This window comes from Miscanthus floridulus, chromosome 2 (genome assembly GCF_019320115.1).
Source record: "Miscanthus floridulus cultivar M001 chromosome 2, ASM1932011v1, whole genome shotgun sequence".
Lineage (NCBI taxonomy): Eukaryota > Viridiplantae > Streptophyta > Magnoliopsida > Poales > Poaceae > Miscanthus > Miscanthus floridulus.
The window spans coordinates 146,240,170-146,312,258 of NC_089581.1; the positions used below are offsets into that span (position 1 = coordinate 146,240,170).

A 72,089-nucleotide genomic window follows, 5' to 3' on the forward strand; every position below is an offset into this window, starting at 1 on the left:
TGTTGTTGGCGATGGTACGCAGAAATCCTCCATGTTCTTCTGGGATTGTTCCATGTTGCGCTGACTCCCGAGCAACTGTGAGAGGAACATCTCTGGGGTAAACGGGGGAGGAGGTGGCAAATGTGGCTCATGGGAAGGCTCATTGTTGTTGCTGTGGTTTCCACCACCACCACCGGTCCCCGCACCGTTAGCACCGGTCTCAGCGGCCTCATACGTGGTACGACGAGTGTTTGTCATTTGCATATTTCAGCAACAAGTAATGATTGAGTGAAGCTGTAATAATTGTGAGTGAAGGAAAAATTATGCCATACTGAATTTACTGGAGAGAATACATTCATACAATAAAACAGAGGCACAACAATCACATCCCAATTAAAACAACATCACTAATCAAATTACTTCAACAACCAAACATCGCGCCCATACAACCAAATTGCCAGCATACATACACTGGACTTTTATGCGTTCAGATATCGCATTAATAGCCAAGTTCCAATCACAAAGTCTCATCAGTTCGAAGCAAAATACATTAGGTTACATGCCACAAAAGAAAGGTCATCGCGATAGGACCTAGATACTAGCAGCAAGGCAACTAGCCTACTCTTCGGGGCCATCGTCGGATCGGAGACGTCACCATCGCCCCCAGGTGAAACTACAGGCTCGTCCTTATTATCGTCGTCGATGTCCATGCCAGCGGCGTCTGGAGGAGCATATGGCCAACCCCATTGTAGAGCGCGTGAAACTCCTCGTGCAGGTTGACGTTGTACTCCTCTAGCTCATCGACCCTCTGTAGCAGAAGGTCCCTCTCGTCCCAGGCTTCATTCCTCTTCCTGAACCAACTGTCCAATCATGCGGTCTGCATTGTTGTTGGCTTGAGTCAACATATGCACCCGCTGCATAGCTCTATCACCTCTCTCAACCGCCTGGTTCCTGTAAGTTCATATCAGCCAACTGCTCCTGCAAACTAGCTATAGCACGTGCCTGTCTCTTCTTCTGCTTTCTCCCCTTGAGCTTATCATGACTACGTAAGCCAGTCAAAGTCCAGTAGGTACTCTCAAGACCCTCATACGCTCTGATGGCGGCGAACATAGCACTCATAGCATGGTTGTCGCTAGCCTGTCCCTCAGCTACCTCTGACCAAGGCACTTCCCTGAGGCTGAACCCAAATAGCATCACGAGGATCATCCCTAGGAAAGTGCCAGCTAGAGCTGCTGCAAGCTCACTGGGAAATCTGCTCATGATATCCCTGATGACACGGAAAGCTGCTCCCTCTGCAACACCCTCAGCAGGAGTGCGACCCTCAAACTCCAAGTGCCAACCATCCCAATCTGGAGCATCACCGAGATCTCCACTACTGCAAGTCCATCCTCTGCTAACTGGCTCTCATTCCAAGAGTACACCGACTCTTGACCCTCTGGGTACCCCACATCATGGAGCACTCTCCAAAGCAAGGTCGGCATGCCAAACTCGCTCAAGAAGGTGTCTGTGGTGTGGTGCTCCCTCAGGGCCAACGGACGTCGAGGTGCTCTTCCTCCGGTGGACTTATAGGTGGTCTGCTTCGTGCGGGCCATCTGTAGCAAAAGTTCTTTTATTACTCCATGGAAATATATTTTAGGTGATACAACTTTTATCAAAATGAGATAATCAATTTATAAGGGGAGGAATGCATGGCATGAATGAAATGCACAAGTAATATGATGTATGTACGTGTCGTACGTTCTCACAAACTTATGAAATAAATAATTTCTAGCGATGAATTCGGTGGCATACAAATGATCTCTCAAATACGTAGCTAATACGTTCTACACGATAGCGTTGTTATGTACCCGCAGAAGATTCATTTCAGCCCACTTCCCATTGAATGCATAAAAGCAGTAAAATTTTTATCTACACGCTCTACATGAATCCCCAGATATGTATACAACGGTAGTAACTACCCGAACCATCGTCCTATTGATGGTATCGCCTCAACAGACGGAGGACCCACACATGAGATACCTTTGTAAAACATGCATAGAACATGTAATTACTCTAGCATCATATAAGCATTCACCCTAGATCGGCGATGTATCCGATCATGCTCTCACAACTCACACTTACCGAGGCGTAGAGGCAATTGATCCATACACTACCACTCAAACAAGTGGCACTCATACAATAACCCCCAGTCAGTACTTAATTAAGCCACCTAAAGTCCTTAACTGGGCATAAAGGATATGACCACTGGCACACTTTTTAGTTTGAAAATCACGTTTTTCAAATGCCTTTTTGTTTTAAATACACTTGTGAATAGTAACACGCTAAACCATGCTCTGATGCTAGCTGTAACATAACCGACCAATTATACGAAATTAAGTAAGAAAATCATCCGCCAGAGCAGACGATTTAGCAAACTTAAGCCCGTATAACCCGGTAGTCCGTGAAATCACGAAGGATTTCAAACCAACTCACATCCCAGCCAAGATCGTAATAAGTTTAGCGATCACCATCACATATTACATAAAAGTTCGCATCACAGATACATCAGAGTTTAAACATAGTTATTACAAACGAGTTCGAATAAAAGTAGTGGAAGCCATTTGTTCAAAACCACACACACTCACACGGAGTTCAAATACAGTGCCAGCTGATGATCATCTCCAACAAAAGCATTAGACGAGACGTACGGAATGACCATGCCCATGGTCCTAAGCATCACCCATCGCAGGATAAAGGCAGTTGATACAATAGCCATAATACATCTGCCCATCTGCAACAAGTGGGAATAAAACCCTGAGTACGAGAAGGTACTTAGCTAGACTTACCCGACATAACCGAAAATAAGTGACACCAAGGATTATGAAGGGCTTTATAGTAGGGTAGCTGACTCATTTGCAAAAGAAGCATTTTTAGCATTTCAAGAACCTTTCCAAAAGCATTATTGTCAAGTTAATTATTATTAACCTATCGACTAGATTTGCACCTATACTAGAGCAAACATGTGATTAAGCAATAATGATAACCCATGATCATTAATCGACTTCCATAATGTCATATTCCTTATAACTGTCCAAGTGTTCCATTAACATTACTACGATGAAGTAACTCAAGTCAAGTGCTCACTATCCAGGAGCGATGGCGATTCGAATCGATTCCTAACCAGCTGGTGATTTATTCCTTACACAAACCTCACTCACCCGCTAAAGTGAGGTATCGGTCACCGAGTCAACTATCCAGGAATCTTGAGTTTGCCAGGAACCACATGTACTCGGGGGCCGACCGATTGCACTTTGGTCTTATCATCTCGCCCCCGTGTCCTACCACACCTTCTCCGGTACAGTACGCTGCGGGCAATCTACTCGGCCCGAATAATCTCCCAGCTTCACGGTCAAAAGGTACTTTATTCGGCCAGCTAAATGTAAGGCACGCGTTCAACATGACTCGAGGCCCAACAACGGTCGGTCCTTAATCGACACAGACGGAAAGCACTACAGTTCAAAACTCTGTAAGTCTCCGTCCGGTCTCAACTCCATTTAACACTTAGTTATACCATGACTTCATAGTCATCCAAGCAGATCTAGGTAACCACCTATAGCTCGCAGGTGACAGGAAATCACCCGACTTCTACCGGTCTAAGCCAGCTAAGCATTGACTCGACTACAGATACCAGGGTAACAAGGATATAGTATAACAAAGGTAGACAATGTATAATGCAGCAACGGTTGCAAACAACTCCTAAACGTAATGCATCAATTAAAGTAAAGCAGTTAATTAACAATTTGCAAACCGGGGAGAAAATGCTCTAGGGCTTGCCTCTCTCGAAGGAGCTTGGGCGGTGATCGGGGCACTCCGGAAGTTCCTCAACATCCTCCTCGTCGGCTTCGGGCACTTCCTGCGGCTGCTCCTCGAGCTGCTCCTCGGGCTCCTCGGGTATGACGACTGGGTTCTCGGTTTGCGATCCTGTATGATGCAATGTGCGTAAGTGCTTATGCAATCGGTGCATCGGATGAGATGAATACAAGGGATATGCTTGAATACAAGGTAGTCAACCTCATCCAAGAACATATACTACAAGCACATGTCATCTACCGCATTCTCTTCTACTACTAATATGCTAAGTCAACACATCTTATTAAATGCTTCAAAGATACACCAAAGCTTCACTAATTTCTTAATCACACATAAAGCAACACTTGATTTAACCCTAATTAATAATAGGTTTGAATAGCAACACCTATTTTTATTGCTTAGAAAAATCTTAGAAAACTACCATAGCACAGTACTACCCTAAGTAGTCTACCATCAGATTTTTATGGCATTTGAATAAGTGGATTAGCCTACACAAAAATAACAAGATATGGCATGATCATGAACATGAAAATACTTTGTACTGTGAAAAGTGTCAAACACCATATGAAATATTTTTCCTATGTTCTACACAACAAATAATCACTGTACAAAAATTTTCACCTGCATGTTTTATACAAATTTTGCTCTCTAGCAAAAATAACAAAAATCAGCCATTAAAGGCACTTGAACTACACCTCATAATTTTTCTACAGTACATGCATGACACATATTTTTCCTAGGAAGTACATTACACAAGAAGAGTAACAAACTTGGAATCATATTTTTCTGATACATATAGGATTTACTAACCATTTTACAAGATATCAGCAATATCAAGAATTAATTAAAGCTCTACAGAAAAGTATCTCAAAAATGACATGCAATATTTTTATCATGTAGATCTGGTGACAAGGAACCTAGAAAAATTTGTTTCAACAAATTGGAGCCAAAATGAGTACACAAACATTTTCCAAAGCATTTAAGTAGAAATCTGAAAAATCATTTTTGAAATCCTTTTAAACTTCAGCTGACGAAATTGTTGGGTGCACCCGGTGCTGTGCACCCAGAGGAGCTGCCAGGCAGGACCCAGCAGGTCAACCGGCCCCACTGGCCAATCACCCGGAGCCCTCACCAGCCACTGCGGCTGGGCCCTGCGGGTCAGCGACCCGAGAGCAGGGGAGGAGCTCTGCCGGCCGGTGCTCACCGGCGGCGAGCCCTTCCGGTGGCGCGAGTGGTGCCAGCGTGCACGCCACGCCGAGCCGCACCGGCTGGGATGGTGGAGGTGGCCCAGCGGCGTGACGAACCACATGGCCGCGGCACAAGTGTATGCAACATTCATGTTTCGCGAGCATGTTTCATATGTTTCGAAGCAGGGTTTCAGTTATTATTTACATGATTAGGCATGTATGATTAGGATGCTTGATGATGCATAATATGCATGATTTGCAGTGCCTAAATGCTGGCATAACACCGGGGTGTTACAAAGGCTCTTACCATGGTCACGTGATATGATCCATTCTGAAAATACTGGAGGTATAACTAGACTGTCAATCAGCACTTACCCTAAAGTTTACTCCCTCAATCAGCACTTACCCTCAATCAGTAGATTATCAGTAGGTGTCTTTGATTATCAGTAGATTACTGCATGTCTTTGATTATCAGTAAAGTAGTGCATTTGGTTGACGTGCTATGTTTTCCAGAAGAGTAGTTTGCTTCTTCTCTTTTGTATCTGCTTTACGTAGTGGTTATTAACAATTGCTCAATCAAGAAGGTAGTGGTTATTTATTAAATTAGTTGTAAGATTATCAGTAGATTACTGCATGTATTTGATTATCAGTAGATTACTGCATGTCTTTGAAATGTTGGACTAGCAGTAGCAGTGAAAGATTACTGCATGATTATCAGTAACCGGATTGCCAGCTTAAACCACCCAGTAAAGAACCTTTTGTGTTTAATCTTCATTATGTTATGCCAAATGTATTCATAGGAAAGTCTCTTTTTCCTCTTATGAGTGCATAATTAGAGGTAACCAGATGAGAAAGCAAGCTTGTGTTATGCATTTTGGATAACTTTTATGGTTTTTTCTAGTTTACTGAACCTTAGTATGTGCAATTATTCTCTGCACCTCAAAGCACACTTAATAGCAATTCAATGATGATAAGGACAGCTGAATGCTCGCATTGTTGACTCATTTCTTGATAAGGACGGGATATTTCATTCTTGTATGTTTCATGATGGTAGCTGCTCTGTCACTATTTCTTTTTATAGGGATAAAGACACACAAGGTGGTTTCATGAGGTACTTTGGCAATCAGCCACATAATTTTCATTTGGTTGGTACACCTTCTCACAATAGCCATGTCAATATATCTATTCCTGAAACCAATGGAGGAAGTTCTCCCTCAGAGGTGGAATTCTTATCAGAGCAGCTACCTGTTCTAGTGTCAATGATGAGAACGAAATGGTTAGGACTGAGAAGCGGATTATGTGGACACCACAAGAAGATGAAAGATTGATGAGTGCTTGGATTGAAAATTCAACGGACTCAACCACTGGAGCCGATAGGAAGGGCGAAGCATATTGGGGTGATGTTATCAAGGCATACAACAAGGAGACCCCACCGCAAAGGAAAAGGAATGCAAAGCAAGCCAAGGATCGTTGGCACAAGATTAATAGGTGGTGTGACCTCTTTGAATCTGAGTATTTGAAGGCTCGCAGGGTGTTCACAAGTGGCTACTCCGATGAGATGTGGATGGTGTAACACCCCGGTGTTATGTCTGCATTTAGGCACTGCAAATCACGCATGTCATGCATCATAAAGCATAATAATCATACATGCCTAATCGTGTGAATAATAATTGAAACATTTCTTCGAAACATCTGAAACATGCGTGAAACCTAGATGTTGCATACACCTGTTCAAGGATTGTTTTACCCTAAATTTTTCTTGCTAGGTTAGCAAAACATGTTTGGCTACTGTTGTAAATCATCTAGAATTGTTTATCACAATTTTTGGAGCAAGGTTTGTATTTGAATTATTGCCAAATTTTGCTTTAAAAATAATTCTCCAAAAATTAGGGTTTGAGTCAAAATTGACTTTAATTTTATAATTCAAAATCTATAATAAATCGGACGTTGGTCTTAAAATCAAAGTTGTAGAGGATAAAATTTTGAGCAACTTTTATTTTTGGTCCAAAGTTTGAAACTGCTTTGATTTAGTCCAAAAATTCGTTTGAATGAAAAAGGAATTCAAATTAAATTGAAAAAAATCTTGTTTTTACCTTCGTGGGCCTTGCGCCTCACTTCCCGGCCCAGTTCGCAAGCCGGCCCGGCCTAACTCGGCCTCCCTCCCGCGCGCCGCGCGCCGTGCGCCGTGCCCCGACCGCGCTCAGGCAATGGCCACCGCGTGGCGACCGTACGCCGGCGCCGCCCGCCGGGTGGCGCTCCTGCGGGTCCCACCGCCCGCTCGCCTCGCTTAAGCTGCCGCCAGCGCCCCGCTTCTCCCCACTCGCCTCATTCCGCTCGCTCCCTCCTACTCGCAGCAGGCAGCAGCAGCCACGGCGCAGCTCAGTGCCGCCGCGCCCTTCGTCGCCGCGTTCCACCCCAGCCACCGCACCATTCCCCGCCTTCTCGTGCCACAAGCACTGCCATCTCGCGCGCCACGCTGTTGACCCGCTCGCCTCGCGAATCGACCGGAGGTGAGGCCTCGCCTTGAGTTTTCCTTCACGCCGTCACTCGCCGGAGCTCGGCCGCCGCGCGCGCCTCCGTGGCCAGCCCTGCTCCGCCTTCCTCTCTTCCTATTTTCGTGCGCACCGTGCCCGCCTCGCAATGGCGAAGCTCGGTCGCGAGCCGAAGTCGCCGCTCCGGCCACCTTTGCGCCGGAACAGGCTCGCACCGCCACCCTGCAGCACCGCCGCACGCCATGACCGTCGGTCACCTCGCTCTGGGGGTCCTCTGGCCGCGCAAGTAGCACCAGCAGGTGCGCCTCCCCTTGTGGAGTCCGTAGGTAGCAACCACACCGCCGGTGACCTCACCGCCGGTGAAAATCCGGCCGGGCAAGGCCATCCCCTGCCTCCGGTCGGCTGACCAGTGGGGCCGGGTGACCCGCTGGGTCCCGCCTGTCTGTCTCTCTGGCGCGGGTTGTGGGTGGATAACCGGGTGTATCTAGCAGTTTTGAGCATGAATTTCAAAAACGATTTTTCAGAATTCTATTTAAATGCTTTAGAAAATGGTTGTGTACTCCTTTTAGCTCCAAATTTGTTGAAACAAATTTTTCTAGGTTCCTTATCAGCAGATCTACTTGGAAAAAATTGTGCATGTCATTTTTGAGATACTTTGCTGTAGAATTTTATTTAATCTTGAATATTGCTGATAACTTGAAAAATCTGTAGAAAATTCTATAGGCTTCAGAAAAATATGATTCCAAGTTTGTTAATCTTCTTATGTCATGTACTTCCTAGGAAAAATATGTTTCATGCATGTGCTGTGGGAAAATTTTGAGGTGTAGTTCAAGTACCTTTAATGGCTGATTTTTGTTATTTTTGCTAGAGCACAAATTTTGTATAAAACATGCATGTGACAATTTTTGTACAGTGATTATATACTATAAAGAACATAGGAAAAATACTCAATCTGTTGTTTGACACTTTTCATAGTACAAAGTAATTTCATGCTCATTTTTATGCTATAGCTTGTCATTTTTATGTAGGATAGTTTACTTATCCAAATGCCATGAAATTTTTATGGTAGTCCATTTAGGGTAGTATTATGCTACTGTATTTTTCTCAGATTTTTAGGAGCATCAGAAATATATGTTGCTATTCAAACCTATTATTAATTAGGGTTTAAGCAAGTGTTGCTTTAAGTGTGATTAAGAAATTAGTGAAACTTTGGTGTATCTTTGAAGCATTTCATAAGATATGTTAACTTAACATATTGGTAGTAGAAGAGAATGCAGTAGATGACATGTGCTTGTAGCATAGTTTCTTGAATGATGTTGACTACCTTGCATTTCAACATATCCATTGCATTCATCTCCTTCGATGCACCGATTGCATAGGCACTTACGCGCATTGCATCATACAGGATCGCAAACCAAGAACCCAGTCGTCATACCCGAGGAGCCCGAGGAGCAGCTCGAGGTGCAGCAGCAGGAAGTGCCAGAAGCCGACGAGGAGGACGTTGAGGAACTTCCGGAGTGCCCCGATCACCGTCCGAGCTCCTTCGAGAGAGGCAAGCCCCGGAGCATTTTTCTCCCGGTTTGCAATTATTTAATTAAATGCTTTACTTTAATTGATGCATTACGTTCAGGAGTTGTTTGCAACCGTTGCTGCATTATACCTTGTTTACCTTTGTTATACTACATCCTTGTTACCCTGTTATCCGCAGTCGAGTCAATGCTTAGCTGGCTTAGACCGGTAGAAGTCGGGTGATTTCCTGTCACCTGCGAGCTATAGGTGGTTACCTGGATCTGCTTGGATGACTATGAAGTCATGGTATAACTAAGTGTTAAATGAAGTTGAGACCGGACGGAGACTTGCAGAGTTTTGGACTGTAGTGTTTCCGTCTGTGTCGATTAAGGACCGACCGTTGTTGGGCCTCGAGTCATGTTGAACGCATGCCTTACATTTAGCTGGCCGGATAAAGTACCTTCCGACCGCGAAGCTGGGAGATTTTTCGGGCCGAGTAGATTGCCCGCAGCGCACTGTGCCGGAGCAGGTGTGGTAGGACACGGGGGCGAGATGATAAGACCAAAGCGCAGTCGGTCGGCCCCCGGGTACATGTGGTTCCTGGCAAACTCGAGATTCCTGGAAAGTTGACTCGGTGATCAATATCTCACTTTAGCGGGTGAGTGAGGTTTGTGTAAGGAATAAATCACCAGCTGGTTAGGAATCGATTCGAATCGCCATCGCTCCTGGATAGTGAGCACTTGACTTGAGTGACTTCATCGTAGTAAATGTTATGGAACACTTGGACAGTTATAATGAATATGACAGTATGGAAGTTGCTTAATGATCATTGGTTATCATTATCTGCTTAATCACATGTTTACTCTAGTATAGGTGCAAATCTAGTTGACAGGTTAATAATAATTAACTTGGCAATAATGCTTTTAGAAAGGTTCTTGAAATGCTAAAAAAATGCTTCTTTTTGCAAATGAGTCAGCTACCCTACTATAAAGCCCTTCATAATCCTTGGTGTCACTTATTTTCGGTTATGTCGGGTAAGTCTAGCTGAGTACCTTCTCGTACTCAGGGTTTTATTCCCACTTGTTGCAGATGGGCAGATGTATTACGGCTACTGTATCAACTGCCTTTATCCTGCGATGGGTGATGCTTAGGACCATGGGCATGGTCGTTCCTTATGTCTCATCTAATGCTTTTGTTGGAGATGATCATTCGCTGGCACTCTATTTAAACTCCGTGTGTGTGTGTAGTTTGAACAAATGACTTCCGCTATTTTCATTCGAACTGGTTTGTAATAACTATGTTGAAACTCTGATGTATTTGAGATCGCGAACTTTTATGTAATATGTGATGGTGACCGCTAAACTTATTACGATCATGGCTGGGACACGAGTTGGTTTGAAATCCTTCGTGATTTCACGGACTACCGGGTTATACGGGCTTAAGTTTGCTCAATCGTCTGCTCTGATGGATGATTTTCTTACTTAATTTCGTATAATTGGTCGGTTCTGTTACAGCTGGCATCAGAGCATGGTTTAGCGTGTTACTGTTCACAAGTGTATTTAAAACAAAAAGGCATTTGGAAAATGTGCTTTTAAAAACTATAAAGTGTGCCAGTGATCATATCCTTTATGCCCAGTTAAGGACTTTAGGTGGCTTAATTAAGTACTGACTGGGGTTCTTGCATCATATTTCTCTTTCGTCGCTCATACGGCGTGCTATTGTATGAGTGCCACTTGTTTGAGTGGTAATGAATGGATCATTTGCCTCTACGCCTCGGTAAGTGTGAGTTGTGAGAGCATGATCGGATACACCGCCGATCTAGGGTAAATGCTTATATGATGCCGGAGTAATTACGTGTTCTACGCATGTTTTACAAAGGTATCTCATGTATGGGTCTTCCGTCTATGAAGGCGATGCCGTCAATAGGACGATGGTTCGGGTAGTTACTACCGTTGTACACGTATCTGGGGATTCGTGTAGAGCGTGTAGATAAAACTTTACTGCTTTTATGCATTCATTGGGAATTGGGCTGAAATGAATTTTCTGCAGGTACATAACAACGCTATCGTGTAGAACGTATTAGCTACGTATTGAGAGATCGTTGTATGCCACCGAATTAGTCATTAGAAATTATTTATTTCCTAAGTTTGTGAGAACGTACGACCCGTACATACATCATGTTACTTGTGCATTTCATTCATCTCATGCATTCCTCCCCTTATAAATTGATTATCTCATTTTGATAAAAGATGTATCACCAAAATTATGTTTCCCCGAAGTAATAAAAGAACTTTTGCTACAGATGGCCCGCACGAAGCAGACCGCCCGTAAGTCCACCGGAGGAAGAGCACCCCGACGTCCGTTGGCCCTGAGGGAGCACCGCACCACGGACACCTTCTTGAGCGAGTTTGGCATGCCGACTTTGCTTTGGAGAGTGCTCCATGATGTGGGGTACCCAGAGGGTCAAGAGCCGGTGTACTCTTGGAATGAGAGCCAGTTGGCAGATGATGGACTTGTAGTGGTGGAGATCACGGTTCCTGCTCTCGGTGATGCTCCAGATTGGGATGGTTGGCATTTGGAGTTTGAGGGTCGCACTCCAGCTGAGGGTGCAGAGGGAGCAGCCTTCCGTGTCATCAGGGACATTATGAGCAGATTTCCCAGTGAGCTTGCTGCAGCTCTAGCTGGTACTTTTCCTAGGGATGATCCTCGCGATGCCATTTGGGTTCAGCCTCAAGGAAGTGCATTGGTCAGAGGTCCAGCTGAAGGACAGGCTAGCGACAACCAGGCAATGAGTGCTATGTTCGCCGCCATCAGAGCATATGAGGGTCTCGAGAGTACCTACTGGACTTTGACTGGCTTGCGTAGTGAGGATAAGCTCAAAGGGAAGAAGCAGAAGAAGAGACAGGCACGAGCTATAGCTAGCTTGCAGGAGCAGTTGGCTGATATGAACTTACAGCGAGATCAGGCGGTTGAGAGAGGTGATAGAGCTATGCAGCGAGTGCATACGTTGACTCAAGCCAACAACAATGCAGATCGCATGATTGGACAGTTGGTTCAGGAAAGGAATGAAGCCTGGAACGCAAGAAACCTTCTGCTGCAGAGAGTCGATGAGTTAGAGGAATACAACGGCAACCTGCACGAGGAGTTTCACGCGCTCTACAATGGGGTTGGCCCATATGCTCCACCGAATGCCGCTGGCATGGACATCGATGACGACGACCAGGATGAGCCGGTAGTTTCACCTGGAGGCGATGGTGACGTCTCCAATCCCAATGATGGCCCCGAGGAGTAGGCTAGTTGCTGTGCGCTAGTATCTAGGTCCTGTCGTGATGACCTTTCTTTTGTTGGCATGTAATCCATCGTATGTTGTTTCGAACGTATGAGACTTGGCATGTGGTTGGAACTTGAATTTCAAATGCGATATCTGAACGCATAAAAAGTCCAGTGTATGTATGCTGGCAATGTGATTTTATGGACGCGATGTTTGCCATTTAAGTATTTCGATTAAGTGCTGTCGTTTTAATTGGAATGCGATTGTTGTGCCTCTGTTTTATTGTATGAATTTATTCTCTCCAGTAAATTCAGTACGGCATAAGTTTTCCTTCACTCGCAATTATTACAGCTTCACTCAATCGTTACTTGTTGCTGAAATATGCAGATGACAAACACTCGCCGAACCACGTATGAAGCCGCTGAGCCCGGTGCTAACGGTACGGGGACCGGTGGTGGTGGTGGTGGAAACCATGGCAACAACAATGAGCCTCCCCATGAACCGCATTTGCCACCTCCTCCCCCGTTCACCCCCGAGATGTTTCTCGCACAGCTGCTCGGGAGTCAGCGCAACGCGGAACAATCTCAGAAGAACATGGAAGATTTTCTGCGCACCATAGCCAACAACGTGCAACGTGGTAACAATCAAGGCGGTGGCATGGGAGTAAACCAGTATAGCAGTTTCAAAGATTTCATGGACACCAGGCCACCAGTATTCAAGGAAGCAACAGAGCCACTCGACGCTGAGGAATGGATCAACACGATGGAAGATAAATTCCGTGTGTTGAGGATGACTGAGGTGCTGAAAACGGAGTATGCTGCACTTCAATTGCAGGGACCGGCGGGAATGTGGTGGAAGCACCATCGCACCACCTTCCCTCCAAATGCTCAGATTTCTTGGAGAGAGTTTGCTGAGGCCTTCCGTGGAGTCTATATTCCACCCGGGCTGACAGAGATGAAGTTGGGAGAGTTTCTGGCATTGAACCAGGGCACCAAGACCGTGACGCAATACCTGCATGCGTTCAACAACTTATGTCGCTATGCTCCCGACATGGTTGACACAGATGCTAAGAGAATAGCCAGCTTTAAGAGGGGTCTCAATCCAAAAATGATGAAGCATGTTGGTACCAACAACCGCGTCAGATTCAATGACTTCATCAGCGACTGTCTGAAGCAGGAGAAGAATAACAATGCTAGCACCGCAGCCAAGACACGCAAGAGAGCCTTTGAAGGAGGGCCGTCTCAAGCTAGAGCACCTATGGGAGGTCGTCCCCCATATCGCCCATCGGCACCTGGTGCTAGATTCAGGCCACCTCAGCCAAGAAGCCAGAATTTCCGTGGACCTCAAAAGCCGTACAAGATGGCAGTACAGCCCAACAAAGTAGCCGCAACTGCGGTGCAAGGCAGTTCCAAGGGAGCTGTGGGATCTGCCGGGACAGTAAGAGGACCCTGCTATAACTGTGATCAACCCGGTCATTTCTCGAGGTTTTGTCCGTACCCGCCCAAGAAGAAGCAGCAGACTTATAATGCTAGAGTGCATAGTACAACAGTGGATGAAATTCCAGAGGGAGAGCCTGTCACTGCTGGTAAGTTTCCTGTCAACGAAAACCCTGCAGTTGTTCTATTTGATTCTGGATCATCGCATTCTTTTATGAGTCAAGCATTTGCACAGAAACATGAACAACTATGCACAGAATTGGGTTATGGTTACCATATAAGTTCAGCAGGGGCTGATGTTTTGACCAACCGGATGGTTCGAGGGGCAACCCTTGAATTAGGTAGCAGGAAGTTCCGAGTGAACTTGATAGTTATGCCTGGGTTAGTCTTGGATGTCATTATAGGGATGAATTGGATGAAGGATTGGGGAGCAGTCATAGATACTGGAAGTCGAGTACTTACCCTTAAGGATCCACTGGGTGAGGGTACTTTCCAAGTACCATTGCCTCGAAGAACAGACCTTATAAGTGTTACATGCGCTACAGCAGTCATTCCTATTCATCAGATTCCGGTAGTGTGTGAATTCCCGGACGTATTCCCGGATGAGCTACCTGGTCTTCCGCCAGATAGGGAGATTGAGTTTGGAATTGATCAAAGATTACAACTTGAATGTGCAATATCATCCTGGTAAAGCCAATGTAGTGGCAGATGCTTTGAGCAGGAAGTCACATTACTTGACTGTGCAGCCATTACTTGAAGATGGATTCGATCTAATGCATCCTGCTGTGTTAAATAGTATTCAGATTAGTTGCTCTTTGGAGAGTAAGATAATAGAAGGTCAGAAAACTGACAAGGGGATATTCCACATCAAAGAGAAAATAAAAGAAAAGCCGTCTCAACACTTTAAAGTGGATGAACAGGGCGTGTTGTGGTTTGACAACCGTCTTGTGGTTCCCAAGGATCGAGAGCTTAGGAATAAACTCATGTATGAAGCTCACCTTTCTAAGTTATCTATCCATCCTGGAAGTAGTAAGATGTATCAAGAACTAAGATCTCGATATTGGTGGACCAAAATGAAAAAAGAAATTACAGCCTATGTTGCCAGATGTGACACATGTTGTCGAGTGAAAGCAATTCACATGAAACCTGCCGGTATGTTGCAACCCTTATCAGTCCCTAGTTGGAAGTGGGACGATATCAGTATGGATTTTATCACAGGTTTGCCCACTACTCAAAAAGGGCATGATTCGATTTGGGTAATTGTGGACCGTCTTACCAAGACCGCTCATTTCCTACCTGTCAAAACCACTTATCGACCACCTCAATATGCCGAAAAGTATGTCGCAGAAATTGTGAGGTTGCATGGTATACCAAAGACCATAATATCTGATAGAGGCTCACAGTTCACGGCCCACTTTTGGGAACATTTACACAAAGGCTTAGGAACTAGTTTGATCCGCAGTACCGCTTATCATCCTCAGACAGATGGTCAGACTGAACGAGTGAATGCTGTTTTGGAAGATATGTTAAGAGCCTGTGTATTGTCTTCTAAAGGATCATGGGAGTCATGGTTACCATTAGCTGAGTTTTCTTATAATAATAGTTATCAAGAAAGCATCAAGATGGCCCCATTCGAAGCTTTATATGGCAGAAAATGTAGAACACCATTGAATTGGGTCGAACCTGGAGATAGAAGGTATTATGGCATTGACTTTGTAGAAGAAGCCGAGAAGAGAGTTCAGATTATTCAGCAGAATATGAAAGCAGCCCAATCACGTCAGAAAAGCTATGCAGACAAAAGAAGAAGACCCCTTGTATTTGAAGTTGGTGACTATGTTTATCTGAAAGTCACGCCAATGAAGAAGAAAAGGTTTGGAATCCGAAGAAAGCTTGCTGCGAGATTCGTAGGACCATACAAGATCTTGGAACAAAGAGGTCCGGTAGCCTACAAGTTAGAGTTACCTGAGACAATGAGCACAGTTTTCCCAGTTTTCCATGTATCACATCTCAAGAAATGTTTGCGTGTTCCGGAGGAAAGAATAGAACCTCGAGGTATCCAACTCAAATCAGATTTGGTGTATCGTGAACAGCCAGTCCGAGTGTTAGACACTAAGGAACGTGCTACTCGGAATAGTGTGGTGAAAACATACAAGATACAGTGGGATCATCATGATGAGGGAGATGCAACTTGGGAAACAGGAGAGTATCTACAAAAAGCTTATGAAGAATTTTATAACAAATGGTTCGTAACCCAAATCTCGGGACGAGATTTTTATAAGGGGGGAGGGCTGTAACACCCCGGTGTTATGTCTGCATTTAGGCACTGCAAATCACGCATGTCATGCATCATAAAGCATAATAATCATACATGCCTAATCGTGTGAATAATAATTGAAACATTTCTTCGAAACATCTGAAACATGCGTGAAACCTAGATGTTGCATACACCTGTTCAAGGATTGTTTTACCCTAAATTTTTCTTGCTAGGTTAGCAAAACATGTTTGGCTACTGTTGTAAATCATCTAGAATTGTTTATCACAATTTTTGGAGCAAGGTTTGTATTTGAATTATTGCCAAATTTTGCTTTAAAAATAATTCTCCAAAAATTAGGGTTTGAGTCAAAATTGACTTTAATTTTATAATTCAAAATCTATAATAAATCGGACGTTGGTCTTAAAATCAAAGTTGTAGAGGATAAAATTTTGAGCAACTTTTATTTTTGGTCCAAAGTTTGAAACTGCTTTGATTTAGTCCAAAAATTCGTTTGAATGAAAAAGGAATTCAAATTAAATTGAAAAAAATCTTGTTTTTACCTTCGTGGGCCTTGCGCCTCACTTCCCGGCCCAGTTCGCAAGCCGGCCCGGCCTAACTCGGCCTCCCTCCCGCGCGCCGCGCGCCGCGCGCCGTGCCCCGACCGCGCTCAGGCAATGGCCACCGCGTGGCGACCGTACGCCGGCGCCGCCCGCCGGGTGGCGCTCCTGCGGGTCCCACCGCCCGCTCGCCTCGCTTAAGCTGCCGCCAGCGCCCCGCTTCTCCCCACTCGCCTCATTCCGCTCGCTCCCTCCTACTCGCAGCAGGCAGCAGCAGCCACGGCGCAGCTCAGCGCCACCGCGCCCTTCGCCGCCACGTTCCACCCCAGCCACCGCACCATTCCCCGCCTTCTCGCGCCACAAGCACTGCCATCTCGCACGCCACGTTGTTGACCCGCTCGCCTCGCGAATCGACCGGAGGTGAGGCCTCGCCTTGAGTTTTCCTTCACACCGTCACTCGCCGGAGCTCGGCCGCCGCGCGCGCCTCCGTGGCCAGCCCTGCTCCGCCTTCCTCTCTTCCTATTTTCGTGCGCACCGTGCCCGCCTCGCAATGGCGAAGCTCGGTCGCGAGCCGAAGTCGCCGCTCCGGCCACCTTTGCGCCGGAACAGGCCCGCACCGCCACCCTGCAGCGCCGCCGCGCGCCATGACCGTCGGTCACCTCGCTCTGGGGGTCCTCTGGCCGCGCAAGTAGCACCAACAGGTGCGCCTCCCCTTGTGGAGTCCGTAGGTAGCAACCACACCGCCGGCGACCTCACCGCCGGTGAAAATCCGGCCGGGCAAGGCCATCCCCTGCCTCCGGTCGGCTGACTAGTGGGGCCGGGTGACCCGCTGGGTCCCGCCTGTCTGTCTCTCTGGCGCGGGTTGTGGGTGGATAACCGGGTGTATCTAGCAGTTTTGAGCATGAATTTCAAAAACGATTTTTCAGAATTCTATTTAAATGCTTTAGAAAATGGTTGTGTACTCCTTTTAGCTCCAAATTTGTTGAAACAAATTTTTCTAGGTTCCTTATCAGCAGATCTACTTGGAAAAAATTGTGCATGTCATTTTTGAGATACTTTGCTGTAGAATTTTATTTAATCTTGAATATTGCTGATAACTTGAAAAATCTGTAGAAAATTCTATAGGCTTCAGAAAAATATGATTCCAAGTTTGTTAATCTTCTTATGTCATGTACTTCCTAGGAAAAATATGTTTCATGCATGTGCTGTGGGAAAATTTTGAGGTGTAGTTCAAGTACCTTTAATGGCTGATTTTTGTTATTTTTGCTAGAGCACAAATTTTGTATAAAACATGCATGTGACAATTTTTGTACAGTGATTATATACTATAAAGAACATAGGAAAAATACTCAATCTGTTGTTTGACACTTTTCATAGTACAAAGTAATTTTATGCTCATTTTTATGCTATAGCTTGTCATTTTTATGTAGGATAGTTTACTTATCCAAATGCCATGAAATTTTTATGGTAGTCCATTTAGGGTAGTATTATGCTACTGTATTTTTCTCAGATTTTTAGGAGCATCAGAAATATATGTTGCTATTCAAACCTATTATTAATTAGGGTTTAAGCAAGTGTTGCTTTAAGTGTGATTAAGAAATTAGTGAAACTTTGGTGTATCTTTGAAGCATTTCATAAGATATGTTAACTTAACATATTGGTAGTAGAAGAGAATGCAGTAGATGACATGTGCTTGTAGCATAGTTTCTTGAATGATGTTGACTACCTTGCATTTCAACATATCCATTGCATTCATCTCCTTCGATGCACCGATTGCATAGGCACTTACGCGCATTGTATCATACAGGATCGCAAACCGAGAACCCAGTCGTCATACCCGAGGAGCCCGAGGAGCAGCTCGAGGTGCAGCAGCAGGAAGTGCCAGAAGCCGACGAGGAGGACGTTGAGGAACTTCCGGAGTGCCCCGATCACCGTCCGAGCTCCTTCGAGAGAGGCAAGCCCCGGAGCATTTTTCTCCCGGTTTGCAATTATTTAATTAAATGCTTTACTTTAATTGATGCATTACGTTCAGGAGTTGTTTGCAACCGTTGCTGCATTATACCTTGTTTACCTTTGTTATACTACATCCTTGTTACCCTGTTATCCGCAGTCGAGTCAATGCTTAGCTGGCTTAGACCGGTAGAAGTCGGGTGATTTCCTGTCACCTGCGAGCTATAGGTGGTTACCTGGATCTGCTTGGATGACTATGAAGTCATGGTATAACTAAGTGTTAAATGAAGTTGAGACCGGACGGAGACTTGCAGAGTTTTAGACTGTAGTGTTTCCGTCTGTGTCGATTAAGGACCGACCGTTGTTGGGCCTCGAGTCATGTTGAACGCATGCCTTACATTTAGCTGGCCGGATAAAGTACCTTCCGACCGCGAAGCTGGGAGATTTTTCGGGCCGAGTAGATTGCCCGCAGCGCACTGTGCCGGAGCAGGTGTGGTAGGACACGGGGGCGAGATGATAAGACCAAAGCGCAGTCGGTCGGCCCCCGGGTACATGTGGTTCCTGGCAAACTCGAGATTCCTGGAAAGTTGACTCGGTGATCAATATCTCACTTTAGCGGGTGAGTGAGGTTTGTGTAAGGAATAAATCACCAGCTGGTTAGGAATCGATTCGAATCGCCATCGCTCCTGGATAGTGAGCACTTGACTTGAGTGACTTCATCGTAGTAAATGTTATGGAACACTTGGACAGTTATAATGAATATGACAGTATGGAAGTTGCTTAATGATCATTGGTTATCATTATCTGCTTAATCACATGTTTACTCTAGTATAGGTGCAAATCTAGTTGACAGGTTAATAATAATTAACTTGGCAATAATGCTTTTAGAAAGGTTCTTGAAATGCTAAAAAAAATGCTTCTTTTTGCAAATGAGTCAGCTACCCTACTATAAAGCCCTTCATAATCCTTGGTGTCACTTATTTTCGGTTATGTCGGGTAAGTCTAGCTGAGTACCTTCTCGTACTCAGGGTTTTATTCCCACTTGTTGCAGATGGGCAGATGTATTACGGCTACTGTATCAACTGCCTTTATCCTGCGATGGGTGATGCTTAGGACCATGGGCATGGTCGTTCCTTATGTCTCATCTGATGCTTTTGTTGGAGATGATCATTCGCTGGCACTCTATTTAAACTCCGTGTGTGTGTGTAGTTTGAACAAATGACTTCCGCTATTTTCATTCGAACTGGTTTGTAATAACTATGTTGAAACTCTGATGTATTTGAGATCGCGAACTTTTATGTAATATGTGATGGTGACCGCTAAACTTATTACGATCATGGCTGGGACATGAGTTGGTTTGAAATCCTTCGTGATTTCACGGACTACCGGGTTATACGGGCTTAAGTTTGCTCAATCGTCTGCTCTGATGGATGATTTTCTTACTTAATTTCGTATAATTGGTCGGTTCTGTTACAGATGGATACAGCCGAGAAGTTCTATTTGGATCACAAGCTTGGACCCTTTGTGATTAAGAATGCCAAGAAGTTCTATTTGAAGGCTCGCAAGGTGTTCATAAGTGGCTACACCGATGAGATGTGGATGGATACAGCCGAGAAGTTCTATTTGGATCACAAGCTTGGATACAGTCGTGAAGTGCCAAAGTGGAAAACATACAACGAAAAGCTGAAGAACGCTCGTAAAAGGAAGTCATATCACCTCGAAGAAGATGTGGAAAATGTTGACAGTGAAGATGAGATGCCAAAGCGACCAATGGGACAAAAGGCAGCTAAAAAGTCCACTCTTGCTGCAAAAGGCAAGTCAAAGGCAATGGGTAATGATGGAAAATCAGAGGAATCCGCAAATCATGTGAAAAAGCTTGATAAATTGAGCAAGATCCAAGAAGTTAATGCAAACCGCATGAAGGTGCTAGAGATGCAGCAAAAGTTATCTTCCGATAAGATTGAGACCACAAGGCTTACCCATTTAACAGCATAGGAGAACAGAGAGTCCAAGAAATTTGAGATGGAGGGGAGGAGGCTTGAGATGGAATCAAAGAAGCTTGAGATGGAGGGGAAGAAGCTTAGAAAGAATCATAGATGATGGATGCATATAACAACCTCATCTCACAAGATCAAGTTCAATGACAGACGACGAAAAGTCTGAGCGACTTGCTGCCATAAAGTGTTTAAGGAAGATGTTTTTTCCTGAAATTATCTAATGATTATTCTGAAGTTTCCCAGGTGCAGTGTATGCTTTCTGATTTTACATGTTATCTTGCTTCCTGATTTTACATGTTATCTAATGATTATTCTGAAATTATCTTGCTATATGCTTCCTGATCAGCAGCATGTCATCTCATATGTCTGTTGTTGAATTCTCAGTTAGCTTTCTCAGCTGAAAACTACTATTAGTTGTTCGTCTGATCTTCTTCTTCGTTCTGTTTGTTTACAGGATGAGAATCAGAAAGCTAGTTGTTGTCAAAACTCAACAAGATGCTGATGTATGGAGCTGTCATGCTTTTATTTTCTAATTTCATAGTACCTTGAAAATTTGCTAATTTCTTTGGCTGTCATGCTGATATATGGAGTTACAGAAATGCCAATGCATAGTATCTTGAAACATTTCTAATTTCTTTGGCTTCATTTTGTGTATTTAACGTAGCTGTGAATCTATTATCTATCAAACAGCAACACAATGATATACAAAATGATATTCATGAATGATCTTGGCTACATGCAAAGTATTAAATAGTTTGTAGACGACACCTATCTATGGGTTGTATGATCTGTCCTTCTAGCTGTCTATATATCAGATTTAAGGCTCTTACAGACGACCTCCTGTGGGTTGTACGTGCCCTTATTTAAAAAAAAACACTTATTTACCGTGCCTTCCTTGAAGACGAGAGTTAATTACCTGGCAATTAGGAGGCACCTATAGCTTCCATGGCGCAGCGCCCCATGGAAACTCTCTTCAATTGCTATCCACTGCTTTGAGATAAAAATTCACATGCCGCTTGCCACAATCCTGCCCAAAGGGAGCAGGCCAAGTGTGCGGGTTCTCTGATCAACTGTCAGGCGGTTGCACGCAGCGGCAAAGTGCGCCGGTCGGCGATTGTCAATGGCCGCTTGGCATTGGCAGCCGTGCTGCTCCCCGCGGATCAGGCAGGCAGGCAGGCGCCGCATCGGTTCCGTAACCTGGATTCCGAGTGGATTTCACTCGTTTTTTACCACGAAACTTGGGGCTGTGTGTGTGTGGTGATATTCGGGGCCATATGGGAGATTCCAGTTTGCTGTCTGGGTGGTGTTCCGTCCCGCGGCTCTCGTCTACACTAGTGATTTGCGCGCGCCCATACGCACGTAGAGCCACTTCATTCATTTTAATTACTTACAAAGCGTGAGAATATCTTATCAAAATATAAATATAAATATAAAGAGAGTGAAGGAATGTGTTGACATATTTATGGATCTGAACAAAATATAATGAGATACAACATGGGATCATATGATCAAAAAGAAAAGAAGAAAAGAAAAATTAGAAACATCGGTAATCAAACTTCAGACCTGCACTGTAATCTCTGACTAAGCTGACGCAGATGTATGATCTTGCATTATAAAATCTCAAATTTGATGCTAAGGGAATCTGATGACAGAATCTAAGTGGAAATGAGTGGATTCACAATTCATACATCACACGGACGAAAAGGAAATGACTTCCGTGAATGTAAAGTGCACATGTAAGGGATGATTTACACTATCAAGTGAGAAAGTCAAATTGTTAAATTGCCAAAGAAAAAAATACAAAACTCAGGATAATATCTTTGTTCAACGTGGAGCCTGGCTTATTGGGAAGTTGAATCATGGCTATCCCACATGCCTGAACGATTAATCCTGTGACATCAAAAAAGGGGGGATACCATTTAATCCACTTTTAGGAGGTTTGATGACAGATCATAATCAGTAATACATAAAATTTAATTAAACTGACAAATTTATAAAGTACGTTGTGTCATCAGCACATGAAGATATAGCTCGGGTAAAAGTGCTAAGGTTACAGGCATACTGTCTTTGCAGTGATCTTCATGTAACATGTGAGCTCAATGTCGATAAAGAGGCAGAGAACACCTGCCCTCAGGAACAGAGAAACAAATTAAGTAGCATTTAGCACAGAAAAGGTATGGTGCACCTACAACGGAAGTATCAGCATAGAACACAGCCTATGATGCAAAATATACCTTAGCCGACATGCATGCACAAGCCAGGCAAACTAAACCACCAATTCTATATGTAAACCGGTGTCAAATACTCAAATAGTATTTTTTTAGAAGAAAATACTCAAATAGTATTAACTGCTAGGCAACATTGGTTCTAGGAGTGTTGGCACACGGAGTCAACAAATCCATGACCTCAACTGAATAAAAACCAGCCATGATGCCAAATCCTTTTGTGTGATATGCATATGTATAAAAAGCAAGGCCAAAGAAAACTTCACCTAGTTGCTGAAGCAGCAGCCATGATGTCCAATCACCGATAAAGCTCTTCTTATGAAGACGGCATCAACACTTCTCCATTTCTCCAAGGCTAACCACCATGGGAAATTAGAAATTAACAAGCAGTTAAGCACCAGGAAACAAACCTCCTGAGCTCAGAAATACACTGAATAAATTATCTATTGTATGAAGGAAATTAGGACTTGGAGAAATGGAGAAGTGTTGATGCCGTCAGCATAGAGGCATATTTACCTCCTGAGCTCAGGAAACAAACCAAGTTTGTACATATGCATATCACACAAAATATTCATACAATAGAGGTACAGGCTATCACTGAACTCAGAAATTAGGAAGCTGACCGTTATATACACAAAGCAGACAAGGTGCTGCTGGTGAAGTGCGCTGAGTCATCTACATCCTCATGATATATCTACAACAACGCAGTGAAGTACGGTCCTTCTAAAACACTGAATCATCTACAAATACAACCATCTACTATACCATGAACATCCTCGTACATAAATACACTGAATAAATTATCTATTGTATGAAGGAAACGAAAGAACTGAGAAGATATTTGAGCCGACAATGACACAAATGTAGTAAAAAAAATACCAGAGAAGGAATGGAGGCAGTCAAAAGCCTTGGAGTTGGAGGCCTCAGGACCGAGGCACCCACACAAACCTCAGATCCAAATGGTGCAAACCTACAAGCACGAAGAAAAGCGTCGTGAGCACCCTGCATCACAGAATCGGGCAAAAATACAAAAGAACAAACGACAGGTCCCCCTCATTTTTCCTGTGTAACCAATTTTATACCCTAAGTTTTTGTTATTCTTAGCTTTCTCTACATGCTAAAACAAAGAAGGAAAAAGTTCATTAAATATTTAGATATCTTTTTCATAGACTTGTTGGCCATTAGCTTCTTCTATGATAATCACCACACTGCCATTAAAAAAGCTGGCAAGAAGTACTATGTTGCTTTCAATTCTGAACCCCTTTTCAAGCTGGTGCCGTGATCTACATCTTGATGAACACGAAACCTAGATGATTTTCCTATTGTGCACCTTCTGGCAAGAAGTACTATGTTGCTTTCAATTCTGAACCCCTTTTCAAGCTGGTGCCGTGATCTACATCTTGATGAACACGAAACCTAGATGATTTTCCTATTGTGCACCTTCTGGCAAGAAGTACTATGTTGCTTTCAATTCTGAACCCCTTTTCAAGCTGGTGCCGTGATCTACATCTTGATGAACACGAAACCTAGATGATTTTCCTATTGTGCACCTTCTGTGCTAAGGGAAAAGAGAATCATATTTATGAAGTGAAAAAAAGAAAACAGAGGAAAGCAGGGATAAATGAGATCAAGTAGAGTAGGCAAAGAGTAGCGAACCAAATTTGGATATAAAATCAAAGATAAAAATCATAGAAAAGAGATCGATGTATATACAAAATTAAAGCAAAAACCTGCATAAGCAAGGAACAACATGTCGTTCCACATCTGGAATCCCCAGATCCCAAATGTCAACATGAGATCCATGGATACTAGTCCATCACGCGCGACCTCGCGCGCGTCGGCGGTCAGTTAGAAATGCAATCATAGAAGTGAAAGCAAAATACACCATGAAGCACTGCATAGCTGCTGCAACTTATATAGAAGCAAACGGCATAGTAAGTATCAATAAGTGGTAACCAAAAATTTAGACCTACATCGATAAGAAGCCTCGGAAATATTTATGTAATAGTTTTAGCGAAGCACAAACCAGACTGTAAACCATCAAATACTGGCATGTTTGCCGAGAAGGGAACCAACAGGAAGGAAACATGGCAATATAGAGGACACCACACTGTAAACCATCCACTACTAACTTGATAAATCACAGTTATTGCTTGAAACAGTAACTGCAGAGGACACCACACTGTAAACCATCCGGTACTAACTTCTTTGCCAGGAAGGGAACCAACAGGAAGGAAACATCGCAATACAGTTTGAAAATTTAGCTGAACACTTCAAAGTCACACTCATAAAATCACAGTTATCGCTTGTAATTAATGGAATTACAGTTATTGAAATTAAGAAGCAGAACAGGACCATAGCGCATAGATGTAGAATTGCATACCATTAAAGTTAATGAGGATTGTATACAAACATATAACTGTAATTACAAAGTATGTATACAAACATATAAGGTAATGAGGATTGTCGATATGTATACGTCTTGAGAATCGATATGAAGTCTTTGTATGTCACCGGGTCCCTATCTATGGAATCAAAGACCCATGCCATGCTCCTCTCGACATCGACGGCTATACAAATCCAGTGGTTGTTGCATGGATTTAATCATAGAACTAGATAAGCTCTTTTGCATCGAATAAAATATATCGAACAAAGCTTTAAGTATAAAGTTGAACTTACTCGAAGTTGTATGGTAGCCATATAGTAGAGTGTTGTTGGAGAGTTTTGAAAGCCAGGGCAATGTATGCCGCAACCTTAAGGGACTCTTCCCTTAGTTTCGCCGTACGGATGTGCTCTTTCTCCCGAAGAGTCTTTGCGGCAGCTAGCTCTTTGGCATCCAATTTCCATTGTTTAGGGTAATTAAAATTTGTTTGGGCTATAGCTTGAAGGTCTAGATACCCGGCTTTCACACTTGGCATTTGTTTGACAATGTGCACTTGCATTCTACAAATCACGGCATTGGTTAGTTACAACAAAATTCAAAGATTACATTCATATCATATCGGGAGGACAAGGACTTACAGACACCACGTGCGAATTAGATTCATCTCCATTTCTCCCAGGTGAAAGCATGTGTGCATGCCATTAAAGTCAAAGACAATTTTCCCGGCTGGGCTTCCAAATGTGCCGGTGGAGAAGCATGCTTGCATGAGGTCTATGCTCGTTGGGAGAACATGCAAGTACCAATCATGGAACCTTCTCATTCCAAGTGGTAGGCGCTGGATGTCCCAGTTTGGTAGGAAGTGCTTGCCTCTTTCATGTGTTTTCGAGAAATCTTTTGACCATTTGATAGCATCAACATTTGGATACTACTTTGCAATTTGGTGGAGTTTGCTAGTGACGGCCTCCTCAGAACCCCGTGATGGGACTTTTTTAACTTGGTTCTCAGGCTTGAACTGGTCATGGGAATACCACTTGGACACCGACGAGACGTCTTTCATCAGAACATAAACTGGCCTTATGGTGATTGGATGCTTCTTTCGAAGTTCCCATTTAGGCACGTCCTCATCTTCTTGTGCATCACCTTCTTCAGGAGGCACTTGTTCATGTATCGGCTGTGCTTGTTGAGAAGACTGTGGCATCTCATCATGCACTTGCTCGGTACGAGCTGGAGAAGGTTGTGGCATCTCATCAGGCACATACTCGCTAGGAGGCGAGGAAGAATGTGGCATCTCAGGAATGTGGTGGTCACGGGACGATGAAAATATCTCCCCGACCTCAACAACTTGCTCTAAATTTGGGAGAGGGGGAGGCGGCGAAGAAGCAGTCAATATAATATCCCATTTGTGCCAGAGGATGAATTGCCCCATAACGTCTCCAAGTAACACTAGCCCCTCGGGAGTTGCGTAGTCTATCCTCCACTGCATGAACTCGGGCTTCACGGTATGCACCTCGACCCTAGTGTAGTCCGGTGGTATCTTATTATTGTGGTGTAAGCCATCGGGAGGATGTGCCACACCCGTTGCCACCTCCATCACAGTGTTCTGCCGGCCGCTGAGAAACATCAAGGTGCAACTAGTTGGTTCCCGTATGCGATCGACGGGGGTTGTGGCTGTAGTGGAACCTTGGCTGCTAGGAACTTTCGGAGGGCTGCCAACTAATGCTAGTTCTCCTGACGATGTCACTAATATCCGTGGCTCCATAGATAGTCCTTGCTCCTCCAGTGCCTTCGCAACTAGAGCCTTTACTTGGAGCTCAAGATTAGTCTCTCGGCCTCTGCCATGTTTCTTGTACATGTGCTTGTCCTCTTCGAATCCTTGCTTCCAGGTCGTCCTTTTCCCTAGCCCCCTGGTGCGGCCTATGTGCTCCTTATTTTCCAAGCCAAGGCTAAGCTCGTCTCTCTCTTTGGAATGATTGAATGAGCCCTTCTCCTTGTCTTCAACATATTTCAGTATCCTTGATACTGCCTCTTGGGTCTCTAGCTTATCAAACTTAAGATTACCGCCGGATGATTCTGTACTCCTCACACATATCCAATTCCTTGAGCGTACATTCAAATTTGTCACATCGATATTCCCAGCAGCTGCGGCCTCTTCGTTCATCTTCCTAAACTGCTCTTCCTTGGCATAGTAGCCACCGGGGCCTAGATGATGGTGGTGTTTGTTCCTCTTTGCCAGCTCGGTGTTACGGGCACTAAGCTCCAATGCCTTCGGTGAAGTCTTTTGAGCCACGAGCTTCTCCCATTGACTAGGAGTTATTTTGTCGAACTCGTTGAAAGGAGTTAACCCCTTTTGGATATACTTCGTGTTAAGCTCCGACCTCCAACGTCGGAATGACTCTCCCATCATCCTAAAAGCATTTTTTACCAGTTCGTGCTTATCCTCCAAAAATCTAAAATTGAGCTTCAGCTGCCTATCCCATAGTTCATTCTTTTTGTTCTCTGGTACCTCTTTCTAGTTAGGGATTGCTGGGTTCAATTTATCTCTTACTAGGGCCCCGATTGTATTATAGAATCGTCCTCTTAATTCCTCTGGCTCAAGGATCTCCCCTGCTGGCCTGACCTCTGTTATCACATAGCATGCCTTATCTGGATATAGATTTCCTTTTCTATTCCCTCGTTTCCTCTTAGGCTTGGTAGTCGTGGTTGTGTCTTGAGGTTGTGGAGCAGAGGCATTGTGATCCGTCTCTGTGGTTGTTGCCTCTGCTCTCCTTTCCTCTACTTCGTCTTGTCCAGCGAGATGTCGTGGACGTCGACATCGTCTTTTCTGAGTTTCCGGAGGGACCTATATATACGATAGGTCAAAGTGTTAGCAGAGGTAACATAACCAAAGCTTTAGCAAAATTTACAAGCTAAGGCTTTTCTCTACCTCCTCGTTCGGGTCAAAATCCTTGTCCAAATCTCCCTCCGTTGGCCTCCTTTTGGCTTCACGTGGAAAAGGATCATCGAGACTTTCATATCCCTCTTCTGAGTCATCATCATCATCATCCTCTTCTTCTTCGCCTTCAGCAGCCTCTCCTGCTCTTCCTTCTGCTCCCCCTTCATCCTCGTCACACTGCTCCTGAGTAAGCATCACTTCTAGATCCTTTTCTAACTCGTTATCAAACTGCTCCTGAGTTAGCTGGTCCTCTAGTGCTTGCTCCTCATAGGTTGGCTGCTCATCACGCTCGGGGCATCGGGCTGCACTGTCTGGTGTCCACGACATTATTTCACGCTTTGTTCTAATAGATGCAAGAAAGTGTGCTTTAGGTACGCGAGAAGGTATAAGAAATAAAAAAGGTCTATAAACCAAAGTAGTCATATGAAACAACAATATATCAAAAAAATGAGTAGTAGCAGTAGTAGAGGCCTCAGAAACATGTCAATCATCATTTGATCATGAACTTGGAGCATCAAGGCATCATAACAGAGAAGAGAGGAGAAGGTAATGTAGGGGCGGCTGCTAATGATGCCAAGTTCCTCACAAGTTCTTGATCATCAGCTCATATTCCATATAATGTATGGACTTGGACAATTTCATCATCGGCAAAACAAAGGAGAGGAGAGGAGAGGGGAGATTTGGCAAAAAAAGCAACAGCTGCTTAACAAACATAGAGAGGAAAATGTGTAAAAAAAGCAGCTACTGCTTCCCAAACATAGAGGATGGGAAAGGTGGCAAAAATAGAGGAGAGGGGAGATTTGGCAAAAAAAGCAGGTGCTGCTTCCCAAAAAAGCAACAGCTGCCATACTGACTTTAGTTGACAGAAGTAGTAGACGGTAGTAGTAGGGAAGTAGTAGAATTAATTGACAGAAGTACAAGTAGTTGATAGAAGACAGAAGTAGAAGTAGTAAACAGTAGTAGTAGGGAAGTAGTAGAAGTAGAAAAAAGCAACATCTACTTAGGAGAGGAGAGGAGTAGAGTGGAGTAGAGGAGAGTAATAGTAGAAGAGGAGTGGTAGAGTAGTAGGAGAAGAGCAGGAGGACAGTATAATAGTAGAGTAGTAGTAGGAGTAGCAAGTAGTAGTAATAGAAGTTATAGGAGACCAACCAGCAGCCACTAGTAGTAAGAGTTGATAGAAGACAGAAGATAATAAGTAGTAATAGTAGTAAGTAGAGAGAAGAGTAGTAGGGGTAGCAAGTAGTAGTAGGAGCAGCTGGCCAGCAGCCACCAAGTACTAGGAGCAGACAACAAGTACTGAGAAGATTAATAGCCACCGGCCACATAGTAAGAGAGAATAGTAGTAGAGAGTAGAGACTATGGAGTAGTAGAGCAGTAGTAGGACAGCAAGTAGTAGTAATAAGAGTTGTAGGAGACCAACCAGCAGCTAGCAGCCACAGTTAGGAAAGCAGCAGCAGTTAGGAGAAGATAATAAGTAGCAGTAGTAGTAAGTAGAGAGAGGAGGAGGACAACCAGCAAGCAATGAAAATAAAAAACAACTATCTATGTTCCCAAGAAAAAGGTTTCAAAACATAAAAGAGACTAGCAGTTATTATAGAAAGACAACTATCTAGGAAAAGACCACACCTGAGTGTCTGTGCTTTTGATTTGAAAGGGTCAACCAAACACCTAAAAGAATCAACAGCTGAAAGCATCTAGGCCCCTTGCTGGGTTTCGGTGATTAATGACAATACAAGATTACTATGACTAACGTGTGTTTTGCAGAGGCAATTAAGTTAGGTCATGGTAATGGGGATCAATTGGGCAATCAAGGTGGTCATGCCCCTACGATGGAAATCGTTTTGATTTTCAAAGGATGGATGACAAGGTTAAGGATGACTAGTTCTAAGTGTCAATTGGAGTTGGAGTGACACTTAGAGTAGTTTAGGACTTTGTTTTTCCTTTGGCCATACTATTAAGGGGGGTATGGACAGGTAGCTTGACCTAGATGAGTCTAGTGAGTTCGGTGTGGTGCACACTTGTTAAAACTAGCACTAGGTAGCTCCACAACAGCCCTATGATCCTATGGAGCAAACTTTATTCACATTTGTTCGAGAGTTGGAAGTGAATGGAGGGTCAAATGCTGACTGGACGCTGGCTTCGGTGCGACCGAACGCTAGCCGCAGGGTCCGGTCAGTTCATTTGATCAAGGAGATTGCGTTCGGTGCGACCGGACGCTGAGTGGTCAAGTGACCGGACGCTGAGAGGCCGCGTTCGGTCGACTCCAGTAAGGTTCTAGAGAAGGAATTCTACGATCGGACGCGACCGGTCAATGCTGACCGGACCCTGAGGATCCAGCGTTCGGTCAAGTACAGTAAGCATCCAGTGAGGGTTTAATGCGACCGAACACGTCCGGTTAGTGGTGATCGGACCCTGCCAGCGTCCGATCAACACTTAAACACTGGTGTGTGGGTTGAACTGACCAGAGCGTCCGGTCAACATGACCGGAGCATCCGGTCACCCCACAGAGGCTCATAACGGTTCATTTTTAGGCTGCCTTATAAATAGAAGCTCCACTCATGTGTAGAGTTACTTTTGCTCATTCCAACAGCTAAGAAACACGTTTGTGAGTGCCAAGAAGAGCAAGGTCCTAGTGAGGTGATTGAGATTTGAGAATCCAAGAGAGTAGCCTCATTAGTGAATCAAGAGTAGCAAAGTGTGCATCCACCGTTCTCATTAGGCTTTGAGTGGTCAAGTGAGAGTTCGTGCTTGTTACTCTTGGTGATCACCATCACCTAGACAGCTTGGTGGTGATTGGGAGCTTGGTGATCACCTAACGGAGCTTGTGGGTGACCCAACTTAAGTTGTGAGCGGTTTTGGGTGATTCACCGCGATGGAGTGTCGAAGAATCAACCCGTAGAGAGCACTTGATCCTTGTGCAGATCAAGGGGGAGCTACACCCTTGCGCGAGTGCTCCAACGAGGACTAGTGGGGAGTGGCGACTCTCCGATACCTCGGTAAAACATCACCGCGTTCCTCTCTCTCTCTATTTACTTTGAGCATTTACTTTGAGCAATTCAATACTTGTCCTTACATTCATAGAATTGCCATGCTAGAGTAAGTTTGGAACATAGGTTGCAAGTCCGTTGTGCGTTAGATTAATAGAAACATTTTTTTAGGCACAAGGGATTAATTGGGCTAACCGTAGGATTTAATTATTGCAAGAAAATTTAGAATTAGCCCAATTCACCCCTCTCTTGGGCATCTTGATCCTTTCAATTGGTATCAAAGCCTCGTGCTCATGTTTTTAAGCTTAATCGCTTAGAGCAAGATGTCTCACGGGGATGGACCTCCTCCTATCTTTGAGGGAGATGACTTTCCATATTAGAAAATTCGCATGGAGGCGTACTTAGAAGCTCTAGACGTTGGTATTCTTAGAGCCGCCTCACAAGGCTTCCCAAAACCTCGGGATGCTACTAACTTACAAGGCGATGAGGTTAATTATGAAAAGTGGAATGCAAAGGCTCGAAACACCATCTTTAGAGGCCTTTGCAAAGATGTGTTCAACCGCGTAAGGAACCACAAAGACGCCCATGCACTATGGTTGGACGTTTGTGCGCTCCATGAGGGAACCAAGAGTGAGCATGAGGAACGCTATCATCTTGTGATTAAAAAGCTAAATTCATTTGAGATGCTTCCCAAAGAATGAACTAATGAGATGTATTCACGTTTGAATGTTCTTGTAGAGGAAGTCAATGGGCTTGGACTTACTCAAATGTCACCATCCGACGTTGTGAGAAAGATCTTGAGTGTCCTCCCCATTGACAAATATGGGCACATTGTGACCATGTTACACCAAGGTGATCTTTCCACCGCTACACCGACACAAATCTTGGGAAAGATCAATGCTCATGAGATGTGCATGCACATCACACCACAAGATGGCTCATCCTCTACCAAGAAGAAAGAGAAGGACTTAGCATTCAAAGCTAGCCAAGATAAGGGCAAAGCAAAACTTGAGTATGAGAGCTCAAGTGATGAAGAAGATGAAGATGAAGATCTTGCTCTCATGGTGAAGAAAGCTGCCAAAATGCTAAAGAAGCTAAACAAGAGTGGCATCAAGTTTGACGGCAAGAAGTTCTTCACAAGCTCTAGAAGAAAGCCAATCTCCAAAATGGATTGCTTCAATTGTGGTGAACTTGGTCATCTAGCACATCAATGCACCAAGCCCAAGAAGAACAAGTTCAAGAACAAGAACAAGGGCAAGAAAGATGACTCAAGTAACGAAGATGAAGATGAGAAGAAGAAGAACAAGCCATACAAGAAGAGAGATGGCAAAAAGAGGGACTTCTACAAGAAGAAGAAGAGTGGAAAGGCCTACATCGTCGGTGATTGGCTCACGGACATTGATTCATCTAGTGGATCATCCGATGATGATAGTGAAAATGAGAAGGTGGCCACCATTGCTATTAATCTTTCATCCTCACCGCCACCATCGCCATCATCCTCTACACACCTATGCCTTATGGCCAAGGGTGAACGCAAGGTAACTAATAATGATGATAGTAGTGACGATGAGCAAGCTAGTGATTATGATAGCGATAGCGATGATGATGATTCACCTTCATATGATGATCTTGTCAAAATACTAAGACAATACACTAAGATCATTAGAAAGAGTAGAGCTAAAAATAAAAAGCTTGATGCTAAAAATGATTCACTCTTAGCAAAATGCGATACATTGGAAAAGGCTAATGTTGAGCTTAAAGAAACAAATGATGCTATATCATCCAAACTCAAGGAGCTCAAATCTTCTAAGAAAGAGCTTAAAGATAAACATGATAAAATTGAGTGGGTGCACAATGAGCTCATCACTAGCCACAATAAGCTAAAAGATGAATATGCAACTTTAAAGATCAATTATGAAACTCTTGTTATTGCTCAAGAATTTTTACCAAATGAGCCACATGATGCTACTAACCATGTTGTTAAGATTGATATAGCTACATCATGTGATGATTTGATTGATGAGAGCATTGAGCAAGGATCTAGTGGCAAAGGCAAGAAAGTGGTTGAGTGCAATGACTATGATGAATATGTCAAGCTCAAGATACAAATGAAAAGCTCATGAAAGATCTTGAAGAGATGAAAAGCCACAACACCATTGTGCTAGAAACACTTGATTATGACAAAGAGTTGATCCTTGAGAATGAGAAGCTCAAAGAAGAAAACAAGAAGCTCAAGGAAGAGAAGAAAGATGATGCTCAAAAGAAAGAAAATAAGAAGCTCAAGTTGGAGAAAGAGCATCTCAAGATTGGGTTGAGCAAGTTTGCTAGAGGCAAGCACCTCCAAAGTGAGCTACTCATGAACACCATCATGAAGATGGATAGAAGTGGCATTGGATATGTGGCAAGTGTAGAAAAGAAGAAGGTTCAAGTTCAACAACAACAATCAAAGCCAAAGCCAAAGCCAAAGAGATGTTTTGAGTGTGGACAAGAAGGCCACTTTGCTCATGAGTGCCAAACTCCACCGCCACAACCCTTGCCCAAGCATGCTAGACCCTTTGCCTTCAATGCTCACTACATGCTTAGAAAGGATTCTAGTATAAAGATGAGTCATATTCTTAGGACCCCCTAACAAGAATAGGCCTAAGAAGATTTGGGTGGCTAAGTCACTTGTTGAGAAGGTGAAGGGCCCTCAACAAGTTTGGATTCCTAAAGCTTGAATCTCTTGTGTGTAGGTGAACTACAAGACCAGTGGAAGTCATTGGGTTATTGATAGTGGTTGCACTCAACATATGACCGGTGATCCTCATATGTTCACCTCACTAGATGAAGAGGTAGATGGATAAGAGAAAATAACATTTGGAGATAACTCAAAGGGCAAGGTTAAAGGATTGGGCAAAGTGGCAATATCAAATAATCATTCCATCTCTAATGTGCTATATGTTGCTTCATTGAGCTTCAACTTGCTATCCGTTGGACAATTGTGTGATCTTGGCTTCCAATGCTTGTTCACCAAGAAGGAGGTTGTTGTATCCAAGGTAGATGATAATCAAGTGATATTCAATGGATTTAGATACAACAACTTATATCTAGTGGACTTCACCTCCGAAGATGCAAATTGGAAGACTTGCCTATTCACCAAAACAATACTTGGGTGGCTATGGCATAGAAGACTTGCTCATGTTGGGATGAGCTCACTCAAGAAGCTTATGAAGAATGATTTGGTGAGAGGGTTGAAGGATGTGAAGTTTGAAAAGGACAAGCTTTGTAGTGCATGTCAAGCCGGCAAGCAAGTTGCAAATACTCATTCAACCAAAGCTTTCATGTCAACCACAAGAGTGCTTGAACTCCTACACATAGATTTATTTGGACCAACAACATACAAGAGTTTGGGAGGGAATCTCTATTGTCTTGTGATTGTTGATGACTATTCAAGGTATACATGGGTATTCTTCCTTCATGACAAATCCAAAGTTGCATCTTGCTTCAAGAAGTTTGCCAAGAGAGCTCAAAATGAATTTAAAGTGAAGCTCAAGAAGATAAGAAGTGACAATGGAAAAGAATTTAACAATACAAACATTAAAGCTTATTGTGATGAAGTTGGGATCAAGCATGAAGTCTCCGCAACTTATACTCCTCAATAAAATGGTGTAGTTGAGAGGAAGAACCGGACTTTGATCACTCTTGCAAGGACAATGCTAGATGAGTACAACACCCCCAAAGCTCTATGGGCAGAAGCAATCAACTCCGCATGCTATGCATCCAACTGCCTATTCCTTCAAAAGTTCCTTGGCAAGACACCTTATGAGTTGCTCAATGGGAAGAAGCTGGACGTCTCCTTCTTTAGGGTGTTTGGTTGCAAATGCTACATCTACAAGAAGCGGCAACACCTAGGGAAGTTCCAAAGACGTTGTGATATTAGTTTTCTTGTTGGTTACTCATCAAAGTCCAAAGCATATAGAGTATTTAATCATGCCACCGGCTTGGTTGAAGAAACATATGATGTAGAATTTGATGAATCTAACGGCTCCCAAGGAGCACATGAGAATCTTGATAATGTAGGTGATGAACCATTAAGGGAGGCTATGAAGAATATTCTGATAGGAGACATCAAGCCAAAAGATGATGAACATGATGTACAAGTCATTGATCAACCTTCTTCATCAAATGTGTCACAAGACGGTGAAAAAGATGGGAGAGTAGAAAATGAAGATACTCATATCTCCCATGAGCAAATGGTGGTACAAGCACAAGATGTTGATGCTCCACAGCCACCTCCTCAAGTGGTCAATAGAAGAAATACACCTCTCCTACAAGATCATCCACAAGATCTTATCATAGGGAGTCCATCAAAGGGTGTAATGACTCGATCTCAAAAACTTGCTTCATTTATTGCTCATCCCTCTTTTGTCTCTTGCTATGAGCCTACCAAGGTAGAAGAAGCTCTTAAAGATCTGGATTGGATCAATGCCATGCATGAAGAGTTGAATAACTTCACTCGTAATGAAGTTTGGACTCTTGAAGAGTGACCAAAAGGTGCAAGAGTCATTGGAACAAAGTGGGTGTTCCACAACAAGCAAGATGATCAAGGTGTTGTTGTGAGGAACAAGGCAAGACTAGTTGCAAAGGGGTTCTCCCAAGTTGAAGGTTTAGATTTTGGAGAGACCTTTGCACTGGTTGCAAGATTAGAAGCCATCCGTATCCTACTTGCATATGCATCACATCATGAAATGAAACTATATCAAATGGATGTGAAAAGTGCATTTTTAATTGGCTTTATTAATGAACTAGTCTATGTTGATCAACCTCCCGGGTTTGAAGACCCTAGATATCCTAATCATGTTTATAGGTTGTCCAAGGCACTATATTGGCTTAAGCAAGCCCTAAGAGCTTGGTATGAATGCCTTCGGGACTTCCTCATTGAGAAGGGCTTCACCATTGGGAAGGTCGACACCACACTATTCACCAAGAAGCTTGATGGACATATCTTCATTTGTCAAGTATATGTTGATGATATCATCTTTGGATCATCAAATGAAGACTCATGCAAAGAATTTGGTGAATTGATGTCGAAGAAATTCGAGATGTCCTTGATTGGTGAGCTTACATTCTTTCTTGGTTTTCAAGTCAAGCAAATGAAAGAAGGCATCTTCATCTCTTAAGAGAAATACACAAAAGATCTTCTCAAAAGATTCAAGATAGATGAATGTAAGCCAATCAAGACACCAATGCCTACCAATGGACATCTCGACCTAGATGAGGGAGGTAACCTGGTTGATCAAACTCTCTACTGTTCTATGATTGGTAGCTTGTTATATTTAACCACATCTAGGCCCGACATCATGTTTAGTGTGTGTATGTGTGCTAGATTTCAAGCTAATCCTAAGGAAACACATTTAATTACCGTAAAAAGAATCCTTAGGTATCTTAAGCACACACCAAGCATTGGCCTTTGGTATCCCAAAGGAGCTATATTTGAATTAGTTGGCTATTCCGATTCGGATTATGCTGGTTGCAAAGTTGATAGAAAGAGCACATCCGGAGGGTGCCATTTGCTTGGTAGATCACTTGTGTCTTGGTCCTCCAAGAAACAAAATAGTGTGGCTTTGTCCACCGCCGAAGCAGAATACATTGCCGCGGGTGCTTGTTGTGCACAAATATTATACATGAAACAAACTTTACTAGACTATGGTGTAGTTCTAGAAAAGGTACCTCTTTTGTGCGATAATGAAAGTGCGGTAAAACTTGCAAATAATCCGGTCAACACTCTCGCACCAAGCACATAGATATCCGCCATCACTTTCTAAGAGATCGTGTTGCTAAAAATGATATATCACTAGAAGGTGTAAGAACCGAAGATCAATTAGCGGATATCTTCACTAAACCACTAGATGAGGCTACATTTTGTAGATTACAGAATGAGCTCAATGTACTTGATTTTAGTAACTTCACTAAAAGATGAGCTTGTGTTGTCCCTTGCATTCATTATAATATATAACATGTTTAATTTTTGGTAATGCATATAGGGCTTGTCTAACATGGTTAAGATAACCGTCGAAAAGCATGTGAAGAAGCTTAACTTGGATCAAACCTAACAAGCAACTAGATTTACTTATAAGTATTGCATATGCATGGATGTTGTTTTGTCGTTTTGTTCCATTTGCCCTCTTATTGCCTATTTTCTTAAAAAGAATTATAGCCTAAGGCAAAATATTTTGAAAAATATGAGGGTTTGAGAGAGGTCACTCACATTAGTCCCAATTGGTGTTTATTTGGATCTTATTCAAGTTGGGACTTGATTGGGAATAGGCAGCGCGAAGGAACATTGAAGATTTGCTGGAAAAGAGTGACCGGACGCTGCACCGGACTCTACAGTCCAGTGTCCGGTCAGTTCACAGGAGGTGAACAAAAGTTGAAGGAGTGACCGGACTCTGCTTTTGAGCGTCCGGTTAGGAAGGGTTCTAGCATCTGGTTGATCTACATGGTGTTAAAGGCAACTAACCGGACTCTGGCTGCATTCGGTCATGGACCACCGGACGCATCCGGTCGCGATTCTAGAGGAATTGGACCTCTCTGGAATCGACCGGACGCTGGGTGGTAGCGTCCGATCGCTACCACTGGAGCGTCCGGTCAGTAGGAATCATGCAGACTTTGATCTTTGTTTTTGTTTCCTATTCTATTTCGCTGGGACCCCTTTATAACCAATTCGGCTGTACCCAACACCATCGCGCCAACTCCACCGCCGCCACGCTAGCGCCACGGCTAGCCCCGGCGCACGCTGCAGCCCGCCCGCACGCACGTCGCCGACTGCTCTCACGCCGCCAGTGCCTTGTCCACAGCACCGTCGAGCCAAGTCCCGGTGCCCTAGCACCGCCGTTAGTCCACATCGCGGATTCACAGCCACAGTGTGATTCTCACCCATTACTTCGTGCCGGGCTATCAATTCACCGCTCAACCCTAACCCTAGCCGGTTCCGAAGGTTCCCCGCGTGATGTCTCTTCTCTTTTCTTCTCGGATCATCAGTTCATTAGGTAGCAACCCACTCGCTTCTATTTCGCATCTAAATTGCTTGCTCTCATAGGGTTTCGCATCTATTAGATATATCGCATTTACTTGTATATCTATCTATTCCATCGTGCATCGAGTCGGTGCCGTTGAGGTGTCAGTGACAGTTGATAGTCAACTCGGAGCCAAGCTCGTTAGTACGGATCAAGGCCAAACCTCGAAAGTGTCAGTAGATAGTTGATCTTGTCAGCGGCATTGGTTCTAGTCAGATCAGATGGCTCGCACCAAGAACGTTGGTGGTGGTCTAGGAGATGATGATCGGAGGCCTCCGCCTCGCTTGCTCGTAGGAACTAAAGGCAAGGCGACGAAGCAGGTTGCATCAAAGAAGCGCAAGTACCCTGATGCAGAGACAGCGAGAGCAGCAGCAGTTGCTGAGGCCATAGAGCGTGCCGAGAGAGGAGGTGCCTGCAGTGGAGTTGTCATTGCAGATCATCTAGCACCAGACGCGCAGGGCAGACTTAAGGAGATTGAGCGACTTCATGGTAGTCCATCTAGGACTGTCATGATGGTAGGATGACGTCTTCCCATTGTGGATCCTCAGCCTCAGGGGGAGTCACAGCAGGAGTTACAGCAGCAGCCCCCACCAGCAGAGCCTCAACCAGCTCAGGAGACATAGGAGGGACAACAGTCATAGCAGCCTCAGGAGGGTGAGGAGGGCCAGTAGGCCAAGGAGACCGAGCAGGCACCCCAGCCATAGCCACGCCGCTCTGGTCGTACCCAGGTTCCAGTGTCACCGAGGCCGCCGACATAGTGGAGGGGATCACGTCCACCACCTTGTCCACAGGGTCCTCCTCCAGTGACTCACCTTGACTTGAGGGCCACCACAGCCAAGCAGGTTCAGCAGCTTCGCTTTATAGAGTTTGATGTGTGGTTTCCACCTAGGAGGGATGAGAGAGCTTCAGAGGGATTCTATACACCGCTCCAGGAAGACTTCTACAATACATATCTGAACAGTGGAGCAGTTTTCAGATCTCAGCGGGTTTGCAGCATTGAGGCTATAGTCGCAGCAGCTGGAGAGCATATTCGCCCCTACCTTGCATATCTGTCGAGACTGACAGATTTGATTGGATGGACTAGAGTATATGTTCCATCTTAGGTTTGTCAGTTTTATGCTTCTCTCTATATTGACCCACAGCATAGATATATTCACTTTGCATTTAGAGGCAGAGACTATAGGATGATGAGTCAGAGGGCCAGGGAGATACTGAGGTTACAAGAGCAGCCTATCAGGTTACATGAGGTATGTTATGGACAGCAACAACCTCCCAGGCGTCCTCATGGTGGTTTGGTGCCCCCTACAGATCTTGTGCGCCATTGCTTCAAGGAGCCCTTTGGTGTGGGGTCGAGGAGGAACCCCAATGATCTTACCCCTACAGCTCGAGTGCTAGAGGCTATCATCAGGAGGACACTACTTCCCAGGATGGGATACAGAGAGGGCTTGACTCACCTCCAGCTTTGGCTCCTCAATGCCCTGATGCAGTAGACAGTGTTCGATATTTGGGATCTTCTTCTATCTGAGATGAAGGACACGATAGCTGAGGGCTTCAAGGGTCGCAGGCAGCTTCCATATGCACATTGGATCACATTCCTTATGCTTAAGGCTGTGCATGTTAGGACACCTGAGATGGTTGCAGAGTACAGAGGTGCCACCACAGAGTTTCTAGCTTATAATATGGCACAGAGGATCAGGCATAGCACACCACAAGCACCCTCTCAGCCTCGCCGCCGTCCAGATGTACCAGAGTCCGTAGCTCAGCAGGACAAGATTATCAGAGGCATAGCCGCTACTGAGGAGGAGCAGCTTGAGGCTTAGGAGGAGAGGAGCGAGTTCAGTGACAGTTCAGATGACGACTACCTGCCTATTCCTTAGATGCCTCCACGCAGACACAATGCAGAGGCCGGCAGTTTCAGCTCAGCTCCACCTGCACCGTAGACGGACCCCACTTTGATTGCTATTCTTGAGCAGATGCAGCAGGACCAGGCACACCAGGCTCAGGAGACTGCTACCAACTTTGCACAGTTTTAGGCTCGTCAGGACGAGTTCCAGCGACAGCAGCAGATCCTCCAGCAGCAGCAGCAGTTACTCATGCAGCAGTAGCTTATGGGATTTATGCAGCATGTAGTAACAACACTTGGGGCTCCACAGTCACAGCTTTCACCCCAGCTTGCTCAGCCTGCCACCACTACGACGACTCTAGCAGTACAGCCCAGTGGGCTTCAGAGTCAGGGATAGCCTCCAACTCAGTTTGTCTCTCCCACAGTACAGGTGTCCTAGTGGTTATCCTCGCTAGTGTTAGCCCTGCGTTTCACACCACTTCAGACGGGCTTCACACCGGATCAGTCACCCTCGCTATTTGTGCCTAACACGTCAGTCTCTAGGAGTCTTGGAGCATCTTTTAGCGAGTTGACAGGGATGCCTACACCACCACATATGTATGACCCTAGTCCTTCTACAGCAGCTCCTGTTGTCGTGACTACTCAGAGGCTCCCTTCTTCTATCGCATCTTCAGATCCTACGATAGATATACCAGCAGCATCACAGGCAACACCTGCCCTAGCTCAGACCCAGACTGCTTCAGAGACACTTCCAGTCACAGAGGGTCAGTCATTATAGAGCTCAGGGTTAGATGATGATGGCGCCCAGTTTCAGCTTGCTCCTCATACCTCAGCGCCCGGCTCGTCCGCTGCAGCCCCGCTGACCGACCCTTAGGTTTTGGTGTTTGATGCCAAAGGGGGAGAGGGTTCGAGTATGTAGACTTAGGGGGAGTCTAGTTAGCTATTAGTATATTATATACATTTAGAGTCTTATTTGTGTGATACACTATTACTATTATGCATTTGTGTGTTTACTTTCATGCATACTATTATATCTATGTGATAGTGATATCTACGTGATTGTGATATATGACATGTGTGCTCTCTACTTTGAATTCCTTTATATGTCATATCACTTGTGCTGTGCTCCTTTATATGTCATATCACTTGTGCTATGCTCACTTGCTTTGCTTCCGCGTTTATACTCCGATGCAAATGAGCTTTACTACTTGTACTCATGCTTATTTCATATCTTTTGAGTACATCGTGTTGGCTTAGGTCATATAAGCTTGCTTAACCCTTTGGTTCTTATTGACAAAAGCTTATATGAACCAAGCATATCAAAAACCTCACTCTTTCACATACTCGAGGTGGTATTGTCATCAATCACCAAAAAGGGAGAGATTGAAAGCATCTAGGCCCCTTGCTGGGTTTCAGTGATTAATGACAATACAAGATTACTATGACTAACGTGTGTTTTGTAGAGGCAATTAAGTTAGGTCATGGTAATGGAGATCAATTGGGCAATCAAGGTGGTCATGCCCCCACAATGGAAATCATTTTGGTTTTCAAAGGATGGACGACAAGGTTAAGGATGACTAGTTCTAAGTGTCAATTGGAGTTGGAGTGACACTTAGAGTAGTTTAGGACTTTGTTTTTCCTTTGGCCGTACTATTAAGGGGGGTATGGATGGGTAGCTTGACCTGGATGAGTCTAGTAAGTTAGGTGTGATGCACACTTGTTAAAACTAGCACTAGGTAGCTCCACAACAGCCCTATGATCCTATGGAGCAAACTTCATTCACAATTGTTCGAGAGTTGGAAGTGAGTGGAGGGTCAAATGCTGACCGGACGCTGGCTCTGGTCTGACCGGACGCTGGCCGCAGGGTCTGGTCAGTTCATTTGATCAAGGAGATTGCGTTCGGTGTGACCGGACACTGAGTGGTCAAGTGACCGGACGCTGAGAGGCCACGTCCGGTCGACTCTAGTAAGGTTCCAGAGAAGGAATTCTGCGACCGGACGTGACCGGTCAATGCTGACCGGACCCTGAGGATCCAGCGTTCGATCGAGTACAGTAAGCATCCAGTGAGGGTTTAATGCGACCAGACGTGTCCGATCAGTGGTGATCGGACCCTACCAGCGTCCGATCAACACTTAAACACTGGTGTGCGGGTTGAACTGACCAGAGCGTCCGGTCAACATGACCGGAGCGTCCAATCACCCCGCAGAGGCTCATAATGGTTCATTTTTAGGCTGCCTTATAAATAGAAGCTCCACTCGTGTGTGGAGTTACTTTTGCTCATTCCAACAGCTGAGAAACACGTTTGTGAGTGCCAAGAAGAGCTAGGTCCTAGTGATGTGATTGAGATTTGAGAATCCAAGATAGTAGCCTCATTAGTGAATCAAGAGTAGCAAAGTGTGCATCCACCGTTCTCAATAGGCTTCGAGTGGTCAAGTGAGAGTTCGTGCTTGTTACTCTTGGTGATCGCCATCACCTAGATGGCTTGGTTGTGATTAGGAGCTTGGTGATCACCCGACGGAGCTTGTGGGTGACCCAACTCAAGTTATGAGCGGTTTTGGGTGATTCACCATGACGGAGTGTCGAAGAATCAACCCGTAGAGAGCACTTGATCCTTGCGCGGATCAAGGGGGAGCTACACCCTTGCGTGAGTGCTCCAACGAGGACTAGTGGGGAGTGGCGACTCTCCGATACCTCAGTAAAACATCGCCGTGTTCCTCTCTCTCTATTTACTTTGAGCATTTACTTTGAGCAATTCAATACTTGTCCTTACATTCATAGAATTGCCATGCTAGAGTAAGTTTGGAACATAGGTTGCAAGTCCTTTGTGCGTTAGATTAATAGAAACACTTTTCTAAGCACAAGGAGTTAATTGGGATAACCGTAGGATTTAATTATTGCAAGAAAATTTAGAATTAGCCCAATTCAACCCCCTCTTGGGCATCTTGATCCTTTCAACAGCTTTATAGCCCTGATTGTAATAGGTAGAAACACTGTCAGCATCACATGGCAATTGTGAGCCTTGTAGTGTGTTATTGACAAGTTCTTCATCAACACTAGCTTCTTCACATTTGCTGAAAACCCAGTCGGGACTTTGATCCCCCTTAGGAAAGTGCATATATCTCTCTTCTCGTCTGGTGTTAGGTTGAAGCACGCCACGGATAGAGTGTATTTTCCATTAGCCTCAGGTACCGGGTGAAGCTGTGGTATCACGTTTAGCTGCACCATGTCTTTCCGTGCTTTCGGACCATCCTTTGACTTGCCTGTGTCCATCAAGGTTGCAATGAGACTCTCAAAGACATTCTTCTGCACGTGTATAGCATCAATGGCATGGGGGACCTCGAAGTCTGGCCAATAAGGCAGATATTGAAAGAAGATCGATTGTTTCTTGAAAGGTACGTCTTCTACAGGAGGTGTGCTTCTATCTCTGTTTGTCCCATCTAGATTCTTCTTTACATAGACGACACGTATGTTTTCACCATTCTATACGCGTGTTCTCCGTTATGACGTCTCTCCAGAGGGAATTTAATCTCCGGGGCGTTGTCATAAAATCTAAAGAACAATTTGTTGTGGTACTTGTGACCTGTCTTTAAGAAATGTTGGTTCCTTAGGTAAACTATCTTCTTGGATGTATCCAGGTAGACCCATGTAGTACCATCCAAGCAAACCAAGCATTCTGTCTTTCCTTTGATCTGTTCAGACAGAGCAAACAGCACGAGGTAATCATTGGTAGTAACAAATATTATTGCTCTACATATGAAGTCCTCCTTTCAGAACGCATCGTACATCTGCTTCCCATGCCTTCATAGCCTCTCCATTTCTTGCATCAAAGACTCGAGAAACACATCTATATCAATGCCTGGTTGTTTAGGGCTAGAAATAAGAATAGTGAGGAGAAGGAACTTTCTCTTCTGACACAACCATGTTGGGATGTTGTACATCGTCAAGATCACTGGCCATGTGCTGTGGTCGCTCATCCTCTCATTGAAGGGATTCATTCCATCGATGCTCAAGCCAAACCGTACATTCCTTGGGTCATCGCTGAATTCTTTATGCTTCTCATCAAACCTTTGCCACTGACTACAATTAGCCGGGTGTGCAATCTTATCATCATCCACCTTGCGCTCATCATCCCACCATGTCATGAGTGCGGCTTCTTTAAGGTTTAGAAAGATACATCTCAAGCGGTCGGTCACTAGCAGGTACCACATTACCAAGGCATGAATTCTTCTCTGCTTTGCATCGTTGCCTAATGGAGTGTCCTTTGGGGGCTGAGATTCTTGTACCACCTTTTTTGTACCCTTCTTATTCCTCTTTTTCCCCATGGAGGCTTCGTCCCCACCGTAAAGGTCATTGTTCTTGTACTGGCTGGCCCCACACCAGGGACATTTATCCAGTGACTTGAACGTTTCGCCACGAAAAAGTATACAGTGGTTGGGGCATGCATGGATTTTTTCAACCCCCATTGTCAATGGACTTATGACCTTCTTCGCTTGGTATGTGTTGACGGGAACTGAGTTTGGTTGTGGCAGCACCCATGACAGGAGATACAATAGATCATTGAAACTACAGTCTGATCAGCCGTACTTAGCCTTCAGGATGAGCAACTCAAGCACAAAACGTAACAATATCCAATGTGTCGGACAACCCTTTTCAACACCATACACAGTCTCCTTCGATACTTTTAGGCTTTTATCACCCTTTCCAAATTTTCTAGATCTTTTAGGCTATTTAGTAAAATCTCTGGTCCAAGGGTTCGAATCATGTCCTCTAAATCATCTTCATCCCCGACACGTGCTCCACCATCATTATTGGCGCCACCTTCGTCGTTACCATCCCAACCACCAGCATCACCACCTTGTTCATTGCCAAACTCAAAATCAATTCGTGCATCAAGCTCTGCTGAATATTGGGACATGGATTCTATGGTTTTGTCGTCATATTCTTCCTCATCCTCGTCGTTAACAATAATCGTTTCACCATGATGAATCCACACTGTGTAGTCCTCAACAAATCCTCGCATAATTAAATGTAATCTGATGATAGTCACATCTGTCTATGCCATACGATTCTTGCAATCTTTACTGGGGCAAATAATTGTATCCTTATTCTCTTTCAATGTCGTTGCATGCTTCTTTGCGTCTTCAATAAATTTATCCACCTCTTCACAGAAACCTGCCTTAAACCTTAACGAACCATACATCCAAGAGTTCATATACTCCATCTTTTACAACAACAACAAAACAAACATTAAAGGACTACTTATTCAGATATATATAAAAATGAATCAAATTAATAATTACTTGAGAATAATTATATATACTTCAGATATATATGAATATAAATCTAATATAATTACATGAAGCATACAAACACACCATGGTAAAGGAAAATTAATTAATGGCCTATTTATTCATAAATAATTAAAATACATATTTATTGATTATAATAAACAATTTCAAAGACAACAATTAGCAACAATTATACTTTACCCAATATCTTTCATACAAACCCTAGTCCAATTTTATCAAAGATAAATTTACAAAAAACAAAATTAATAAAAAACCAAACCCTAGATCTAGATCTACATGCACATGAAACATGCATAAAACTAACTAATTGTTCACTAAAATCAAGAAACATAGACCAAATAAGGGTATTATCTTGTTCCTCTCCCTAATTTACCATAGTACATTTAAAACTTGGGTCTAATTTGCGTCATAAGTAGCTTAAGCACCATAGAAGAGAGAGAGAAATAAAACTTTAATTACTCACTAACCAACTATTAAAACTTTAAAAAAGTGTGGAATAACATTTTCTTACCTTCTACAACCTCTCCACCAAAGGATTTGAGACCAAAACCTCCTCCCTAGTAGAGCAATTTTTGGGAGGTGCCCAAGGTCTTCCCACCTTTCTTTCACGGGTTGAAGTAAGTGACCCGAGGAGCAAGAAGGTGCTGTGGTTGTGCTATATATGGGTCATTTGTAGGGCGACTGGTGATTGAGCCGCCCCTATAAATCAGAGGTATTTTATACGGGGGTATTTGTAGGGGCGGCACAATCACCAGCCGCCCCTACAAATAGAAACGTCGGGGGCGGCTGGTGAGTGAGTCGTCCCTACAAATCAGACCTATTTGTAGGGGCGGCTCGTATCACCAGCCGCCCCTGCTGTTCCATTTGTAGAGGCGGCTGGTGTCTGGGCTACCGAGCACGTCACTGTAGGGGCGGCTCCATCACCAACCGTCCCTACAAAAAATTCGTCCCGTTGCTAAAAATCGTTTTTTATGTAGTGCGGCTGCTCTTTTCTGACACTCTACGTGTTAGAGGGTGTCGGCTTGGACCGGCCTCCCCGGGTGAGACCTTCTGGAATCTTCTCGGTGGCGAAGGAGGTTAGCTCCAGGGGCTGACGTGCGGGCCCGGAAGCCCCGCAGCCCCCGGAGGCCACGGGAAGCTTTGTCTTCTTGTATCATGTCCCGGACGTGACCTTGTCGGAGGAGTAGTTGGCAGGGGTACGCCTAGAGAGCGGTGCCAAGGAGCCCCTGGGCATCGGTAGCCTACGGCTTGTCTTCTTGTGCCCGGGTCTTGGCTGGCATCGTTAGCCGAGCAGGAGCCAAAGGCCGGCCCCGGAGGTGTCGTAGATCGGGAGTCCAAGGCTTGGGGAAGCCCCGAGCCCCAGGCGGAAGCTGCGGTCAAGTCAGGCTCGGGCGGGTCTCTTTGCCAAAGGGTGCGCACGAGTGTGCCCGATGGGCATAGCCCCCAGACGATCCTAAAGGGGTCGGTCAGGGAGTCTTGTTCAGGAATCATTGGACCCGAGGTTTAACATACATGTATGTTAAGATCTCGTGACAAAGTCAACAAGCTTGTAGGGCGTAACTTTGCAACTTGAGGTCACTGATCCCTGTGCCGCCGAATTGGGTCGGTTTGCACACCGCCGTCCATGCCACCATGCACTTCCCGCGGACAGACGCGTCGCTGCCCACCCAGAAGAACATCCTGCATATTGCATCAATTTCCTTCATAGCCCATTGCAGAAGGTTGTCAGCCATCATTGCGTAAATGGGGACAGCCCGCGGTACTGACTTGATCCACACAGCTTCCTTGCTACTGCCTCGACAATGGACTGCACCTACGCGTTGGGGATTTTCTTGATGCGCAGAGGCAGGCCAAGGTACTTAATTGGGAACGGCTGCACTTGGCATCCAAGAATGCTGATGATCTCTTCCAGATACTCATCTCCTCCATAGATAGGAGTGATGGAGCATTTGGCCATGTTTGTTAATTTTCATCCCCTAGAGGGCTGGCTAGAGGCAAGAACAAACAGGGCAATCGATCAACTGGTGCAGACCGGCGAATTTAGCCAGCTCATTAGCCTCAACCTCGACAGCGATAATCCACCCGCCGGCGAGCCCCACCGTGGCGGCCAGGACAGCCACGCCCGAAAGCCAGGTCACACGGCGGTGCCACCAGCGGAGCAGCCCCGCCGTATGCCGTACCCGTGCGGGCCGTGCCATATGACACAGCACGCACTCTTTGGCTCGAGTCAATGATACGCACGCCACCCAGCTACCGGAAAGGGTAAAGGCGTAGCCGGAGGGAGGGAGGGCCTCCGGATCACGTGTCGTAGAAACGGGGCCGCCGGGCCGCGCGAGCCGCGACGCGATCACGCGAGGCATCATCAACCTCCGCGTGCCCGCGTACGCCCAGCGCCGTTCCGCCGAGCCGCCTTTCAAGGATCTCACGCGTCTCGGCACGTCAGACGCCGGCGCTTTTGCGGCCTGCGCCTCGGACGGGACGTTCACGTCCATCGCCGCTGTGCTGATTTGATGTTTGCCTGGGGCTGGTGGGGCCGGCCGGCTGGGGGCAGGCGCCGAGATCAGCCAAAGGCGTTTTCACAACAATTCGATGCGGACGTTGATGGCATCACCGGCGGAACGCGTGTGTTTACACCGTACAGATGCGATGCGCGGCAGCTCTACGGTGCGTGCCGCCGAGAGGCGAGGGCGGTGTACCGTGTACGTACGAACTGCAAGAGTTACAGCAGCAGCGTGGAGAGGAGGATGATGAGACAGCCGTGCCAGAGAGCAGCCACCTGGTACGGTCGTCTCCAGGCTCGCGGGCGCGTCGCCGGGCCGCCGTTCGCGGCGGCCGATGCCGGTGTGGTAGACGGCTTGCCGGACCCTGCGGTGAGAGATCTTGTCAGTGCCGACGTTTTAGGCTCTGTTCGCTTCTCTTATCATCCGTACTTTTTACCTATTTTTTCAATCGAAATAATATTTTTTTCTCACAACAACTCAATCAGAACAATGTTATAGCTTACTTTTTAGCTTTTTTTTAATTGAAATAATATTTTTCTCTCACGACAAATCAGTCAGAACAATGTTATAGCTTGTTTTTTTAGCGAAGCGAACTAAGCCTTCGTCAGGACTCGCGCGGGGTTTATCAGTCCACTGCTTGTTACAGCTAGTACCAGTGCTCCTACAGACGGAGTATTGCAAGATTTCACGACGTACAACAAATGTAGTTTTTATTAGCTACGCCTACACTTTGTACAATTGTACTGTACAGGCTAATGCTCAAGGGAGTGGTAGTAGTATCATACAAAGTTCTGAATTACGGGCTTAGTACGGATGGATGGTCTAGCAAATGGGTTTGCAAGAGGCGGGCGGCATAGTAACTTTGAGGTACCGTACCCGAGAGAATCTAGGCAAATTAAGAAGAAGAAAAATACACAGCGTCGACGACGCCTTTAAAGTTGTTTATTACTATTAATTGGTCGCTAAATCCCACCAGGCACCAGGGCAGCCACATTGCAGAACGCGAGCGTATCGAAACCGGCGTAGTAGCGTTTACCGCACGCGGGCAGACCCGAGCGCGCCGTACGTACCTGAGTCCGTCGGCGCGGCGGCGGCTCCGCCCGGCGGCTCGGCGACGGGCATGCCGAGCGCGGCGCAGAGCCTGGGCGGCGGCGCGTCCACGCGGCAGATGGTGGGCAGCGCGAGCGCGCGCACGGTGTCGACGCGGGCGCCGTGCGCGCCGCCGTAGTACCCGGCGAGGAGCGCGCACAGGCAGGCGGCGTCGTCGCCGCCCACGACGGCCGCGAGCGCCCCGCAGCAGCCCTTCTCCGGCCGCGTCAGCGCGCTGCGGCGCACCACGTACGTCAGGCACGGCGTCAGTTTCAGCAGCGCGTCCGCGCAGTCCAGCGACGAGTGCACGGGGGCGCCCAAGGGCGGGGCTGATATCTGCGCGCTCGCTCGCGGCTGCAGGGCCAGCGTGGCCGCGACGGCGAGGACGACCAGCGCCGCGGTTGGCACCGTCAGAGCCATGGCGTCGCCGTCTCTGCCGCGGCTGGTTTTTGGGATTCCTGGTCGAGGGTGTGAGTGTGAGGTGTGCCCTGTTTGACATGTGGGGATGGGGAGCTCACTGCTCAGCGTGCGCCTGTGTGTCCGTTTGTGCGTCTGTGCTCGTGTAGTAGGGTATAAGGATGAAAACGGTCGAACTCGGTCGAAAAACTCCTCAACCGTTTTCTACTTTTACATTTGAAATACGAAAGCGAAAGCGAAAGCGGACAAGCCGGACACGAAAACGAACACGAACTTACGGAATATCTAGAATTTCGAAAACGAATCAATTCGAGCGGAATTATGTCGAACACGGTCGGTATGCGAAAATTCAATACGAAATACCGACCCACAGTGCATAGCATTAAACAAGTGCACGACCAAATACATAACAAGTTCACAACTAACAAGTGCATGATCTAGTTCAAGTGCATAGCATTAAACAAGTACACGACCAAATACATAATAAGAGAGATGAGGCTGGGCGCCGTTTATAAGAGAGGGCAGCTAGCCACCGGTAGAAAGAACACAGTTGCGTAGTGAGCAGCCTGTAATTGGGCTGTATGACATGTGCAGTTGGCCAAATTCGGTTTAAACCGAATTTTGAATTCGGAATATTTCAAATTAAAAGTAGAAAAGTAGAAAACGGTCGAAAAATGTGTAAACCGTTTTCTACTTTTACATTCGAAATACGAAACATCTCAAATGCGAAAGCGAAAACGGTAAAGTCGGACAAGAAAATGCGGATTCGATCGGATTAAATATAGAAAACGATGCGGTTCGGTTCGGGATATTTCCGTTCCGTTTTCATCCTTAGTAGGGTAGGCTGGCCGAGCGAGTGATGGGGACGTGTGGTTAAGTAGTGGTACGTACCTTGTGGGCAACGCTAAGCTGGGGTGTCGTGACAATGGCGTTCTTGCCTAACGGCCAACGGTTGGGAAATGGTAGGGCCATGAAGCCGCTCCCTCCAATAAACCTTGCCGCCGTAACTGTCCTAAACAAACATTGCCGTAACGTTTTGCAGACCAAAGTTAATGATTTCTGCCGCAATCATGATTTCTGCTAGTAGGAAACACACAAGGGCAAGTCCACTTTTGAGTCCAGCCATCGGGGAAAGAAAAACCTACACTAAGCATAAGGATCGTCAAGGCACGACAGTGCCATGATTGTAGGATCCGATTCCGATCATACGACGACTCTTGGTCTTTCCTACTAGTATCAGTGATTAGCACGTACTTATAAGTCTTTCAAGAATCTTGAAGATTCAAAATATCTCAAGTTTAATCAAAATTATTGAGAGATTACAAAAATTTATGACATTAAATAGGTACACTATAGAAATATAATTAATAAAGAATCTAATAGTACTTAGTTGACATCATAAATATTATTATCTTATTATATAAATTTGGTTAAACTTAAGATGCTTTGACTCTCTAAGATTTTTAGAATAACTTATAATTTAGGACGGATAGAGTACTACTGTAACCAAGAATGACTGATTGAAACGGGTCACGGTGCTAATCGGCGATACAACGAATACGCCATCGAAATTGATCCTATCAACTTGGCTGGACCCAAACAGCCTAATAGCCTCACATCTCTACACACGGACGTACTCTTATCAGTACCAGCTTCTCTCCTAAATCTCCGTTTTAGTCGTTCACTCGATTTTCTCTCTCATCGTTCGTCTGGCACCGCTCACTTGAGTTCCTGCTCGACGGCCTCCCTCTCCACCACGCCCTACCGCAAGCGCTAGCCTTCCTCTCTCTCTCTCTCTCCATGGCGTCCCTCGCTCGTTTTATGCCCTCTCCAGCGATAGCTCCCTGTCGCTCTTTGGATCCCGGGCTGTGGTCGCTCAACATATAGTTTTGGGATGTTGCATTCACTACAACACTCGGACGTTTCACAGTCGTGTCGTAACCCCCATGGCAGACCAATTTTGGCCTCGGTAGTAAGCTGTCGACAATGATAGTCATAGCCATCACCATTGTCATCTGAGATCGACTGTGGTGTAGACTACACTGTCGTATTGGCTTATCATCCGTCCGTGATAAGGTCCTTACTTTCATCGTATTGGAGCACGACCCGTCTGTGGGTATACACTAACACCGTCGCATTGGCAAACGATCCGCCTGTGTGGAGGATATCATCAACGTTGTGTGGGCACATCAACCGCCTGTGTAGTGGTCACCAGCACCGTCACCTTGTACTTTGACCCGATTGTTTATGATGCAGCTTTGCTGTCGCTTCGACGACCAAGACGTCTGTAAGAGGTTAACACCAGCATCGCTTCAACGTATAAACCGACAGTACAAAGGTCATGGTCACCGTTGTCTTGCACCACAATCCATCTTTGATGATCGTTTAGTCGGTGTCGGGTTACTAAACGATTCGGCGGTGCTACACTTTTGATCCCTGCCGCATAATACATATAGCGACGGTGTTGGACGTTTGCACCACCAATGGCGGTGGTGATAACAAAACAATAAATGACCCTTAATAGCTTACTGAACACAAAGCATACAGATATAATCATTACATCCATAAACCATGTTCTTACAATAACAATAAACGCTTGCCATAATATCTTTCTCAACTGATGTCCTACCACAAGCGGTACATAGATTGCAAAGTAAAGGTATTACTCTCTACAGACTTACATAACGAAACAGCGTAGCTATGCTCCTCCCATGTGGCACTCCTGCTTACAAATGAATATAATTAGTGCATCCTTTGTATTGGTAACCAATGCACCATGAAACCCCTCTTCTTCATCTCTAATCCACAACCTAAACAAAGCAGCAGAATTAATAATATTGAACATACCATTCCTTTAGTTAACAAGCCAAAATTGATCTATACATACATAGAATGAAAACAACTCCCTACTCGAACAAAGACTGTCATGACGACGAGATGCTAGAAATGCACCTTTACTGCTCTGGTAATGACTTTATGAACAAGGAAATATAAGAAGATAGTAAGACCTATTCATATGGAAACGCCCTCTTGATCTATAAAAGTGGATGACATGGGCATAGATGACATGAACCTTTCTACGGTCCATGTCATATGCAATCAATGTTATATCCTTCACAACAAGGAAAATAAAATTCCATTCTAGGTAAACTGTAATCACTCTGTACTTCTCATCACAAAGCTCAGAACCAACTTTAATATTCATGTGTCCAAACAGTTTCTCTGTGTCCACAACATGCTTCAGACTCCAGTTATCAGTACCATAGTCTTCAAGTATCCACACTAAAAGCCAAGACCTATTGTGAAAATCAGCACAACACACACACGGGTGACCCTGAGCTTGATGGATGGACATTTCAGCACCACCTGGTTTATAAATTGTCCTCTATGTCTTTCCCTCCGTATCCACAACAACTATCACAGACTACTCAAGCATGTGCATAAAACCATTAAGAAAAACACTTCTTGATTTTGAATATAGAACAATACTACCGTCGCCCTATTTAGATTTCTTAAAGATCAACATTGCAGTTTTAGATGAGCAGATCTCCACACCTACGCACGCATCCTCCACCTCAACAAATTCAATTACATGAAAGTACGAAGGATGTTGGGTCAACACATAAGCAAGCCTGACAACAAAACAGATGCAATGTGGCAGTACATGGCATTTGTGGGTTGCTAGATTGCAGACAACATAGCAACGTAATCCATCAGGCCCGAACACACCAACAAAGGACGAGGCCGCTGCAACAATCTGAGACTAGGACTTTTTGAAGGGGAAATGGCAAGAAGGACAAGGAGGGCCGTTGACCGGTGATGCTGGTGAAGTGGCAATTGCCCTTCCACCAGCTGCCTAGAAGAAGTCAACGACAGTCTATGAAAGCTTCTTACGTTGATGGGAGTTAGAGATGACGTGCTTTCAGGAGCGACAGACACACTTGCAGCAGCACAAGGACCTAGCAGAGAGGTAGCGGAAGATGTCGGCAAGCACATCATCTGAGAGGCTATCCACTACGTTCCTCATGTTTTGGGCCTCCTTCATATAGAAGGACACCACCAGTCGAAGAGATGAGGCCACCCTACCGTGGAATTGCATCAATAAACAATAGTAAGGAGATAAGTTTCAAGGAGAACGGACGGCGATGCAAGTAAGGCCTTATTACACTTGCCTTTGGATCTAGCGGCGGTGAGCACGAGCGGCAACGCCGGTGACTAGCAGCAGCTCGTTCATCAGTGGATCTGTGCGGGCAATCCGGCGATGTGCACCGGCGCGGAGCAAGAGCTGAGCAGTGCTGATGAGCAGGAGTGGTGATGACGAACAACAGCAATGAGGAAAAGAAAATATATATGTGTGGGGGGGGAGGAAGGGCGACGATGGGGTGGGGGAGTGCGAAGGGGGGTTAGGGGTGGATGTTGGAGTAGGGGTTGTTTGCTCTCTGCGTAACTTTTACAGCACGCGGGAATCAAACTTCATCAGTTTTGCGTGGGAGGGTTCAAACACGGGATTGGAAAATTTGCAACTAAGTGGCAGTGAATGCATAGTACCATCACTGGCCACTAGGTCCTATTACCATCCGGAGACCTCCGTATGATACGGTGATGAACACTAAGGCATACAATCTTAACGTTTGGCATTGAAACAAAACGAAACTGTGCACTTAGAAAAACTAAGAAAAGCACAATTCTAGGAGTCAGATTGAAAGGAAGCCAACTTGAGTTTGATGGTGAATAATAAGGCACATAGATTTACTATTGAAAGAAAGCCAAAACATGAACTTAGAAAACATAAGGAACGTACAATGCCAGTACTCTCGGATTGAAAGGAATTCAACTTGAGTTCCATACATTCATACCTGAATAAGTAGGTGGACACTACCAAGCTAACAAGTATGCTGAAAGCTAAAATACAGATACTAATTAGGCTAACACTATGCAAAAGTTAAAAGGCCTTCATATGTACATCATTGGTTGTATAATTAATCATCATCCATGCAGATCCTAGTCGACCTCCATGGGATCGCTGTGAATCTCCATAAGATCCTATAGATCGTTGTTGACCTATATGGGATCATTGTCAATCTCCATGTCATCCCGAGCCTTGACCACTATAACCCTATCCACATCCATTGGTACACTTTCATTTAGCTCATCAACTATGTTCACAAAGCACTGATTCGGTGAACTAATACTGAGGACAATAAGGCTCACAAGCTTGCACTCCATGGATATACAAGGCCACAAACTCCAGAATAAGAAGATGTATTTTCATTTGTAGATCCAACAAAATTAATGTAGCTAGGTTAGAGGTGAAGGAGCAAAGAGCACGAGAGAGTAATACAAAGGAATATAGAATCCGGTGAAGGAGCAGATCTAGTGTAGTTACCTTAAGATCCGGATGGAGCAGAGAAGCAGGGATGACGCACTAAAGATTTGTGCACCTGGTGAGGTTGGGGGTGAAGGAGCAGTGAGCACACTGAGAGGCTGCCTTTCGTCTAACCCTAGTAGGATGAAGCAGAGCAAGAGAGCAAAGTGGGGAATCAATGTGTGGAAGGTGTGGTAGTACCATAGGAGAGTGTATATACAGTTCAATAATTTAGTTGCCCCTGTACCAGGGCCCAGTGTCCAAGGAAGTAGGATGCATCCAACGCATCAATTGATACTTGGATCTAAAGATGGCAATGGGTAAAATCTGCACGGATACTAGTATCACAAACCCGCACCCACATGGAAAATTCTATGCCCACGCCCGCCACCCACCACGATCAGCATTGTGCACTTGCGCCCGCTATCTGCAGGCATGTTTTGCCTATGGGCATGCCCGCATATCCACCAGGAGCTACTGACACCGTGAGTAGATGAGTGGAGGAGCTGAGCTAGGATGCAGGCTAGGACGACGGTTGGCATCGGGGAGCCATGAGCAGAGGAGCCACGCCTGCGCTCACCACTGAGCGGAGGAGGCTAGACTCTAGAGGTATGGCGGAGACAATGTCCTGCGTCAGAGCTTCGATGCTAGGTGTGGGAAGGCCGGTGTCAAAGCCAAGGTGCAGGGATGCTGACGTCCAGTGTTGGGGAGGAGGTGCGGGAAGGCCAAGCATTCAGAGCCGAGGTGCGGGGATGCCACGACCTGCGAGATGCGAGTGGGGAGGTCGAAGGCGCAGGCGCGATGCCAGCAGCTAGCCCACGACCATGAAGTGGGGAGGCGAGGTCACATGGGGCGCGTCTGCGCGTGGGTGAGGATGGGTGACGGCGCGTCGGTGGCTGTTGGTGGAGTTTGGAGTGGTAGGATTGGGAATATGGGATGAGGAAACCCTAGATCTAAAGGTTATATACATCTTCGGCCGTGGTCCCACATGTTAGTGCGGGTTTGGCGGGTTTTCGGGTACGGGCATGCTCTTTTCTTACCCATATATCTTTGCCCGTTGGGCATAATTCTATACCCGCGCCCGTGCCCATGGGCACAAGTTGGCGCCCGTATCCATGCCCACTGGGTCAGGTGCCCGTGGGTACGCGAATATTTTCTACCCGTTGCAATCTTTACTTGGATCTACTATCATTTATAGTTCAATAAATTGAAGATCTAGTTAATCATCTTACATTTAGTTCAACAATAGTTGTACAAAATTGATAGATTTTAGTCTGATACATCAATTGATACTTGGATCTACTATGATTTATAGTTCATTAAATTCAACACCTGGTTAATCACCTTGCATTTAGTTCAACGATAGTTATACAAAAGTGAAAGATTTCAGTCCGATACATAAATTGATACTTGAATCTACTGCGGTGAACTAAGCAACTTACCAAGAAACATACCAAGACCTAAGGTAAGTACAAAATAGGTGAAACAAGATCAGGAAGCACATTTCTTTCTCAAAGGTATGAAATCTTCTATCATCTTCGTTGGAACCCTAGCCATTTCTTCAATCTGTGGCATAATATTTTCGTCCTCCTGCAGATGTTCTTCATTTATTGTAACATTGGCCTCCGCCTTTAACTCCCAAATCTTGTTACGTAAATCCAAAATCAAAGTCCTTAGAAATTTTCCACATCGGGGATCGTGCCACTTAAAGAACCCGCAATCTAAGTCGGGCTATGAAAAAAATCAAATTATCATAAGTATAGCGGGATTTCAACATTTGCATTGCAAAAATAGAATGAACAAGAAAGAAATCGAGTTACATTATTTGCCGTGCTGCATCTGTGGTGCCGACATCCTAGGTTTCCATCACTCCACGAAATCCACTAAGGCATCTTTAAGACGCAGTGACACAAAAGTGATGGCTGATTTGCGTAGGGGCGGTTCTCGACATAGCACGGGATGGGTGGCCCCCTCCCGTTGTAGCCTCCTCCGCTAGAAGCCGATGTTCTTCTCGCGATGGTGCCCTGGGATGGTGCCGACCACTAGGAGGAGTTAGAGCTAGATGTAGTCATGAAGTAGTCGAGGTTCAAAGTGCTACACACTTTGAGTGAAGAGGTCGGCCTAGGTCTTTTGTCTACGCTTCCACCAAGGCACCAAAACATCCTTGAAAACCCTTGCACTCCCGCCAAGATGAAATGTTGTGTCACCGGCGGTTCAGGGTACTATCCTCCTGTAGAAGAAGGCTTGTTTTGGATCCTCTGTGTTGACATAGAGGTGTACAAGTAGACCACAATTAAGACCAACTGATTCAATTAATAGTTCAATAATTATGCAATACTCATACATACTAATCTAGAGGTTTCATCAGTACATATAAATTTCATTAACATAAAAGTTTCACAAATTCTAAGACTTAATGTCGGATGGGTAGGCAGTTGCTAAGGTACTCAATTGGTTGATGCGGACCCGAAGGCCAGAGGTAGTGAACCATAGCAAAGATGATAGCACCTCCATCCACGGACACATTATATCTATAAAGTATGTCTACTTCCTATCCAGTCCTGCAAAGCACAAAAATCTCTCCACAAACAGAGTCTTGAGTGATTCTTGCCAAATTTTGTGCTTCGAGAAGGTGACTGAATAGCGGTTTCAACAATCAACAGTCGATCTGGGTGAATCCTCTGTCCCCAAGTAGCAAACAACATCATCTGGGGTCCTAGTGGCACCCTTAGCTAGACAAACCCAAGGTTGGTCGCATTGAAATGGCTTCTTCCAAAGTATGACATCTGTTGCAATGAAGAAATTTCTAATATGAACAAAACTGATACCAAACCCAAAACCAATTAGAACCAAATGCAAATAGGGGGGGTGACTGAATCCATCTAACCTTCACGGGGCGTTGTCCATGACGAAAATGAAAGGTGCTCAAGGCAGGGCAAGTACAGGCGACGAGTCAAAATGAAGATGAAGCAACAGGTGGGGAGAATAAAAATGAAGCAACAACGGGTGGAGAGAACTAATGGATTTGTATTGGAGTTTTTAGTTGGTCGAACCGCCGCTAAGGCACCGACAGGATCCGAGGGGAGTTGGAAATGGGCCGGGCGCTTCTAGGTTTGTTGCCAAACGGACGGTCCAGATTGATCGGCAACGAGAACGGACGACACAGGATAAGGTAAACAACTTCCGTATTAAGCCGACCATTGCCACGCTACGACGATTGTCAGCGGTTAAACTGCTTTTAGATTTTTCTGGAAACAACCACAACCGTACATGACAGTTTTTCCCTTTTCATTCACAAATATACAAAAAAAATAAAAAACATTCATCGAGAAATCAAATCCGTGCACTGGCATTTTGGAAGTAGTATTGGAAAGAACCTTGTTTGCATTTTATATAAAAAAGGTGACATTGGAGAGATCAAATCTGCTCAAATAGATTTTTTCATTGATTGATTATATATATCTAAAATATAGATACAATTTGGACGAGTATATGATTGTACTCGTCCGGAAGCATAATAACTAACCTAAACTATTAAAACTATTTATACTAACTATAAACTACTTAATCTAAATATATGATGCTCGCCTTGCTCGCTTGGGAGGAGGCGAGGCGAAATCTAATTCGGAGTCGTCGTATTCGGCGTCGACGTCATCCTCATCCTCGTCCTCCTTCTCTGAGCTCCACGGAGGACTAGAATCAGACATCCCTCATTGGAGTAGACGTTCTCTTCGGAGGAGTGGTGGGAAGGCAATTCGTCCTCACTGGACGACGGGCTGCATGTGAAAGCATCTAGGCCCTTAGTTGGGTTTCGGTGATTAATGACAACACGAGATTATCATGACTAACGTGTGTTTTGCAGAGCCAATTTGAGTTAGGTTATGGTAATGGCAATTGATTGGGCAATCATGGTTGTCATGCCCCTATCGATGGAAATCATTTCGGTTTTTAAAGGATGGACAACAAGGTTAAGGACGGACTAGTTCTAAGTATCGTTTGGTGTTGGAGAGACACTTAGAGTAGTTTAGGACTTTGTTTTTCCTTTGGTCGTACTATTAAGAGGGTATGGACTAGTAACTTGACCTAGGTAAGTTTAATGGGTTAGGTGTGGTGCATACTTGTCAAACCTAGCACTAGGTAATAAACAAAATAAAAGAACACGTCTCATTTCAACATTAATCTGTATTTTTCATACTATAATATAGTTTGCTCTAAATCGAGAGGTTAATGTTGTGTAAAGTAGAATTGTTTTGTATTCGTTATAACACAAAGTGCATAATTAGTATATTATTAGAATAGTGGGTACTAATATATTAATATATCATAATTAAAAGAAGCTCCCACGTTCACTGAAAGGGCCTAGAAATTACAAGGTTAATAGATAAAAAGAGAAAAGTGTCCACATAAAACAATAATAATAATAGTCAAATAAATAAACTAAAATAATTTAAAAATGATATTGAAATTAACAAAAATCCAAATAGTGCAATAAGCAAACTAGTTTCTCGTGCTATTTGCATGGTCCAACTTGCTAGTTAGTATCATACAAGAGCTATATATTAAGAGCGTGTTTGGGACTGCTCCACAAAATCGAGCTATATATTAAGGACGTGTTTGGGACTATTCCAAAAAAAAACTAAAGTTTGTAGAGCACCCCTTTAAGTGCTCTCACAACTCCACATTTTTTACTCGAATAGAGTGCATCGAGCTGAACCTGTTTGATTAAAAAATGTGGAGCAGAGCTGAAAAATGTGGATCGGAGCAATCCCAAACACCCCCTAAATTGATAACCATTCGCACAAGGACTACACTTTGGCTCCGGTGTTCAACGAGGCTCTGTTCATCTAGAGCATCGGTTGTATCGAGGAAAGTCACTGGAGATAAAAGATGATGGAAGAATCTGGATAATATATTATGTATTTTTATTTCAGTTTTTTCATGTATAATTGGGAATGTACTGTGTCAAGTCTTAATATAACCCAAAAAAGTCAAGAAGGGAAACATTAGGAAAATTTTATGGTAAAAATATAATATACAAATAATACTTGCCCAGATTTTCCTTCACGATAAAAAAGAATTTCTGTTATTTTTCAGTTGGTTAGGAAAACATGGCGCTAATCATAAGCTGTTGTTTGCATTTTTCTGCACTTTTCTCCAAAAGAGGCTGCGGGCGGCAAAAATAAATAGAAAACAAAGGGAAAGGACAGGCTCTCATCCAAGGCATTGGTTGCCCCTCGAGCGCCCGTTTGGAATATGGGATTTTTTTTCTCATTTCTATGTTTTTTTTGTGAAATTAAACTGATTTCTGTAAAATTTCTGTGTGATTTCTATGAAATTTCTACGTTCCAAACAAGCTCAGATGTACCACTGCTTAAGTTGCAGTAGAAGTTACAACTGCACGGGATCTTTGTCCGCAGTAGGAAGGGTTCTGACGGAAGGAAGGAGACGACGGGTTCAGTTCTTGTTCGCCGCCTTCCTGAAGCTTTCCTTCCTGCCTTATGTACACTGCAGTAGATGGGCCGAGGCCTGCTCCTAAGCCCACCCTTATGCAGTATCACGGCCCACCGCCTAGTACATGACACGTTCGTCCGGTAAGGATGCAGGCAGGCGCGCCTGCAGGCTGCCCGCAGGTCGCTGCAACCGCCGCATGCATAAAAATGCCAAGCCTGCAGGTGCCCGCAGGCTTTATTGCATTCCCTGCGCTTGCCTGCCAGGCCTTGCGGCAAGAAAAACTTGCAGGTTGCGGGCGCCCGTAGGTGCCCGCTTGCAAGCCTGCGAGGCAACGCATCAGATGCAAACATTTAACGTTCAAACCAAACCTCGCCTGACGCTCGCGTGAGACGAGAAAATTATCCAATCGTTGCGCTTCGGAGTTTCGCCATTTGTAACATCGACTTCGTAAAAATAAATCTCCAAACGTATAACATTTGATTTTCATGCCATTTTGTGTATTTTCTATCTCGCCGTCAGAGCCATGGCGTCGCGACGCTGCCGCGGCTGGTTCCTTTTGGGATTCCTGGTTTCCGGAGGAGGCTGTGGGCTGTGCTCTGTTTTGCATGTGGGGATGGGGAGCTCACTGCTCAGCGTGCGCGCCGTTTGTGCGTCTGCGCTCGTGTGTAGGCCGAGCGAGTGATGGGGATGTGTGGTTAAGTAGTGGTACCTTGTGGCCACAACCCCTTGCCTAACGGCCAGTGGTTGGGAAATGGTAGGCCATGAAGCCGCTCCCTCCCATAAATATTCGGCCTGTTCGCTGGTTGATTTATGGGCTGATAAGTCCTGCTAATGCTAGTTTATTGTGAAAGAAAAAACAATGTTAGTTGACTGATAAGTTCTGGCTGAAATCATCAAGCGAACAAACTGATTGCCACCGTAATTGTCCTTAAGGCCCTGTTGGGAACGAAGGATTGCGGAACAAGAATTATGAAAAAACACAAGAACGAGGATGGATGAAAACTGAGGAATGGAAATTTTGAGGCGTTTTGATTGCAGGAAACAAGTTGTATCGTCAGCTTTTTATTTATTAGAAAAAGTCTACATAATCCCAAACTATTTAGGGTGGACTACTTCACCCTCAAACTATAAAACCAGATTTTCTACCCCCTGAATTTTTCAAAACTGGTCGAATAACCTACCCACGCGGTTTTGGACGGTGATTTTGCTACATTCACAGTGGTTTTGTCCTTTTTTATTTATTTCCGCTTAATATTTAAAAAATCATAGTAAATCATAAAATAGAAAATTCAATTTTGTTGCACTCCACATGAGTAGATCTACACAGTGAATATATAATATGATATTCTTTAGTACAAAGTTTTTGCCGTAGCTTCAGATCAATACTTTTCTGTAATTAATAAGGAATAATTCATAGTTGTAGTTTCTATGGTTCAATTGTGGTGTAATTTTTATGATGGGCTATTTATTGTATGCTTGAATTATAGTAAAAATTTCATATTTATTGGATCATGTATAACTTGCTTTACCTATAACTAAGTTATACATAATCCAATTAGCATAAAATTTTTACTACAGTTCAAGCATATAATTATTAGCCCACTATAAAAATTTTATCATAATTGGGCCATAAAAGCTGCAGCTATGAATTATTCCAATTAATTACAGAAAAGTATAGATCTAAAGTTAAAAAAAACTTTGTACTAAAGCATATCATATTACATGTTCACTGTGTAGATCTACTCATGTGGAGTCCAGCAAAATTGGATTTTCTATTTTATGATTTTTTCTATGATTTACTATGATTTTTTAAAGATTCAGCCAAAATAAATAAAAAAGAAAAAAAATAAAACCACCGTCAGCTGCTCTCCCCTCTCTATCGTGTGCATCCACTTAATGGTCCTGTTCGGCTTATTCTATATTCGGCTCGTTCGGCTTCTTTTTTCAATCAGAACCGTGTTTTTCTTTCATAATAATTTAGTCGGAACAATATTTTTCAGCCAGTTTCAGCCAAGTTTCAGACCAGCGAACGGGGCCAATAACAGCCTTATTGCCCAAATCGAAAGTTACAGGATGAGTAGATCCATGGCAGATGAATGGTTCTCGACCAATTTTTGTACGGAACTCAAGCCATGTGCAAGGTAGGAGACAGGGCGGCAACAAGCAACGTGGGAGAGTAGATAAGCAGCGAAACTTTTTTCCCTTGATCTCAGTGGATGTTTTATTATTTTCTACGTTTTGTGTATCGACTATTCCCTTTCCTGTGGAATAGAACTATGTATTTGTCGGTGTTTTTGACCACCGACGAGTAAATTTGTATTTACGCGTCTGGCTCGGATGACGTGCTCGGAGGACACAAGGGTTTATACTGGTTCGGGCGAAACGTCCATACGTCTAGTTCGCTGCTGCTCGTGTTAGTGACACTTGGTTTGTAGTAGGGGTTACAAACAGGCGAGAGAGAGAGGGGATCCCAAGTCTCTGGTGGAAGGAGTGAACAGGTGCTGAGAGCCCCCTTGCCGCTCAGCCGTATGCTAGTGTCGTGCTCTTGTGTCAAGATACCTCTTTCATGGGGCGCCCTGCTTCCCCTTTTATAGGCGAAGGAAAAGCGCGGGTTACAGAGGAGGAAAAGGAGAAGAACGAGAGAGAAGAAGGCTTCTAGGGTTGCCGAGTCCTTCTCCTTCATGCGGGTCTCGTTGATCCTGTAGATGTCAACAAGGATGGCTCTATGTCGCGGCCCTGTTCGTCGCTGGCACCATGTGTAGGCATCATCTGTCGGTCATGGCGTTCCACTCCGTCCCGACGGACGTTGTGGTGAACTGATGCGCCTGTCAGCGTCCGTACGAGGATTAGATAGAATAGCACCGGCACGCCCTACACTGTTCTTGATATGAATCCCCAAGTATGGCACGTTATGGCCATGGGTTACATCGAGGCGTGCCAGCCTCTTCCTTGGCGTTAGTGTTTTGACCCAGGCCCATACGCTTGGACCTAGAGTGGTTGGCGGTGGTATGGGTCCCCGTCGGATGAGACGGAACCTGCATCCTCGAGATCGGGCGAGACGGAGCCTGTGACCTTAGGTGAGACGGAAACCGCGTCCTCGGGGTTGGACGAGACGGAGCCCGAGGCCTCGAGGTCAGGCGAGACGGAGCCCGCGGCCTTGGGCGAGACGGAACCCGCGTCTTTGGGGTCGGGCGAGACGGAGCTCGCACCTAAGGGGTCGGGCGAGATAGAGCCCACGGCCTTGGGGGCAGGCAAGACCTTTTAATACGTCTTGAGCCATCCGGGGAAGTCAGTGTGGGCGCTAACTTCCTTCCTTTGGGTATCCCTACTATCGATATCCGACAGTATCCCCCGATCCTATGGAGGAGTAGAATACTTCTTTGGAGGCTTTTTCGGACGGGAGGACTCTGAGGGCCTTGGCCTTCTTTTTGTAGCCCACGACATGTCCTGGTAGGACGGCGATTCCCTTTTACCGCAATCGGTCTTCTTGGGGGCATGTAACCGTAGGATTCGAGAGGTCGGAAAGATTTTTCTTGATTCTGGTCCCCTAGGATCTAATCGGTTCGCCGTCGTATTGCGACCACGCGTTCGGTCTCCTTGTGAGTCCAACTTCCCACGAGCCCCCGCGCGTAGCAGGGGTCCGGTCGAGAGTCGGCTCGTCTTTATGATCGTCATCCCTTAAACGTTTTTTTCAATATAATAGAGCGGCTGAGCCGTGCCATGTTTTTTCTCAATGGACGAAACATGGTGCTCGGTGAGCTATTAACGGGCTAGTCCGAGTGGGGCCCCGGCTTCCCGTTCGTAGGGGTCTAGCATGGGTCAGTTGATGACCGACTCTAGATTCTCAGTGGCTAATCCATATAGTTCTCGGATCCGTTCGACCGGTCCCAAGGGCTCGTTGCCTTTCTTCGAGGAAAAACCATGGACTAGGAATCGACCAAGACTCGAACGTGGGCCGGGATATCCGCGATGCTCGTGCGCCCAGGTACTGGCCACTAGTGGGCCCATCCCTTTCCACCCCTGACTCTAAGGGTGCCCTAGAGTGGCTGTGAACCCGTTAGAGGGCCAGGCTTTGAATTCCTAGGCCTGAATATACCGTAGGAGCATTTTCAGCTTCGTATCCCTCCTTACTTGTGACAGTTCTCATGCCTGTCTACACCAACGCCGAGCTGGACGACATCGAGAAGGAGGTGGCTAAAAGCATCTAGGCCCCTAGTTGGGTTTTGGTGATTAATGACAATATAAGATTACTATGACTAACGTGTGTTTTGCAGAGGCAATTAAGTTAGGTCATGGTAATAGAGATCAATTGGGCAATCAAAGTTGTCATGCCCCTACGATGGAAATCATTTCGGTTTTCAAAGGATGGACGACAAGGTTAAGGATGACTAGTTCTAAGTGTCGATTGGAGTTGGAGTGACACTTAGAGTAGTTTAGGACTTTGTTTTTCCTTTGGCCATACTATTAAGGGGGGTATGGATGGGTAACTTGACCTAGTTGAGTCTAGTGAGTTAGGTGTGGTGCACACTTGCTAAAACTAGCTCTAGGTAGCTCCTATGAATGCCTAAGATCCTTTGGAGCAAACTTCATTCACATATGTTCGAGAGTTAGAAGTGAATGGAGGGTCAAATGCTGACCAGACGTTGGACACAGGGTTCGGTCAGTTCATTTGATCAGCAGACTGCGTTCGGTGCGACCAGACACTAAAGAGGTCAAGTGACCGGACACTGAAAGGCAGCGTCCGGTCGACTCCAGTAAGGTTCCAGAGAAGGGAATCTGCGACCGGACGTGTCTGGTCAGTACTGACCGGACCCTGAGGGTTCAGCGTCCGGTCGAGTCCAGTAAGGTTCCAGTAAGGGTTTCATGTGACCGGACGCGTCCGGTCAGTGCTGACCGGACCCTGCCAGCGTTTGGTCAACTCATTTTTATTGGTTCGTGGGTTGAACTAACCGGAGCGTCCGGTCAACATGACCGGAGCGTCCGGTCACCCCGTAGAAGCTCATAACGGTTCGTTTTTCAGGCTGCCTTATAAATAGAAGCTCCACTCGTGTGTGGAGTCACTTTTGCTCATTCCAACAGCTGAGAAACACGTTTGTGAGTGCCAAGAAGAGCAAGGTCCTAGTGAGGTGATTGAGATTTGAGAATCCAAGAGAGTAGCCTCATTAGTGAATCAAGAGTAGTCAAGTGTGCATCCATCTTCTCATTAGGCTTCGCGTGGTCAAGTGAGAGTTCATGCTTGTTACTCTTGGTGATCGCCATCACCTAGACGGCTTGGTGGTGGTTGGGAGCTTGGTGATCACCCGGTGGAGCTTGTGGGTGACCCAACTCAAGTTGTGAGCGGCTTTGGGTGATTCGCTGCGACGGAGTGTCGAAGAATCAACCCGTAGAGAGCACTTGATCCTTGCGCGGATCAAGGGGGAGCTACACCCTTGCGTGGGTGCTCCAACGAGGACTAGTGGGGAGTGGTGACTCTCCGATACCTCGGCAAAACATTGCCGCGTTCCTCTCTCTCTTTACTTTGAGCATTTACTTTGAGTATTTACTTTGTGCGATTCAATACTTGTCTTTACATTCATAGAATTGCCATGCTAGAGTAAGTTTAGAACATAGGTTACAAGTCCTTTGTGCGTTAGTTTGATAGAAACACTTTTCTAGGCACAAGGGGTTAATTGGGCTATCCGTATGATTTGATTATTGCAAGAAAATTTAGAATTAGCCCAATTCATCCCCCTGTTGGACATCTTGATCCTTTCAATTGGTATCAGAGCCTCGTGCTCACGTTTTTAAGCTTAACCGCTTAGAGCAAGATATCTCACGGGATGGACCTCCTCCTATCTTTGAGGGAGATGACTTTCCATATTGGAAAATCCACATGGAGGCGTACTTAGAAGCTCTAGACGTTGGTATTCTTAGAGCCGCCTCATAAGGCTTCCTAAAACCTCAAAATGCTACTAACCTACAAGGCAATGAGGTTAATTATGAAAAATGGAATGCAAAGGCTCGCAACACCATCTTTAGAGGCCTTTGCAAAGATGTGTTCAATCGTGTAAGGAACCACAAAGATGCCCATGCACTATGGTCGGACATTTGTGCGCTCCATGGGGGAACTAAGAGTGAGCGTGAGGAACGCTATCATCTTGTGATTAAAATGCTAAACTCTTTTGAGATGCTTCCCAAAGAAAGTGCTAATGAGATGTATTCTCGTTTAAATGTTCTTGTAGAGGAAGTCAATGGGCTTGGACTTACTCAAATGTCACCATCTGACGTTGAGAGAAAGATCTTGAGTGTCCTCCCCATTGACAAATATGGGCATATTGTGACCGTGCTACATCAAGGTGATCTTTCCGCCGCTACACCGACACAAATCTTGGGGAAGATCAATGCTCATGAGATGTATATGCACATCACATCACAAGATGGCTCATCCTCTACAAAGAAGAAAGAGAAGGATTTAGCATTCAAAGCTAGCCAAGATAAGGGCAAAGCAAGACTTGAGTATGAGAGCTCAAGTGATGAAGATGATGAAGAAAGTCTTGTTCTCATGGTGAAGAAGACCGCCAAGATGCTAAAGAAGCTAAACAAGAGTGGCATCAAGTTTGATGACAAGAAGAAGAAGTTCTTCACTAGCTCAAGAAGAAAGCTAATCTCTAAGATGGATTGCTACAATTGTGGCGAACTTGGCCATCTAGCTCATCAATGCACAAAGCCCAAGAAAGACAAGTTCAAGAATAAGAACAAGGCCAAGAAAGATGACTCAAACAATAAAGATGAAGATGAGAAGAAAAAGAACAAGCCATACAAGAAGAGAGATGGCAAGAAGAGGGACTTCCACAAGAAGAAGAAGAGTGGAAAGGCCTACATTGTCGGTGATTGGCTCACGGACATTGATTCATCAAGTGGATCATCCGATGATGATAGTGACAATGAGAAGGTGGCCGCCATTGCTATTGATCTTGCATCTTCACCACCACCATCGCCATCATCCTCTACACACCTATGCCTTATGGCCAAGGGTGAACGCAAGGTAACTAAGAGTGATGATAGTAGTGATGATGAGCATGCTAGTGATGATGATAGCGATAGTGATGATGATGATTCACCCACATATGATGATCTTGTCAAAATACTAAGAAAATACACTAAGATCATTAGAAAGAGTAGAGCTACCAATGAAAAGCTTGATGCTAAAAATGATTCACTCTTAGCTAAGTGTGATACATTGGAAAAGGCTAATGATGAGCTTAGAGAAACCAATGATGCTATATCATCCAAACTCAAGGAGCTCAAATCTTCTAAGAAAGAGCTTAAAGATAAACATGATAAACTTGAGTGGGTGCACAATGAACTCATCACTAGCCATAACAAGCTAAAAGATGAATACACTACTCTTAAGATTAATCTTGATACTCTTGTTATTGCTCAAGAATTTCTACCAAATGAGCCGCATGATGCTACTAACCATGTTGTCAAGATTGATATAGCTACTTCATGTGATGATTTAATTGATGAGAGCATTGAGCATGGATCTAGTAGCAAAGGCAAGCAAGTGGTTGAGTGCAATGACTTTGATGAGTATGCCAAGCTCAAGAGTGATAATGAGAAGCTCATAAAAGATCTTGAAGAGATGAAAAGCCACAACATCATTGTGCTAGATACTCTTGATCATGACAAAGAGTTGATCCTTGAGAATGAGAAGCTCAAAGAAGAAAACAAGAAGCTCAAGGAAGAGAAGAAAGATGATGCTCTAAAGGAAGAAAATAAGAAACTCAAGTTAGAGAAAGAGCATCTCAAGATTGGGTTGAGCAAGTTTGCTAGAGGCAAGCACCTCCAAAGTGAGCTACTTATGAACACCGTCATGAAGATGGATAGAAGTGACATTGGATATGTGGCAAGTATAGAGAAGAAGAAGGCTCAAACTCAACAACAACAATCAAAGCCAAAGCCAAAGCTAAAGAGATGCTTTGAGTGTGGACAAGAAGGTCATTTTGCTCATGAGTGTCAAACTCCACCGCCACAACCCTTGCCCAAGCATGCTAGACCCTTTGCTTTCAATGCTCACTACATGCTTAGAAAAGATTCTAGGGGAAAGATGAAAGTCATATTCTTAGGACCCCCCAACAAGAGTAGGCCTAAGAAGATTTGGGTGGCTAAATCACTTGTTGAGAAGGTGAAGGGCCCTTAACAAGTTTGGATTCCTAAAGTTTGAATCTCATGTGTGTAGGTAAACTACAAGACCGGTGGAAGTCATTGGGTTATTGATAGTGGTTGCACTCAACATATGACCGGTGATCCTCATATGTTCACCTCACTAGATGAAGAGGTAGATGGGCAAGAGAAAATAACATTTGGAGACAACTCAAAGGGCAAGGTTAAAGGATTGGGCAAAGTGGCAATATCAAATGATCATTCCATCTCCAATGTGCTATATGTTGCTTCATTGAGCTTCAACTTGCTATCCATTGGGCAATTGTGTGATCTTTGCTTCCAATGCTTGTTCACCGAGAAGGAGGTTGTTGTATCCAAGGTAGATGACAATCAAGTGATATTCAATGGATTTAGATACAATAACTTATATCTAGTTGACTTCACCTCCGAAGATGCAAATTTGAAGACTTGCCTATTCACCAAAACAACACTTGGGTGGCTATGGCATAGAAGACTTGCTCATATTGGGATGAGCTCACTCAAGAAGCTTATGAAGAATGATTTGGTGAGAGGGTTGAAGGATCTGAAGTTTGAAAAGGACAAGCTTTGTAGTGCATGTCAAGCCGGCAAGCAAGTTGCAAACACTCATCCAACCAAAGTTTTCATGTCAACCACAAGAGTGCTAGAACTCCTACACATGGACTTATTTGGACCAACAACATACAAGAGTTTGGAAGGAAATCTCTATTGTCTTGTGATTGTGGATGACTATTCAAGGTATACATGGGTGTTCTTCCTTCATGACAAATCTGAAGTTGCATCTTGCTTCAAGAAGTTTGCCAAGAGAGCATAAAATAAATTTGAAGTGAAGCTCAAGAAGATAAGAAGTGACAATAGGAAGTAATTTTACAACACAAACATAGAAGCCTATTGTGATGAAGTCGGAATCAAACATGAGGTCTCCACAACATATACTCCTCAATGGGAAGACACCTTATGAGTTGCTCAATGGGAAGAAGCCGGACGTCTCCTTCTTTAGGGTGTTTGGTTGCAAATGTTACATCTACAAGAAGTGGCAACACCTAGGGAAGTTCCAAAGACGTTGTGATATTGGTTTTCTTGTTGGTTACTCATCGAAGTCCAAAGCATATAGAGTATTTAATCATGCCACTGGCTTGGTTGAAGAAACATATGATGTGGAATTTGATGAATCTAACGGCTCCTAAGGAGCATATGAGAATCTTGATGATGTAGGTGATGAACCATTGAGGGAGGCTATGAAGAATATTCCGGTGGGAGACATCAAGCCAAAAGATGATGAAGATGATGTACAAGTCATTAACCAACCCTCTTCATCATGTGTGCCATAAGATGGTGAAAAAGATGGGAGAGTAGAAAATGAAGATACTCATCTCCCATGAGCAAATGGTGGTACAAGCACAAGATGTTGATGCTCCACAACCTCCTCCCCAAGTGGTCAATAGAAGAAATACACCTCTCCTATAAGATCATCCACAAGATCTCATCATAGGGAGTCCATCAAAGGGAGTAATGACTCAATCTCAAAAACATACTTCATTTATTGCTCATCATTCTTTTGTCTCTTGCTATGAGCCTACCAAGGTAGAAGAAGCTCTTAAAGATCTAGATTGGATCAATGCCATGCAGGAAGAGTTGAACAACTTCACTCACAATGAAGTTTGGACTCTTGAAGAGCGACCAAAAGGTGCAAGAGTCATTGGAACAAAGTGGGTGTTCCGCAACAAGCAAGATGATCAAGGTGTTGTTGTGAGGAACAAGGCAATACTAGTTGCAAAGGGGTTCTCTCAAGTTGAAGGTTTAGATTTTGGAGAGACCTTTGCACCGGTTGCAAGATTAGAAGCCATCCGTATCCTTCTTGCATATGCATCACATCATGAAATGAAACTATATCAAATGGATGTGAAAAGTACATTCTTAAATGGATTTATTAATGAATTAGTCTATGTTGATCAACCTCCTAGGTTTGAAGACCCTAGATATCCTAATCATGTTTATAGGTTGTCCAAGGCACTATATGGGCTTAAGCAAGCCCCAAGAGCTTGGTATGAGCGCCTTTAGGACTTCCTCATTGAGAAGGGCTTCACCATTGGGAAGGTCGACACCACACTATTCACCAAGAAGCTTGATGGACATATCTTCATTTGTCAAGTATATGTTGATGATATCATCTTTGGATCATCAAATGAAGACTCATGCAAAGAATTTGGTGAATTGATGTCGAAAGAGTTCGAGATGTCCATGATTGGTGAGCTTACATTCTTTCTTGGTTTTCAAGTCAAGCAAATGAAAGAAGGCATCTTCATCTCTCAAGAGAAATACACAAAAGATCTTCTCAAGAGATTCAAGATGGATGAATGTAAGCCAATCAAGACACCAATGCCGACCAATGGACATCTCGACCTAGATGAGGGAGGTAACCCGGTTGATCAAACTCTCTACTGTTCTATGATTGGTAGCTTGTTATATTTAACCGCATCTAGGCCCGACATCATGTTTAGTGTGTGTATGTGTGCTAGATTTCAAGCTAGTCCTAAGGAAACATATTTAATTGCCGTAAAAAGAATCCTTAGGTATCTTAAGCACACACCAAGCATTGGCCTTTGGTATCCCAAAGGAGCTATATTTGAATTAATTGGCTATTTCGATTCAGATTACGCCGGATGCAAAGTTGATAGAAAAAGCACATCCGAAGGGTGCCATTTGCTTGGTAGATCACTTGTGTCTTGGTCCTCCAAGAAACAAAATAGTGTGGCTTTGTCCACCGCCGAAGTGGAATACATTGCCGCGGGTGCTTGTTGTGCACAAATTTTATACATGAAACAAACTTTGCTAGACTATGGTGTAGTTTAGAAAAAGTACCTCTTTTGTGCGACAATGAAAGTGCGGTAAAACTTTCAAATAATCTGGTTCAACACTCTGGCACCAAGCACATAGATATCCGCCATCACTTTCTAAGAGATCATGTTGCTAAAAATGATATATCACTAGAAGGTGTTAGAACCGAAGATCAATTAGCGGATATCTTCAGTAAACCGCTAGATGAGGCTACATTTTGTAGATTACAGAATGAGCTCAATGTACTTGATTTTAGTAACTTCACTAAAAATTGAGCTTGTGTTGTCCCTTGCATTCATTGTAATATACAACATGTTTAATTTTTGACAATGCATATAGGGCTTGTCTAACATGGTTAAGATAATCGCCGAAAAGCATGTGAAGAAGCTTAACCTTGGATCAAACTTGACAAGCAACTAGATTTATTTTCAAGTATTGCATATGCATGAATGTTGTTTTATCGTTTTGTTCCATTTGCCCTCTTATTGCCTATTTTCTTAAAAAGAATTATAGCCTAAGGCAAAATATTATGAAAAATATAAGGGTTTGAGAGAGGTCACTCACATCAGTCCCAATTGGTGTTTATTTGGATCTTATTCAAGTTGGGACTTGATTGGGAACAGGCAGCGCGAAGGAACTTTGAAGATTTGCTAGAAAAGGTGCACCGGACGCTGCACCGGATGCTGCTGTCCAGCGTCCGGTCAGTTCACAGGAGGTGAACTGCTGGTGAAGGAGTGACCGGATGCTGCGTTTGTGCGTCCGGTCAGGAGGGGATCTAGCGTCCGATCGATTGAAGGAAGAACAAGCTATACTGACTGGACCCTGCCTGTGTCCGGTCATGGACCACCGGACGCGTCCGGTCCTGATTCCAGAGGGATTGGACCTCTCTAGAATTGATCGGACGCTGGGTGGTAGCGTCCGGTCGCTACCACCAGAGCATCCGGTCAGTGGATCTCGCGCGGCTTCAGGACTCTTCTTCCGTTTCCTTCTCTATCGTGTTTGGGATCCTCATTTAACCGCAGCCGTCGC

The 72,089-nt window shown here is 44.7% G+C and overlaps 1 protein-coding gene, 1 long non-coding RNA gene and 1 pseudogene across 2 annotated transcripts; 1 reads left to right on the forward strand and 2 right to left on the reverse strand.

Annotated features, from left to right (window-relative positions):
* Positions 1 to 6,288: 6,288 nt before the first annotated feature.
* LOC136537227 (glutathione S-transferase T3-like) lies at positions 6,289 to 20,702 on the forward strand (annotated as a pseudogene).
* Positions 20,703 to 22,081: 1,379 nt separating this feature from the next.
* Positions 22,082 to 23,010, reverse strand: LOC136539994 (uncharacterized). The gene is made up of 2 exons (XR_010779825.1): positions 22,973 to 23,010; positions 22,082 to 22,605 (listed from the first exon to the last, which is right to left on the reverse strand). It is a non-coding gene; the product is annotated as an uncharacterized lncRNA (long non-coding RNA).
* Positions 23,011 to 47,934: 24,924 nt separating this feature from the next.
* LOC136539995 (non-specific lipid transfer protein GPI-anchored 11-like) lies at positions 47,935 to 49,360 on the reverse strand. The gene is made up of 2 exons (XM_066531983.1): positions 48,787 to 49,360; positions 47,935 to 48,080 (listed from the first exon to the last, which is right to left on the reverse strand). The coding sequence occupies exons 1-2, from the start codon at positions 49,223 to 49,225 to the stop codon at positions 47,935 to 47,937; spliced, it is 585 nt and encodes a 194-aa protein (XP_066388080.1). The 5' UTR covers positions 49,226 to 49,360.
* Between the last annotated feature and the right edge of the window lie 22,729 nt (positions 49,361 to 72,089).

Bases quoted from the DNA above. Each gene is read 5' to 3' on its own strand.
- LOC136539995 (XM_066531983.1), bottom strand. From the start codon at position 49,225: ATGGCTCTGACGGTGCCAACCGCGGCGCTGGTCGTCCTCGCCGTCGCG. The intron at 48,081-48,786 runs GTACGTACGGCG...CTCTCACCGCAG, and splicing joins CGCCGCGCCGACGGACTCAG to GGTCCGGCAAGCCGTCTACC.